Source organism: Vigna unguiculata, chromosome 2 (assembly GCF_037176805.1).
Source record: "Vigna unguiculata cultivar grain cowpea cultivar isolate G323 ecotype 2 chromosome 2, ASM3717680v1, whole genome shotgun sequence".
Taxonomy (NCBI): Eukaryota; Viridiplantae; Streptophyta; class Magnoliopsida; order Fabales; family Fabaceae; genus Vigna; species Vigna unguiculata.
Genome location: NC_140793.1, coordinates 21,877,210 through 21,949,298, shown reverse-complemented (window position 1 = coordinate 21,949,298; position 72,089 = coordinate 21,877,210). Strand labels below are relative to the sequence as shown.

General features: G+C 31.1%; 2 protein-coding genes and 1 non-coding gene across 3 annotated transcripts; 1 reads left to right on the top strand and 2 right to left on the bottom strand.

The window, feature by feature from the left end:
- Window positions 1–13,506: 13,506 nt before the first annotated feature.
- On the bottom strand, window positions 13,507–13,580 carry TRNAV-CAC (transfer RNA valine (anticodon CAC)). The gene has a single exon. It is a non-coding gene; the product is annotated as a tRNA-Val (tRNA).
- Window positions 13,581–17,130: 3,550 nt separating this feature from the next.
- Window positions 17,131–20,261, top strand: LOC114173578 (putative UDP-arabinopyranose mutase 1). The gene is made up of 4 exons (XM_028058063.2): window positions 17,131–17,547; window positions 18,973–19,223; window positions 19,370–19,538; window positions 19,736–20,261. Exons 1-4 carry the CDS (start codon window positions 17,224–17,226, stop codon window positions 20,078–20,080), a joined length of 1,089 nt encoding a protein of 362 aa, XP_027913864.1. The 5' UTR covers window positions 17,131–17,223; the 3' UTR covers window positions 20,081–20,261.
- Window positions 20,262–43,220: 22,959 nt separating this feature from the next.
- LOC114171460 (putative methyltransferase TCM_000336) lies at window positions 43,221–45,810 on the bottom strand. The gene is made up of 4 exons (XM_028056471.2): window positions 45,644–45,810; window positions 45,149–45,553; window positions 44,566–44,838; window positions 43,221–43,709 (listed from the first exon to the last, which is right to left on the bottom strand). The coding sequence occupies exons 1-4, from the start codon at window positions 45,716–45,718 to the stop codon at window positions 43,377–43,379; spliced, it is 1,086 nt and encodes a 361-aa protein (XP_027912272.1). The 5' UTR covers window positions 45,719–45,810; the 3' UTR covers window positions 43,221–43,376.
- Between the last annotated feature and the right edge of the window lie 26,279 nt (window positions 45,811–72,089).

Sequence of the window (72,089 nt, the reverse complement as noted above, 5' to 3'; positions counted from 1 at the left end):
TGTAAATAAAAGCAATATAAAAAAAATATTAGTTAACGAAAATCAGAGAACAATAATGGTAAATAATGTATAAGAAGCAAGTTCAAAAAAACCTAGTCTTCCATGAAAATAGTAAAGAATCCACCTTTCCACTTTGAGGCAAGTATGGATTGTTCACCAAGGATGCATTGCTTAGTGGTCATCTGTTAAATTGGTAAGATAGGTTTTTTTTTGGCAAAAAAAACTAACCGCACTCTAAAAATGTAGAAGAAATTGTTGAAGATGATGAACAAAACAAATTATAAGAATGTCTGGTTAAAAAATGAAAGAAAGATGATGAATAGAACCGATTATAAAAACGACTAGTTACAAAAATGAAAGAAAGATGATGAACAGAAACGATTATAAAACTGACTGGTTAGAAAAATGAAAGAAAGATAATGATCAGAACCGATTATAAAAACGTCTGGTTAGAAAAATGAAACAAAGATGATGATCAGAATCGATTATAAAAAAGTCTGCTTATAAAAACATGCATAGCAGATGGCGAGAAAGAAAGATGGCGAGAAGATATAGGAGATAAAGAGAAGTATAGTTCATAAAAGGGTGTTCTTCATACAAATTGAAGAGTTTAACAGTCATACCTTTCTGTAATGGATAAGAACTTCTTCAAATGGCAGTGGATGGCTGGTAATCGCAGTGTAATGGTGTTAAGGTGAAGCAGAGAAGATAAGTGGAAATTTGGAGACGCAAATGAGCTCTGAAATGTGAATTGGCATAATCGTGAAAAAAATATTAAGTATAGCAGTGGAAGAGTCTGCACAATGAGAGAGGTATGACGATGCAACAGACAGTGCAATCATCATTCTCGTGAGAAGTGAAAAACATAATGAGAAAAATATTTAAAAAACTTAAACGTCTCTTGGAAACCAAAATCGTAATTAATTTAATCGGCTGAATCAGTTCAAATAATGAATAAGTGTGGCAGATGATCGAGGAGTTGAATCATCATTATCTCGAGTAGTGCAAAAATTAATGCGGGGAATATTGATAGACAGGTTGATTTAAAATTAAATAAAAGCATTATTTATTGTGATTTCCAATGTGTTACAATGTTTCATACTTCTGTAGTATTAATTGAATATTAAAAATTAAAGATTTAAAGATTTTTATACAATGATGTTGGAAAGCGAATGTTTTAATACTTTATAATTAATATTTACGTTAAATAGTTCTCTTCATTTACGTTAAATTGTTTTTGGTTAAAGTTCAGATTTAAATGTATTAGATTTATTTGATAAAAATATAATAGTGTTTAATCTATTTCATAAAAAACTTAAAAATTAAAATAATTACGTTTAAAAAACTCGTCAACATAAAACGAAAAAAACAATTAACTTCATACACAGTAAATCTTTAAAAGCAAACACAAAGAGTAATATATATAATAAGTGCATACAAAATATAAGTCCACTTCAAATCTTCTTTTATATATATATATAAAAGAAGATTAACAAAAATAAAATACTAAATGTTATAATTTAAAACCAAATTAAGCGATAAAAAACTTTGATATGGATGCTTGTTCTGTCACCTTCAACTTTAAAAAACAGCTCACGATGATCATCTGCAGAAAGTTGATGAAGATTACAAAAATTTTTCCAGCCAGTTCCAATCTTAACAGAATTACGTCTTATGATCAATTTACATTCGACTTCTCCCATTGGTCCGTGTAGAACAATAGATCTAAGTCCACTATTTTTAAAATAACTGGCAAATTCTTTTTTCAAATACTGCAACAAAAAGGATAAAAGATCTTACTTATTAAGAAGCCATGTAAATAAATAATAAAGAAAAAAAAACTAACCAAGTGGCCGGCTTGACAGTAGTATGTGGATAGTTGAACTTCAAAATGCTTTAAGTTTGACATATGTAGAGGACGACGGATAGAAAGATGGTTGAAGAAGTTGGCTTTCAATGTTGAGTCGCAAGCACATTTAGAGACGTGTAGTTGGAAAGACGAATTTCCGAAATATTTGAAGACAACCAATTTGTCAAACTGATCTGCATAAAAAGATATTAAATCATTCCAGCCTTGGGTGATCATTGGAGTGTGAATATTCATGTTGTACGTAACATTATGAACATTCCTGTTGTAATCAACAATGGTCCACTGTGAACCAAGGTCCTTCAAATTACGTATTATGGAGAGTCGGTCGACGTGTCCAAAATCCTTCAAAGATAAGGAAGTTTAGAATAAAGAAATACAAACAAAGAATACAAAGGAATGTAAAGGAATAAAAACAATACATGGTCTTTCAAAAACATAGTCACGAATCCGCCAAGCATTTTGCCAGAAAGTATGGCTTGTGGTTTGCGCACGGATTCCATTGTTTGAGAACAAAGTGGGGATGAAGAATAATTTTAAGAGAAGATAATGGGTCACAGAAGAGAAATAAGATTTTTCAGTTTGTAGTCGCCAATATATAGAAAGAAAAAATGAAAAGTCATTATTGTTGCCAATATATAGAAAGAGAAAAGGATAAGTCATTCCTTTTGGTAGAGTCCGTACTTACTGGATAGCGTGCATCATAATTTTTGCAATTAATTGTGAATATAAAAGTGAATAAAAAGTACGAATTAAAATAATATGGTTGAAATAATAAAATAAATAAATAATTAAAATAAATAATTTCATATTTGTGAACTTATTTTTTTACATAAAAACAAATATCTTAAAATATTTTAGATGTCGTAAAAAAAGGAAACTGGCCGTGAGAAGAGAATACAAAGAGTTGTGAAAATGTTAAAGAAAGAATCGAAAAACATTAAAAATAAAAACAAATAACGACATGAAGAAAGCTGAGATGTAGTCATAATGTTATTATACAGTTCATTTATGTAGCAACAAATAATGACTTCTTTATGGTAATTTCAAGCTCGTAAACAACAAAAAACAACAACGAACGAAAGAGTCACTTAGAGCAAACTAAATATAGAAACAAAATTTACATGTTTTCTTCATAAACATGAAATGTATTCGTAAACTTTCAATAACACTTGATTTGTTAAGTGACCAAGCCTGAGTTCTTTGTTCTTTAAAACTTTCAAACATTTAAACACCTGAAACATAAGATCAAGCCAAGACTTGTTCGCTTGAGAAAGCAACAAAAAAAAAAGATCTCCACAAAAGAAACATAAGATGAACGGAAAATCTCAGATGCATGTGTTTCTACTCTTGAGTTCAAGCCTCTCAACAAAAGAAACATAAGATGAACGAAAGATCAAAGTAAATATAAAAAGAAGAATACCTGTTTGATTGAGAAAGCTCAAAAAAAATATAAAGCATCTCCAGACTCGGTTTTTTGTGGTTTAAAACAGATGGATGTGGTTATACTCTTCATATCAAGCATTTAAACACCTGAAACATAAGATCAAGCCAAGAATCACTTAGATCTCAGTAAAAAACATAAAGAACCATACTTGTTCGCTTGAGAAAGCACAAAAAAAAGATCTCCACAAAAGAAACATAAGACGAAAGGAAAATCTCAAATGCATGTGTTTGTACTCTTCAGTTGAAGCCTGTAAACAAAAGAAACATGATGAACAGAAGAAGATGAACAAAAGAAAGCTCAGAAAAAAATATAAAGCATCTCCAGACTCGGTTTTTTGCGATTTAAAAACAGCTCGATCAACAGAAGAAGATGAACAGAAGAAGATGTTAGAGAAGAAGCTAAGAAAGACAGAGAAACCATGATGAAGGCGGAGCAAGAGAGACAAAGAAAGAGAGAGAAAGTAGTATGAAGGTGGAGCAAGAGAGACAGAGAAAGAGAGAGAAAGAAGTGAGAAGGCGGAAGCAGAGAGACAGAGAAAGAGAGAGAAAGAATTGAGAAGGCGGAAGGTGAGAAGTCTGAGAAAGAGAGAGAAAGAAGTTTCAATTAAAACGAAAGTTTTTCACTTTGTTTTGGAATTTTTTTTCTACCTTCAAAATTCTAAGAGCTTGATACATCACCATTTTTTCCTTTTGTAGATAAAAATTTGAAATGAGAAATAGATCAGATATATTATTTAATTGAAAAACTTACCTTTTGTTATTTCACAATTGTATATAGTATTATATATATATATATATATATATATATATATATATATATATATATATATATATATATATATATATATATATATATTTTGGTATGTTGTTATAATTAAATTTAAAAAGAATTGATTAAAATATGTAAAAATAATGTTAATAAATTCAAAAAAAAAATAATTATGTATAATTTTAAGACTGAAGTAAAAAAAAATTAATGGTTCCATTAACCAAGAAAATAATTAAGTAATATTACACATTAGTTGACGTGGTAAAACCTATCTTCGTATAGTTAATGGATTAGACAAGTGTATTGTTTATGCAAAAGTTTAACATTTATCACATTTTTAACATATAATAATTTAAATAACACCTTTTGTGCTGTATGGTTCACCGCCGGATCATTGGTCAAGGGACCAAGGACAAGCGGCCTGCGGCCGCCCGCTATAGATGGACCTTCCCTTGAAACATTGATGTTGCAGTCTCTCTGTAGTGCTTTAAGGAGGCTCGCAACCAAATGTCCCTGCATTCATTTCCAATTGAACTTTGTCTCCACTTCTATGGAGACATCCTCATTTATAAGGACAGCCGGCAGGACGCACAGTCCTTCGATCAGACGGCCACACCAAAACTGGACTAGTAAGTCAAAGTTGAATTAAAGTAAAACAGATCAGTAATCAAGTTTAAAAATGTAATTGGGTCATGATTAAGTTGGTAAGGACTTTTAACTCGCATTTATTACAACATTTATTGCTACATTCCGATCGGACTTGAAACTGACCTAAGCATCAGAGCTTTCTAGACAGGTACTCCGATCGCCGATCAACCGAGTGGGAGGAGAAAAAGACATTGAACAGAAGAAAGAGTTGAACAAGCTAGCTGAGGAGAACATTATACAAAAAAAACTAAAAGGTAATTTGAGTCTTGGAGATAGGTGTGTGACCCCTATACCCGAAACACCTTTAATATATAAATATTTAATTTTTGGAAATACCTTCATAGTTACACAATCCAAAAAATATTTTAAAAAAATATATATTCTATAATGTATTTTCCGAAACACATTTTCAAATTCAAAAAATATTGGATAATTTGGTTTACATTTAAAAAATGTATTTTAAATTGTGCAAACCGAAAAGTATGTTCAAGAATACACATTTCAGAATGTAATTTTTTTTAAATGTATTTCCGATTATATAATCCGAAAAGTATTTTTGGATTAAACATTCCGAAATGCATTGAAAAAAACTTTCGTAGTAGGCATCTTTATGTATCTTATGCGATGAGCGCGAATGCAATGAAAAATTGTAGAATGATGGATGTGAAGAAAAAGGAAATGGAAGTTGTGATAAAGAGGTGAAGAAGAAGATGAAGACGGTGGTGGAGCGGCGTAGATCCGAGAAGGGAACTGAAAAAGAAGTTGAAGATGGAGGTACAAAAATGTGACTAGTGCAAGGGTAAAAGGGAGAATAAAAATTGTATGGGAGTGCAAGTAGAGAAAAGAGAAGTGCATGAAGTAGTGGCTTCATGAAAAGGTCCACACTCAATTTATTGAACCAACCCATTTTTAACTAAACCTAATATTTAACGTCTTCGTCTAAGATATTTATACCTATATATATATATATATATATATATATATATATATATATATATATATATATATATATATTAAAAAAAATATTCTTTTTGAAATCCACATTTATTTTTTAATTTTATCATTTAAATAATTTTTTTAAAATTAAAATAATTATTTTATCAATTTTATCTTAACAATTTCTTTAAATTTAAACATTTTTTTATTTGACTGTTTTCTTAAACTTATCTATTTTTTAATTAAAAATTATCTACAAAAAAACTATTTAAAATAAATTATAAAATCTATTTATATTTAATTTCACAATAATAATAATAATAATGATTTATATTTAATTTCACAGTTATAATAACGTAGCTACATTAAAAAAATTTGGGAAATAAGTGAATTAAAATCATAAAAGAAAACCGAAGCTACATTAATATTTTTTTTAAAAAAATCAATAATTTCAATTTAACTTATTAATAATAATGTTTCAGTTCAATTTAATTTTGATTTTAGTTTACCCTCGTTATTACATCCCATGTTTCTTTCGTTGCAATCTCGTTATGTATGCTTTCATTCCTCCTAAAAGTATGTTTGAATTTACTTACGTTTCCAATGAACATTTATGATCCACAAAACATGAATATATTCACATTAGAAGTGCGTTGAAAAGTTAATTTCAGTTCCAAAGAGATAAACAAAGCACTTAAGACAATCCGTTATACATGTAAAACAAACGTTCAAAATGTAACTGCCAGAGAGCAGAAAGCAAGGGACTTTTATTACAAATAAATAATATCTGAGAAAGTCCATGTACTTTTTCAAATTACACAATCGAAAAGGTAGGAGTGACAATTGTAAAACTTTCTCATAAAAAATTGACTTTCAAATAATTACATAATTAAAAAAAATTAAAGGCAAAGTAAAAAATTTCATATTTCTATATTAGAGAGAATGTTACCTTCAATATAAATTCTTAAAGATAATAAATTCATAGATAATTTAAATATGTTTTTTTTTTCTCTTAACTTTCAGAAAAAATCGGAAATAGTCCATTTGACCACTTTTTTTTTAAATTTATTTAATGTTTCAATATGTTTCATAACTGTAATTGAGTTATTTACATCATTTAACTCATTGTTTTTTCAATGTTAACTGAGAAACAAGTTTAAAACGTCAAATAAATTTAAAAAATCTTGGTTAAAAAATAATTAAATTCACTCTGTTTTTAAATATGAGACTAAATTAGTCTAAAAATTCAAAAATAGACTAATTCCAATTTTTACTAAAAGTTAAAGAAGAAAAATATTTAATAGATTTATTCTTATATATATATATTATTCCTCACATATCATATTCACACTTGAGGGAAAAAAGTCTTTCTATAGGTTAACAAATGAAATATATATGAAAAGGCGATTGTCTTCGACTATTTTGAATAATGCATGTGAGAGAAATTTGGAGCTTTCAAACTTAAACTATTCTCACTATTAAAAAGTAAAGAAATGAGTCTATTCATAGCATATGGAGACAACATAAAACGACACTATAGTTTGAAGTGGTCGTGAACGTGAAAACTACGTGCAAAAATGAGATAGAAAACCAAATGTTAGATGATGCCACGTTTTTGAAATTGCATGAGAAGCATATTCTATAGTGTTAATGGTTATTTAGTGCCACAAATCTTTCAATTAGTTTTTTTTTTATTCCATAATATACGCTGGCATGGCGTGCCAACACTTTTTTCAACCATGCATGATAGGGGTGCCAGCAAATCCCATCACAGGTTTATTTATACTCATAATAAAATATAATAATGTTAATAATTTAGGGTTTGTTGCTTCCCATTTTCAATTTAGGTTTATACTCATAATCAAAATAATAATAAAAAAATAAAAAATAATAATGATAATAATTTAGGGTTTGTTGCTTCCCATTTTGAATTTCATGTATGGAGCCCATTACCCAAGTGGGACACATCCACCTTTCAATCACTTTCCTTCATGTGTTTTCCTCTCCCTTATTAAATTTTCAACTCACATGTTCTCTCAATTTGTTTACAAAAAATAATAATAATACTTATTTATATTTAAGTTGGTCAAATTTTTTTTTTCTCATTTTAAGTCTAGAAAATAATAATAAGTGAATTCGTCTCTACGTATAATATTTTAATCTGATTTTATGCGTTCCAGTTTTAAATTTTTAAAACACGTTGCATTTATTATGCAAGCAATATAAAAAATCATATTAATTTTTATTAAGTATTTAGTTTCATAACTTATTTTCATCTTTTTTTATACTTATTTAATTTTTATCTAATTGTTATTTGATATATAATTATAGTTTTTGTCTTGATATATCTGATATTAGAGAAAACAAAATGTATATCCTTTTAATATTAAATACTTAATAAATTTATCACTGTAAGTTTTATTTTTTATTTTTTAAATTTAATTAATATTTGGAATAATAGAGAGACGGAAAATTTAATACTCTTTTATATTTGAAATTGTAGATTATGATGAATTTATACTTCAAGATAAAAATATAACAGTCTAACCCGGATTGTCCTACCTTGTTGACATCCATACATACTATAGAGTACAAAATCACAAATACATTTTGATTATAATATATAATATATACAATTAAAATGAGGAATCAAATTTAATAAATAAAAAATAAAAGAAATACTATAAAAATAAAGATATCGAAAAACAGTGTGGTGTGTTAATGATTCTTTCCCTCTCTTGGACTTTGGTTTCCATTTGAAAACAAATTATAAAGTGGGATACTTGTCACACACAGAAAGCTAATCAAATGAAGAATCGTATAGAACGATGACATTTTCCTTTTTGGTAAAAATCAAAATCATGGCACAATAAAAGATTTTGTAACAACATTTTCAACATTGTGTTTAAGGTCACACTTCATTAAGGATAGGAAACAAAAATAATAGGTTGAAACGTAATTGGCTTCTTACATCTTTGTGTCTATCCAAATGTTGTCCAAATCTTTGATTGTTAAAAATGTTTTTAGCTTAATTTAGTAAGTTATAGTGATCTTCATTCAAACAAAAACACAATTAAGTATGATCTAATGGAAATCACATTTATATAAAAATTTCGTAAAAAGACAACAATATCATACAAATAATTTTAAGTATATATGAAATACAAGTATATATATATCCTAAAACTTATGAATATATATATATATATATATATATAATCTTATTTAATTTGAATAAAATTATTTTTCAAAAAATGTCGGTGATTTTTAATGAAATTTGTGTCAACATATTTGATAATTTTATATTTAATTATATTTTTGTTCAAAATATATCCTACTATTTAATTATAAAAGCAATCTTGTGTTGCTTTTGTGGGAGAAGTAGAAATTTAATTAAATGTGTAGGAAAGGACAGGCATATCTTTATAATTGAATATTATTAAAACTATTTACACAATAATACCAATAATCACAACTTCAAAAAAATTCTCTAATAATGAATTCAGATAACCCATATGTAGGTTTCAAAAACATATTATTGACATAAATAATTACATTAAAAAACGTCATTGCATGAATTGTGGACATAAAATAAAATTCAAATAAATATCAATGAAAATAAAAAATATTTCAAAATTAATCATTATTTTAAGGAAATATATTTTAATTTAATCTTAAAATTCAAATAAAAATTAATTAAATATAAATAAAAAATAAAATAAAAAGTTTAACCCTTAATAGTTAAATATAAATGTAACTCTTAACACTCAATAGCCATATCATTTATTCCCCCAATAAAATGTATTAAGAAGTAATTCCATTTTAATATCGAGTTTTAAATATATAATTACACGTACTCAAAGACCAAAAGATAGAATTTTGTAGCCTATAATATTTATCTCTGAATCGAACAAGATTATTTTTGGAAACAATTATTTGTTATAGTAATCGAATAAGATTATTTTTGGAAAAAAATAATTATTATAATTAATGTACCAAAACAGACAGTTTAACAAAAATAATGAGCACTTCAAAATTTTATTGTTTAGGATTAGAGGTTCGCAAATGATCCGTTATGTCCTCAAATATTAATTTCATACATGTTACTGCCGTTTTAACAAGTCTCTTATAAAGTTTTCTTTTTCAATAAACATTACTCAAAAATAAAAGTCAGAAAACTCAAATACATGCAAAAACTAAAAAAAAAAAAACAATTTCATGTGATTTTAATGTAGAATATTTTAGTTTTATAAATCATATAATTTCATAAAGATAAAAATATGTAATTTCATAAAATGTGAACTAAACTTGTAAAAAAGTCTATTTATTTTATAAACAGAATTTATTCAACTCATTCAAAACATAGTTTTACTCTGATACTAAAGAGTTTGGTTTGACTTTTATACTCGGTCTTTAATGTTAACCAAATGTTGCCACTAAATCATAAAATATAACATAATAGTATTATATTTCTAAAACATAAATCATATCATTGTTGAAATGCAAGTTTATACGTCAAGTATAATCCATTATCAATGTTTTTCTTGGAAAATTGATAGGTCTATCAACTGAAAATGGTGTTGAAGAAACCTAAACACATAGAAGAGAAGAGAAACCTTGTGATACATTCACGGAAACAAGTAAAACATAATAACAAGTTGCGAGTGAAAATAGAAAAATATATTAAGACTAAAAAGGAAAATAACATGTCATCTTTAAAGAGATTTCAAAGGATAAGTGGAATAAGATTCACTACTTAAAAAATTCTACACACTACAAAAGATAATGAAATTACTTTTTAGTCGGTAAATTTGAATTACCGATTTTATATTTTAATTACTAACGAAAAAATTCGTTGATAATATAGATTTCATTTATCGACAGAAAAATTTGTCGATAATTTAATTTATTTTACTAACGGATTTATCCATTGGTAAAAGGAGCGGAAAATTTTCCACCGAAAACTCGCCGATGATTTCCCACCAAAAGCTCACCGACGAAGAAGAAGAAGAGGTTAAATTGATTACACTTTTTTCATTAAAAATCTAATAAACATATCTTAATTGTTCAAGTATATGTGATGATATTATTTTTGGATCAACTAACCAATCTCTTTGTCAAGAATTTGCTACCATAATGTAGAGGGAGTTTGAAATTCCCACGATAGGAAAGCCAACTTTTTTTCTCGAATTGAAAATTAAACAAGCAAATGATGGCATATTTATTTATCAATCAAAATACTGTAATGAAGTTTTAAGGAAATTTAAAGTGGATACTTCAAAGGAAATTACAACTCCTATGGCCAACTCATGCTATTTAGATAAGGATCCATCTAGTAAGCAAGTATATCAAACCATGTATAGAGTTATATCAATTCTTTGTTATACCTTGCTACAAGTAGACCGGATAATTTGTTAGTACTAGTTTTCTTTAATTAGAATTATAGTTAGTTAACAACATTCAACGGTAAAAAGAAATTCCATTAGTTGAATGATATTAAGCAACTTGTGCTCACCATATATCTTGAGCAACCACCATAAAGAAACCACACAGACTTCTTGGCTACAAGACACATGCAAAACATATGACAAAGAATTTTTTGGTGCCCAACTTATATTGGGTCCTTTAGGTTAGTACTCTTCAGTTTCCGTTGGGGATCCTGCTATACGTCCCACAAGGAGCACCATGATTTCTAATATACCATGTATTTTATCTGTAACACCCTAAAAACACTATGTCGTATAACCCTATTGTCACACCCAGAAGATCGTCTACTAAAGAATGAACAGTAGTATTGTCTAACTAGTTGTATTTTACGCTAGATATAGGGAATTAATCATATGTTAAAAACATTCATTCTTTATTCATTAAGTTCAAAAGATATTACAAAACCTTGTTCGAAAGTACTTTAAACATTGAGGAGAATGGACTTGTTGTTGGGTTATGTTTCATATAGGTTATAATCATTGAGAGATTGTGATTCTGTATATATATATATATATATATATATATATATATATATATATATATATATATATATAACATTGTTCTTATACATATAAGACATTTGACACCACTTTTATCCAAAACCTTAACCTTGTGTTTGATGGAGCATTTCAACAATGCTTAGAAATTAAAATGTTTTATATTTGAATTGCTTACAATTAAATCTCTTTCATTTTCTAAATAACTTGTTTGGATAAAGAAATTAAAATACCTTACATTTTCTAGATGGGCCAAGTTGGGTCGGTTCTTGTCGGGCCAGGTTGACGAACTTGACGGGCACGACCTGGCCCAACTTGGCCCAGCTTGGCCCCACTAGGTCGTCAAGCCACTCGACCCATCTTGGTCGTCGGGCCCGCTCGGACGATGTAGGTTATCAGGCTTGACCGACTTATTTGAGTTGTCAAGCTTGCCCGACCTGTATGTGTCATCAGGTCACCCGGTCCGCTCGACTCGTCTGGGTTGTTGGGCCTGCTCAACCCGTATGTGTTGTTAGGTCGGTCTGATCCATCTGGATCGTATGGCCAGTCCAGCCTGTCATGGTTGTCGGGTTTGCCGGGTTCGTTTGGGATTGAGTCCGAGTGTGAGGTTGAGTGAGAAGAATTTCAAATTCCACCTTTTTTAAGGTATTGAATTTCTTCTAATTTAGCTAATTGAAATACTTCAAAAAAATGCATGCATTTTAAATGCTTTTTAATTTCTCTATCCAAACAAAGCATTTCATTACAAAGAATTTCAAATTCTCAAAATAAATGAATCACCCTCTTGAATTGCCTCATCCAAACACACCATTAAGCATCTTCTACAAAGTGTCAAGAGACAAAAGAGATGCAGATGGTTTGCTTCTATCCATGGTCTACAAATAAAGAATCTCTTTCTAGAAAAACAAATAGAAAAAGAAAGCAAAAAAAAAAAAGACTTAAAAATTGAAATCAAGTGTCTAATGCTTTTATTTAAAGGTTGTTCTCTCTCACAAACTAGATAATCAACTCAACATTTGGAGCGAAATATCATTGCAAACTGTGAGACTAGCGTGATAACCAACTAAACCACCCATACCTTGATATTTTATTCTTTTCAATTGCATAATTTGAACACCTAGTCAAAGAGTGAAACCTATATACAACATAAAATAAAATAATATTATTGAAACAAGCACAAATAAATATAGATACTTTTGGTGATGTCCTATAATGAAATATATGGATTTGCCATTGATAATTCTCGTAACATGAGTTTCAATTAGATTTAGTTAAATATTTTATTATTTTATAAATTTTATCTTTCAAATTTATTGAATGGAAAATAAAGGAATATAAATTTGTAATTTGGTATATAAATTGGTCACTATAGTGACCAATAACTTTTGGTCACAAAAATTGGTTGTTAATGAGAGACTTTTTGGTAATGATAAAATAATATTTATATGTTATGGAAGATAGCAAATACAATAGATCTAAAACACAATGATTAAATGTAAGAGAATAATGGAATAGAAAAAATGTATTATTTCAAACCTATGAATAGTACACTTTAAGCAATCAAAGCAAACTTTTAAATGTTAAACAAAAAAAAAACAAAATAACAAAATAACAAAAAGTAGTAATTTAAATACACTTAAAATTGGGACAATTAACATTATATTTTTCTTACACGTTTCAATTTGGATTAATTTGATACACACCCTATATCGTAACATGTGGAACCATTTTATGGTTTGCTTCTGTCCATGGAAACAAATAAAAAAAATAAGAACAAAAACACACTTAAAAAATAAAATGTCTATTGCTTTTGTATGTTGGTTCTCTCTCATTGTAAAAATTAAAATTAATAAGATTGTCTGAGCCCAGGTTCGAACTAAGGACCTCTATTGTGTAAGACTAGCGTGATAACCAACTACACCACCCAGACCTTGATGTTTTATTCTTTTCAATTGCATAATTTGAACACTTAGTTAAAGACTGAAACTGATATACAACATAAAATAAAATAATATTATTGAGCAAGCACATATAGATATAGATACTTTTGGTGATGTTCTATAATGAAATATATGGATTTGTCATTAGTAATTCTCGTAACATGGGTTTCAATTAGATTTAACTACATATTTTATTATTTTATAAATTTTATCTTTCAAATTTATTGAATGGAAAATAAAGGGAATATAAATTTGTAAATTAGTATCTATTGGTCACTGTAATGACCAATAACTTTAAGTCACAAAAATTGATTGTTAATGAGACAGTTTTTGGTAGTGATGAAATAATATTTATATATACAAGATGTTCTGGAATATAACAAATAAATAGATCTAAAACACAATGATTAAGTGTAAGAGAATAATGGGACTGAAAAAATGTATTATTTGAAATCGATGAATAGTACACTTTATGCAATCAAAGAAAACTTTTAAATGTTAAACAAAATAAAACAAAATAAAATAAAAAAATTAACAAAAAATAGTAATTTAAACACACTTAAAATTGGGATAATTAACATTCTATTTTTCTTACACGTTTCAATCGACGAAGAGTTGTTTATACTGTTTTACACATTTTTGGTTTAATGTTGAGTCAAATACTATTATGAAACACGTTTGAAATGTTAAATAAACTTAACAAAATTTGATTAAAGGGACTAAATTCACGTATTTCGAAAGATAAATGACTAAATTGATACAAAGTTTTAAAATGGACTAATTTCAAAATCCATTGAAAGTTAAGAGACCAAAAACATATTTAACTCTTAACTTAAATATGTAAGTATTACTATTTAGGCTTAATTACTTTCTTCTTCCCAATTTTGGTTGAAAAGTTGAAAGTATGTCCTCATTTTTTGTTTTTGTTTTAATGAAGTCTCTATTTTTTAAAAGTTGACTCAATTATGCCACTTTTGTTAATACGGTAGCAACGACTTTAAAGACATATGACTTGTTAGTTTGTATTTTTTTTTGTTTATTTTATTTCTTTAATATTTTTTAAATTGTTTTGCAAAATTTATTGTTGTCCGCATGTTAGGTCTTGTGATGCGACATGTGACACTAACAGTGTCATGTTACATAATAGTGCCACATATCAATGTCAATGTTAAGTGACATTGTCTTGTATTAAATTTTGTTCCTATATATATGTATTTTTGATTCAATTTTTGTCCCATTTTTTGTTAAAATGGAGCAACATTGTCCCTCTCCATTTCTCACACATGGCATTGAATATAAGACAATGAATATTGACATTGATACGTGACACTAACATTAACATGTGACACTACTATTACCACATGACACACCACGAACTTGGCATGTGGACAAAAGAAATATAAAAAGAATTACAAACTGACATGTGTCATGTTTTTAACGTCATTCCATTTGTACGGTACCCGCATAAATGACCTAATTGAGTTTAGTTTTTAAAAATTGAAACATAATTAAACCAAAAACAAAAATGAATATCTATTTAAAACTCTTTAAACAAAAATAGAAACGAAAAAAAAATTAAACCTATTATTTAAGACATTTTCTTCATTAATTTCTTCTATTTAATGCATATTGTCATCTTTAACAAGCTTCCTTATATAAATATTTACATTTATATAAGCAACATTTAATGATTTATTCCAATAACAAATTTTGTTAAATAATATTGTTTTTAATAGCTTATAAATAACTCCAAGTTGAGTTTAATTTCAAATTTATAATAAATAATCTATATTTTAATACAAAATTATTTTTAGACTTGAGTTATTTTAAACTCATGAGTAATCTAAATTGTAATACAAAATGATTTTTTTACTACTAATAATTTTTTCCAAAATTATTAAAATAAAAATAACTAAAAAAGTCTTTAAAAAAATTTAAATATTCTCACTATAAATATAGTTAATTATTATCTTTTACACTTTGAATTATAAAAAGAAAAGTTAAGAGTAAAAAAAAGTGAAAATTTTAATTGTTTGATTAAAAAAAACAATAATAAAAAATTACAAAAAAATAATTACAAAATTTATAAATAACTTGATTGATATAAAAAAATAAAATCGATATTAATTTAATAATTTATTAAATGAACAAAAATATCCTTATATGAAAAAATGAAATGCAAATAAGTCTCATACCTTTACAAGACAAAAAAAATAACAATAAATATAAAACAATACAAGTGATTCAATTTACCTGTTTTAGGAATATTTTTTTCTAATCTTTTATTTACAAAGTCTTTGATTTGAGTGTCAATAATCTTCACAAATTCATTATTTTCATTATTATATTGCAAATTAAAAAATTTCTTTTTATATTCATTGATTCACAAATTTATTTTCACAAAAAATTTTAAAAAATACATCATAATTAATTATTATATATATATAATAATAATAATATATAATAATCTATAGCAATATATAAAAAAGGAGATTTCCCTTTAAATATAATAATTTATTAAATTTTTAAAAATTGACCGTTACATTTATAATCTTTTTATAAATTCGGCTATTTCTGCTTCTTCTCTTCTTCTTTATTTATTAATGATTATTCTTTCATCTGTTCTGATATATTTTACTTTAATTTTAATAAATATATTTAAATATAATTTAAATTTATATAACAACTTAATAATATTACAATATTATCATCTACTAATATAATATTATAGCGCATGTGTTTATGCTAGTATATATAAAAATGATTATTTCTTTTGTGTCCACATTTCATAATATCAATTCTATCCTTTATAATATAATTATATATTAAATTTTTAAAATTAATGATTATTTTTACCTATTTTCTATAAAACTGTTTTTTTTATTCATTAACAATTAATTTTATTTATTTATTTCAATTTATTTTTAATCAATATAAATTTCTTTTATATATTAATTTAATAATATTATACTATTATTATCTGTTAATATATTATCATTTATAGTTAAAAAATATATACACATACACATAGTGCATGCACCAGTATTTATTTATTTATATTTTGAAGGACAATAGCCTCCGTAATCTATTACAAAGAATCTAAGATAAACTGTGGATTTGTTTTTTCAATTTTTTAATGATAAAAAGTATAATAATTATAGTAATAAATAAATCAAGTAATCAAAATAAAATGAAACAAATATGTTTTTCTTCGTTTATCTTAAATCCAATATTCTTTAGTTTGGCCTTATTTCTTTTTTATTTTTTCATTCATTTCTTTCTATTCTCTCTTTCTTTTTGCAATTGCAATGATGGAGCATTCTGATTTGGTTCACAAATTTCAAAAGATATATATTTTTGTTCATTAGAAAGAAAAAAAAAAAAACTTAAAGTGAAATGTAAAAGTAAAAATAAAAATGGAAACCCCTCCACTAATGGCTCCAAATCCTACTCAATTATATTAATTTCTTTTCCGTTTTTTTTTACAAACACCACCGCTTAACATTTTCCCTTATATATTCATCGCACACACCTCACACCTCACACAATTAGACACAGATTCACATTTTGTGCGTTGAAAACTCGACACTCTCTCCATCTTTGTCCCTTCCCTTTTCTTCCCTTTCCTCTCCAATGGCTGACCCTTCTCCCAAACCCGTTCCTCTGCTGAAGGACGAGCTCGACATCGTGATCCCCACGATCCGCAACCTCGACTTCCTCGAGATGTGGCGGCCATTCTTCGAGCAGTACCACCTCATCATCGTTCAGGATGGTGATCCCAGTAAGACCATCAAAGTCCCCGAAGGCTTTGACTACGAGCTCTACAATCGCAACGACATCAACAGGATCTTGGGCCCCAAGGCCAGTTGCATCTCCTTCAAGGACTCTGCTTGTCGCTGCTTCGGCTACATGGTCTCCAAGAAGAAGTACATCTACACCATCGACGACGATTGCTTCGTAATTATAACCTACCCATCTCCGGATCTTTTGATTCTTATACTTCTTTGCCTGTGAAAAACGTGAATTTGAGTTAAAGTTGTGTGCTTGCTTTTGGGTTTTCTGATGGGTTGGGAATTCTGCTTCTTGATTTAGTTTTATAATGGATTTCTTTAGGTTGGTTTTTTATTTTTGGACTTCAAAGAATGTAGGTTTGACTTAAAGTTGAAAGACTGTTTGTGGGTTTTCTGATGGGTTGGGAATTATGCTTCCTGAGTTTTTGTGCCTTTTGACTTGGAAAATTGTGGGTTTGGGTTAAATTTGGGTGTTTGCATGCGCGTTTTCTGATGGTATGGGGATTCTGTTTTCTGAGATTTAACGTCTTTTCCTTTTGCTGTGGATGTTGTTTCATGTTCTTACGGTTGATTGATTTCAGTTATTTGGTTTTTTAGTGCGTTCTTTATGAAGGTTTGGTGGGGTTTTGAAATGGGGCTAGATCTAAATATGGATTTGATCTGTTGATTAAATGGTTATTGTTTTTCCATTTGTTTTAAGCATTCGTGATTTGTTGTTAGCTTGTGTGTGTGTGTGCATGTGACATTTACGATCTGTTGTTTTCAATGTTGTTAGAGGTTCCTTATTTGGTTGTTCTCTCGTTTGAGACTGGAGTATATGATTTTTGAGATCTTTGAGAATTGGTATGACTTTTTGAGAATAGTTTACTTGGATTTGAGTGAATGGGATTTGATTTTTCATTTGAATTAATAAGCTCTTTTTATCTGTTTTAATTGTTATAATATTTCGAGTGTTGGATTGTAATGATGTTTGGCATACGTTTGTGAGGAAAGATTTAATTGACGGTTTATTTGAGGCTGAAAACCACTTGAATTTGATCTGATTTTGATTTTCCTTTGAATTAATGATCTTTTTATTCATTTATTTACCCATTTTATCTATTTAATTTTAATTTTAGTTAATGCAATAAAGTGAAATTAATTATTTGATCGTTTTAACTCCAATTAAATAGTCGGGTTTTTTTTGACATTTTTGAAACTTAAAAGTTGATTTTAACCGAATACAACTAGTTCTACAAACTTATTAGTTTGTACTATGAGGCAAAGAATAATGTGAACAAATTTGAAAAGATTTCCCTCCTAATACTTTTGAATCATTTCAACCTTAATCATCCATTGTTTTTTCTTTTACCTTTTTTGTTGGCAATGGGAGACAGAATGATTGCCATTCAAATTTAAGGTGGATCTATTTGTCTTATTGTCTCTGTTTCCTTTTTGTATGAATCTGAATTTCAAACAAGGATTGAAACATGGACTCTGGTTTGGTTATTGCTGTCAGTAAATCCTTTGACTGTCTTTGTTCGAGAAATGCACTATGTTCAATACAACTTGTAGCCACTTTTTTCTGAGTATCTCCTATTTTGATGTGTAGGTTGCTAAGGACCCGTCTGGAAAAGATATCAATGCACTTGAACAGCACATTAAGAATCTGCTATGTCCAGCCACTCCATTTTTCTTCAACACCCTTTATGATCCTTATAGAGAAGGTGCTGATTTCGTCCGTGGATACCCTTTCAGTCTTCGTGAGGGTGCTCCCACTGCTGTTTCTCACGGTCTCTGGCTCAACATACCTGATTATGATGCTCCAACACAGCTTGTCAAACCCCGAGAGAGGAACACCAGGTACCTACTATACTATGTCATTTTACACTTCAGTTTTGATACATAGAACAATTTTCAATCATAGGACAATGTTCAAAATTCATGTTGTTCAAGTTCATATTCAGATATGTTCATGGCCTAGCTAAATTAGTGAGTGTATATTTCAGGTATGTTGATGCTGTTCTTACCATTCCTAAAGGAACATTGTTCCCCATGTGTGGTATGAATCTGGCCTTCGATCGTGAGCTTATTGGACCTGCAATGTACTTTGGACTCATGGGAGATGGTCAACCTATCGGACGATACGATGATATGTGGGCTGGTTGGTGTGTTAAGGTATACCAGTCATGTGATTACCAATCTGATATCACCAATACTTGTAAAAATGTCACACTTCACAAACAACTACATGAATGCAACAATGTTATATGAAACAGAACAGTGTCATACATGTCAGAAAACGATTTTTAACTATATTAACCACATGGTGGTAGTTAAAATTTTGTTTTAAACTGTTGTTGTTGGATTTGCAGGTTATCTGTGACCATTTGGGGTTGGGAGTGAAGACTGGACTTCCATACATATGGCACAGCAAAGCAAGCAACCCATTTGTGAATCTGAAAAAGGAGTACAAAGGCATCTTCTGGCAAGAAGAGATCATTCCCTTTTTCCAAAGTGCCACCCTTCCAAAAGAATGCACCTCTGTTCAAAAATGCTACATTGAACTCTCGAAGCAAGTGAAAGAGAAGCTTGGTGCTGTTGATCCTTACTTCAACAAGCTTGCAGATGCCATGGTCACTTGGATTGAAGCTTGGGATGAACTTAACAACACTTCTGAACAAACCTCTTCAAAGCAGGCCAATGGGGCTGCCAAGTGAACCAATCTAATATAGCCTTTCAAAGTTGCGGACTTTAGTTTTCATTGGAGTAGTTTCTTCCTTGTTATCATGCTCATCATCATTTTTTTTTTATAATGCAAGATTATAGACAATTTTATTGATATTGATGTCACCATTATTACTATTTATATATTATATATTCTTATCATGGTTTTTCTAATCATGTAGCTGTCTGTCGATGCTTTTGTTATGTTTTTATTATGCAAATGGTACATGGTAGCTGGTTGATTTTAGAATTTTTTTCACAGATTTTAAGTTCTGCAGTTCTTGTGATTTTGTATGTTTAGTAGTTTATTTTCTAATTGGAATTTATTAAGTTTCATGAGTTTTCAAATACATCATGCAAGTGCCAGCTTTTTGTACTGCCGACAGATCTGATCTGTGAATTCTGATGCGATCTGTGAATTTTATCAATTAAAAATAAGTAGCTTTAAAAGGTTTAGATTATTTTATTTCTAACCTTATTTCTTTAGCTTATTATGAACATGGGGTTTGATATTATGGTTCATCTTTTAAAAAAATCAAACACTAACCCCAATTTGGTCATAAGCATCTTTTTAAGAAGCCAAAGCACTTATATTTTTATCTAATTTCCTCTGTATTGATTATCATCCATTTAAGTTTTGTTGCATAAAAAACCTCCTTTCTCTTTAGTGCAGAGTTTAAGTTTTTCTCAAATAAAAGAGTCTTTATTTTCAAAGTAACGTGTTGAAACTTGAAAACTGGCCTTATATGAGATGGTCAAAAATTTAGTTTTTGGTTGAGGCCACGAATATTTAGATTTCATATGAAGTTTCATTTTCCTAATTACCAAGTATTCTCCATATTACTAGATGTTTCCAAATTTTAAAGTAATTATAAATAAAGTTAATTTCGATTTGAAAATTAAAAAAATTAAATTATTAAAACCAGCATGCAAAGTTAATTCAAATTATGATTATTTAACAGTATAATAATATAATTATGAAATTCAATATATCTAAAATAGGAAAATGAAAAGAGAATCATTTTACGAAACGTTACCGTTAAAACAGTATTATTAAACTTTATAATAATACTCCGGTGAATAGTTGGGTTGAATTAAATTTTTACCTTGTTCTATTTGAATAGGGTTTACACGTGAAATTCTACTAATTATAAAATTCCATTTGTATATTAAATATTAAAAGGAAAAAAAATAATATTCATTATCAAAAATCGAAAACCGAACAAGTGTTTTTGCATGTGTGGGGTCCACACGTTTCCAGCTGAGCTTTACAACTTTGCATGAGTGATGATTCACATTGAAAATTAATTTGAATTTGAGGGAATTTTTCACACGTTAATATGTCGGTGTCGGTGTAGTGTTGTCTTCATTTTTTATGTTTTCTATCTACCTTTGAATTCTGCATCATGTGAATGTTTTGAATTCAAATTTGAAGAAAGGGAAAGCAACAGAAGGAGTTGAAGTGAGGGAAAGACATGACACTCATAATGTAGACAATTGAGTTGTAGGTGTTTGGATTTACAACAACAAACAATTCTCCTTTTCGTAATAAAAGTGATGTTAGGTTTTTAAGAGGGATATCTCCTCTTTTCTTGCATCGTCGTTATTCCACTTGTTAGATTTTTAAAGAAAGGTATCATTGAAAAGATACAACATCAATTATAAGTGTTATGATACAGAAAAAAATAAAACCTTTGCATAATTTTTTATTGATCAACGTACTGTACAAGGCAGAAAGAAGCTTATTATAAAGTTGTGGTTATAAAGAAAACTAAAAAAGAAACAACTAACAAACAGTTGTAACAGAAAAAAATATTTTTCTAACTGTAATACTAATGAACATCAGCTAAACCCATATATAAGGGATTGACACCATTCTTAATCCAAAATCTTAAAACAATGAGTTTATGGATTTTTATCTTTATATAATGTTTTACTTTCTCATTTTTAGCCAATATAAAACTTAGACTCATACTTGAATCTCTAACTATTACGTATATCTTTTCTTTGCTGAAACCATAATTTAAGTTACACAAAAATAGAATTACATAATACTCTTTTATATGAATATTCAACATGACGAGATTGAACCATGTTGAGGACCTATATGTATGTTGAAAGAAAGATTCAAAAGTGAGCAACATCCGAAAAGGAATCCCATAATTTTGGTTGATTTGTTTCTTAATGTTTTTTTTTTTTGAAATTAAGAAAAAAGTCACTTAATACCATTGTAAATGATAATATTTTTTCTCTTTAAGTATTTAACTTTAGTATATATTTATTTATTTTTAAATAAAAGTTCTTATATGTTAGTCATTGTGAATTTTGTCATTTCATTTACGCTCACAACTCAAAGTTAAATATTCATATATCACACATGCACATCTTTACATAAGAGAAAAAAAAATGTTAAAACATGAGAAAATCAAACCAAACTCATGTTAAAAAGTTATACAAAATAAAAATACGAGAATTGATACCTATTATAAAAGAAATCTGGATTAACAGAAGAAGGAAAAACATCAAACCATATTAAGTCAAATTTATTATCAACCCAAAGCTAGTAAGATTATCTAGATGTCCATTGTGTTCATGAAAGATGTGAGATACCTGAGAATCTATAGTTTCATAACTTTTCATATATTAAGATATAGAATTTAGGGTTTAAAGTAGGGTAGAATCACATTCCAAGTAAAAACATCTATAACCATGAATCATAACATCCTTTATTGTCAATATATGAGTCAAATAAGCTCCAAAAAAAAAAAAAATTGTTTATGCCTAGATAAGAAGAAAAACCTCTTATGTATTCTTCTTAACTACTTCTGAAAATACAATCACAAGCAATATGCCCAAAACTTTAGTCCGTGTATTTCAAGATTTAAACACAACAAAAATTGGTTAGGTTAAAATGATTTATCTCAATTAATCGATTGATTTGGGGTTAACAAATTTTATTTATTGGTTCTTTACTTTTATAGTACTTAGTAGTAATAGGAAAACAACAATACAACAACCAAAACAAGCAAAATATGTGGTGAAAATAATTTCTCTAACCTGTAAGAATTAACAAAGAGAAATAACAAAAGAAAATGACATCAACAATCATAAAAAGTGGAACAAATATTTTTAACGCAAAAAATTCTCTTAATGTGATACGTAAAAATTCATGGACACAAGTCACTCAATCAAACTATACTAAGATCAAATAAGGATACAAAAGAGTGAAATCAAACGCAAAATCAAATGCTTACAAGCTTTCAATTTTGTAGAGTAGAGAAGAAAACCTAAAGTTATAACAATTGTGATAACTTGATTTGTACAACTATAGCGTTTCAGTCCATGATCCGAACATAAAAACTAAGAATAATGCACTGCAAACCTGCTTTCAAATTTTCAATACAATCCAATGGTGAACTAAGAAAAAATTTGGTTGAAACTTGGCTGAATTCCACTGTGACGGTCCCGACTAAATTGTGATCGAAACAGTCCTGAACGAATTACGTCTGAGATAGCCCTGACCAAAATTTGATCGAATTAGGCCGAATCAAGAACGACCAAATTTGGCCAAATTTGGTCAACTTGGCTTTAACCATAATTAGACCGAATTTAACAGGGTCATCCTTGGATGAAATTTGGCAAAGTCAACCTCGTCTGAAATTTGGTCGAATTTTGTCGAGTCAGACCCTATCAAATTTGGACAAAGTTGGCGTAGTTAGCCATGGTAGAAATTCGATCGAATTTGACTGAGTCGACCCCGATCGAAATTATGTCGAATTTCCAAAATTCGACCGAATTTGGCGAATTTTGTTGGGTTGGCTTCGATCGAAATTCAGTAGAGGCCGACTTCGGTTGAATTCGGCCAAGTCGGCCTCAACCAAAATTCTGTCGAATTCGGCTAAGTCAATCCTGATCAAAATTCAACCGACTTTGGTTGAATCAGGCCGAAGGTTGAGACATGTCGGCATGGACTGAAGGTCGAGACAAGTTAACTTAGGTCGAAGGATGAGACAGTTTGACCTGGACCAAGGGTCAAGATAGGTTGGCCGCAACCAAGGGTCGAGACTGGTTGAACCGAGCCGAGGATTGAGACAGGTTGGGTTGGGCTGACGACACAAGTTTTACAAAATTCAATTTAAATTACTTTTACAAAAAAAATGATTTTGGATTGAAAACTTGATTCAAATATTTGAATCTAGATTTAAAACTTGATCCAAATATTTTGATTCGATTTTTTTTTAAAAAAATCTAAAATTATTTTAAAGAAAAAATATATTTAGATCTAGATTGGATCTTTAAAAATCTAGTTCATGTCCACCCCTAATCAAAATTAACGACTATTCCTGAAAGTTTGTTTATGAGCCTTCGAAACTCATTTAATTGACCTAAAATATAAGCTCTCTCTGTATACCTCAAATTCATTTAGCAATTCAATAAGTAAAATTTGTTATTAGCAATTCAATAAGTAAAATTTGTTATTGTGTGACATGGAAACATACAAAGACTCAATCTTCTCCTAGAAAGTTATAGCATGTGTCTCAATCAATGTGATTACAAACATTATCTTCTATATATTGCCTGATGAGAGCCTAACCAACAAAAGGGTGGCGTCCATCGAGAGCGACATGTCTTGAAAGCTTCACATATGTTATTTTGTGTTTTCTTTAATTAAAGGTTGTATTTAGGGGTTAAGCCATGTTTAGTTTGACCTAATTTTAGGGCAACTTACTCTTAGACTATAAATAGAGAGTTGCCTTCATTGTAAAGACAAATTTGATGAACTGAGAGTTTCTCTACACTTTTGAGTGTGTCAAATCTTATGGTCTTATCTTGGGTGCTCCACCCAAGTGGCAACAATGGTCTTATCTTGAGTTTTCCGCTCAAATGGTGACCTTCCTTTACTTATCTTGGCGTTATCCCCAAGTGGCGTGACCTCTTTTGTTCGATTCACATTTCTATGTCACCCATACTCCATCCCATTTTGTCGATTTTCGTCAAGGTTCATAGCCATTTCGTGCGACACCCAAATTCATCCCAAATTTGAGACAATCCTACGTCATATGATATTCAGAGCTTTTGTTTGGATGAATTTATGCTTATCTGAAATTGTGCATTTCATTCTGGTTTCATTTCGGATCTTTGTTTCCCGTTAGTTTTTCAAGATTGGTTTCTCGTTCGTTCTTCGTTTGGTGGGTTTTTAACTCGGGTTTTGAAGTGGTTTTTCCAAAGCGGCATAGTCCATGGTTTTACTTGAAGTTGATTGGTGCAAATCCTTCATCATTCGTGCAAACAACTTTGTTTCGAGTGGTTCGGTCTCTCTAGAAGCTTGAAGTGGCACAACTAAAAATTTGGTTGGCACACACTAGTAGAGGATTTGCTTGTTTTGGCTGATTGAATAAGGTGGGGTAGTGGATGTAAGACCCACGAAATTTAAATAATTAAATAAATAATTATTTAATAAATGCGGGTAGGAGAAGCCTTTATGGCATTAAATACTAACTTTCATGACGTGGAAAAGTACTAGCTCAAGTGGTTGAGAGTACTTTGTTTGTGCGAGAGGACTTCGGTTTGAGTCTTAAGTATGTCAATTGTGTGTTATTTAATTTTTAGTAATTTTTTTGAGATGCTTGGGTGTGATAGGTAAGGATATAATGTTTGATGTGTGAATATTATCATGTAATATGACTTGGTTGAATTGGTTGTACATTTGAAGTGAAATTGGGTGGTGATGGGTTCAAACCTTGGTTTGAACAAAGTATTTTCTTTTTGCTAAAATTTACTCTAGCATGCACATGAAAAGGCACGTAAACCCTAGGGTGTAGGGCAACAAGAGTGGCTGGGAAAACAGAAGGTAATAAGCCATTAAGGGGGATTAGTGAGAGATTTATGGCCAAATTCGTTTTAAGGCAAAATAACCATTTTAAGAACCCAATAAAAAGCTAATTTGGAGAAGGAGAGAGGGTTTGGTGAGATTATCAGTATGGGTACAATAGAGAGCACGAATTGGTGGGTTTTGGGTGAGTTTTGAGTGAAACTGAGGGCTGTCTTGAGAGAAAGGAGAAGAAAGACATTGGAGGTCAAGGGAAAGCTTGCGAGAGCCAAGGCAAAGCTAAAGAAAACCCAGGTTAGGGGAGTTCCGACTATGCATTTTAATTTTGTTATTATGTAAAGATGAGTTTTGATTCATGCTTGAACTGCAAAAACCTGAAAATCCTTGTTCAGTTCACGTTTTCTGGGTTTTTCCAGAAATCGCCTGGCGGCGCATGAACGACCGCCAGGCGGCACATGCGTTTTCACTAGATTCTAAGTTTCCTCCATAAACTGCCTGGCGGCAGAGGATGAATTGCCAGGCGGCAGGAACGCAATTATCCTGTTCTTGGCTATTTTGAACAATTTTGGGTTATCTGTGATGCATCCGTGATTCGTTTTTTGTTTGATTGTGAATTTGGGTGTTTATGATATATGATGTATATTATGGGATGTTGGAAGATATGATTTTGATATGAAATTGGGTGTTAGGGTCTGTGTTGGGGGTTGGAAACCATTACGCACAACGTAAGCACACTGTTTGATAAAATGGGTGTTATTTTATGCAAAATATATATATGTTTTTTGTATGAGAGTAAAGAGCAGTGTGTGATGGACACGGTTGTGTGTTATTTGAGTTAGTGGTGATTTTTATGTGATGGGTGACGTATGAAATAGATTGAAGGCAAGTTGGGTTTGTTTTGTGTCTGGTTGATAAATGATCGTTATGCGAAAATGGGTGATTATAAAATAATGGTGTATGCATGGAGAGAATTGTAGTAGCATGAGTTTTATATACGTAAAGAGCATGATACTAGGTTGAGGGTATGTGGTAGGTTTAGAGTAGGAACTGATGAATGAAAATGTACAAAATGATAAATGAATTGGTAAAATTTTATTTGGGTATATAGGAGTCGGGCATGAGTCATTAGTACATGTTATCTTTAGTGATAGCTTATGACTTAATGTATAAGTAAAAGAGAATGGGATAGACATTATGATCCCTGTTTTTGGTGTGATTCAGGTGTGTATATGTTGTGTTTTATATATGATGATAGTCCTGAAATATTAATGTTGTTGCCTGAATGATGTGTGGTATGTTTGGGGGTCTTTTAAGACCTGAGAAAAGTGCCAAAAAAAACCAGTAGCAGTGTGCTACTGGTATGGCGCCTGGCGGTGCGAGACATGCCGCTAGGCGGTAGTGTCAAAAACCAGTGACAATGGTCACAGTGGGAGCAGGGTGCCTGGCGACGGGCGGTGGATGCGCCAGGCGGTGACGACGAGGCAGGGCGCTTGGCGGTGTGGTGGTGTCTGCCAGGCGGTGGCGGTACTGTGAGGGTACTGTGGTGCGTGGCGCCTGGCGGTGTGTGATGCCCGCCAGGCGGTCTGGAGCTAAGTTCCGCCTAGCGGCGTGTGATGCTTTGACTGGGGGCCTAGCTACTAGTGTATCTTGTATTGGGGTAATACGTGACCACTCTAGGTTGTAGCCTGGTGGTTTAGGAAGTTCAGTGGAGTGTGCGAGTTGTGGCTCGTACGGCGAGGTTTGGGTGATTGCCCTCTTCAGAGTGATTCCGATAGAGTTTTGGTACTCTGGAACAGCTACAAACTTCATGTTTGTTTCGGAGAGCTCCACTTGGTGTCACGGTGAGATGTTGTGGCAATGTTATTCCCACGTGTGGACTATCAGGTGGTGACCTGTAGTCGGAGGGGCGAGTGGATACTCGTGCAGCGAAGATCGATCATTATTCTCACTTAAAGGGTATAGAATGGATAGACATCTAAAGGCAGGTGTTGGAAGTGAAGTGTGAAAAGAAAGGGGAAAAGTGTACCAATCTGAGTTTATATTTAGTAATATGATATTTAATATTATATGTTGATTTTATTTAAATGAGCTCACCCTATCTGTGTGTGTGGCGATGATCATGTAACTTGTTACATAAGAGCAGATGTTGATGCAGGTGAGCAGGCAGATGCTTGAGACGGAGTGGGGGATATCTCTGGGATTTTAATACTTATTACTATGTTGCACTATGAAATAAATTGTAAAAACTTTTAGACACTTTTGTTGGTATTATGAACGATGCGACCCATTTTCTTTATAATTGTAATGGTGCGTTGGATATTTGTATTTAAATTTTCACACGTTTTGGAAATCGACGATAAATAAATGAGGTTGTCAGTTTATTTATATTTTTAATTATTTTAATAAGTAATTTCCGGCTAGGACATTACATTTGGTATCAGAGCCGTGATTTCAATGATTTCATGGGGTCTTTGGGGAGTGAGCCTATCGTGATGACATGTGTATATGTTATTTTATCTTACTATGAAATTGAAATATGAATTGTTTGATTTATCAATAATATGTGTCGCATTCAGGCTATGGCAAATAGGAGGAGAAGAAATGAGACTGGCGCTGACGAGATCGCACAGGCGATCCATAGGATGGTGGACGCTATGCAGCCAATGGCGGCACCACCCAGGGCCATAGTACCACCAGCGAAACCAGTGACTTTGGAGGATGCGCTGAAGCATAAGCCGTCGAAGTTCAACGGCAAAGCCACTCCTGATGAGGCTGATGCTTGGCTCAGGGAGTGTGAGAAAATATTCAGAGTGCTGGCATGTACTGAAGCACAATAGCTGAACTTTGCCACGTTCTTGCTAGTGGGCGATGCAGAGTACTGGTGGACGGGGATGCAGAGTACTGGTGGACGGGGATGCAACAATAGATGCAGACCCGTCAGGAGGAGGTGACCTGGATGAGTTTCAGAACCAGATTTTTGGAAAAATATTTTCCAGACTCAGCCAAGCATGCACTAGAGGCGGAGTTCCTTACCTTACAGCAGGGGAATCAACCTATGCAGACCTATATCGATCGCTTTGAGTACTTAGCGAGGTTTTACTCGCAGGCGATCACAAAGGAGTGGCGCTGTCATAAGTTTGAGGGAGGCTTGAGGCACGAGCTGCGCAGAGTCCTGGTGCCATTGCGGATCTGGGAGTTTCCAGTTCTGGTGGAGGAGGCCAGGACCGTAGAGGAGCTGGAGATTGGACCCAGCCGAGTCTCAAGAGCACAGAAAAATGCTCCTGAGTCCAGACAGCAGAAGACACTATACAACAGGCCGCAATCTTCCTCCTCAGGGCTGCGATGTTATAATTGTGGTGGCCCACACCTTCGTAGGAACTGCACGAAGGCGGCAGACAGTTCGGGTGCTAGTACGGAGCACGTGAAATGTTACAAATGTGAGAAGATGGGCCACTATGCCAGTCAGTGTCCCACTAAGAAGACCGCTAGAGGGGCCACACTACAACAAAAACCCTAGAAGGCGTTAGCCGATCGACCCCGACCCCGATCAATTTAAATTACTTTTACAAAAAAAATGATTTTGGATTTAAAACTTGATTCAAATATTTGAATCTAGATTTAAAACTTGATCCAAATATTTTGAATCCCTTTTGGAGTAAATTATGCAGTTGAAACTTGTGGCAACAATGTTTCGGTGTATAATTTAAGTTTGTGAGGTGACAACCACCAATTGCACTATCCCAACAGCCAATTTGCTGTAACCAATTGGCAGCTATCATTATTGTCCAACAACTTTGTTTGGTCCACTCAGTGCAAGACCATAAATCACGCATATTTTCAAGCGGTGGAGGGTGCAAGACCATAAATCACATAGATTTTCAAGCGGTGGAGGCAAGAATTTTGGTGCATAATCAGATGCCAATTTGATTCTAGCAGTGTCTTCAATTGTGCTTCCAAGGAAAGAAAATTCCATGTGAAGAGTTATTTGGAGCCATGGCAACCAGCTAGAATTCCATTCGGTGGTAGTTGGAACTTTTGATGCAGTAGTGTAGTATTTTGAATTGAGTTGGTGGCTCCTATTTGGTGCAACATGGTGTTTTGAAGGGTTGGAACACTCAAATTTCCAAGTGGTGCAACAAGCCATTTCCTTTTGACAACAAGTGTATTGGCCTATGCGGTGGCAGCCATGCCTTTAATTGTCTCGGTGTAGTTAATGCAGATGTGATAAGCAGTTGGTTATGCATTTGATGTAGATTTGGAGGTGGATATTTTAGTGCATTTTGAGTCTAATTGCTATGTGTAATGAATCTTGCCTTGGTCATTCAATGTAGCACCAACACAATTCTTTCTTTGGTGCAATGAAATTGCAACAATTGCCCCATACCTAAACAACCTTTTTGTGGAAATTGAGGTGCAATATTTGGTTGGAGCAATAGTTCTTTTGTCGGCTAAATCTTTGGAGGCTTTGGATTCGATATCTTGTCTTGGTAATTTGGTGACAAAAGGGAATTTCAGACCTGTGTTTGAAGCGGTGTGATGGTGTGCATGGTTGGATTCATTCCAAATTTGGTGTGGTGAATGTGGACCTTGAAAGTGTGTTGTTGGCCTCCCCAACAGTTGGAATAACAACGTGAAATGGGAATTATTTGTGGCTGGGACCATAACACAATTACATTTTTTTTTTGTGGTGCAACGACTTATCTAGTGTAGTGTTTTATTGTAATGTTTTATTGAAGCAAATATTAATGCAACTATTAGCCTTATTAAGTGTTGATTGCAGTGGTGTAGTGGGGTTGGGTTTTGCTAGTGTGAGCAAGTTGGTGGTTCCACCAAAACGCGAGATTGAAGCGGTGCAAGTTGGTAGTCCTTCTAGTTTATTTAGTGTAGGATTTTTTTTACCCAAAGTTGTGAACATTTGTGCAACCAATTATTTTTCAGCAAAGGCATATTTAGGGAGTGAATTTCTTCTGTTCTGGCAGCAAGTCTCATACATTTTGGCGGTAGCAACAACAATTTGTTTCGGAAATTTCAGGCGATGCGGTATAAGAAGTTTGGTCCTTTCTCTTTTGTTGATTTGGTGCTTGCATTCATCCAAACCTGGTTTATCCAATGTGGCTACTAGAATTTGTGGTCGAATTCTCTCCAAGAAGGGGAGATGATGAGAGCCTAACCAACGGAAGGGTGGAACCCATCGAGAGCGACACGTCTTGAAAGCTCCATATATGCTATTTTGTGTTTTCTTTAATTAAGGGTTGTATTTAGGAGTTAAACCTTGTTTAATTTGACATAATTTTAGGACAACTTACTCTTAGACTATAAATAAAGAGTTGACTTCATTGTAAAGACAAATTTGATGAATTGAGAGTTTCTCTACACTTTTGATTGTGTCAAATCTCACAGTCTTATTTTGGGTGCTCCACCCAAGTGGTGACAATGGTCTTATCTTGAGTTTTCCAGTCAAGTGGTGACCCTCTTTCACTTATCTTGGTGTTATGCCCAAGTGGTATGACTTCCTTCGTTCGCTCCGCCCTCCGATCGATTCACGTTTCTACGTCACCCCTACTCCATCCCATTTTGTTAGTTTTCGTCCAAAGGTTCATACCCATTTCATGTGAGACCCAAATTCACCCCAAATCCAAGACAATCCCACATCATTGCCGAATAAAGCCACACACCTATTGGTGCTCAAAGCCCCATTCTTTTATAAACATATTGTTGCAACCAAGATCACGACGGGACGACAAAAATAATTTAAAAAATATAGAAGAGTCAGCACCATAGTTTATTATGGAAAACTATAGAAAAACCTTAAAAGAATGGTCTTTGAAACCAAATTTGAATTCGGGAGTTGGTTACATGTGGGGAAGGCATTAGCATCCCACAACATCTGTCTTAAGACGGTTCCCTCTTTAATTAAGTGTGCAAGGTAGAATTTTGGTGTTTAGAATATTTGTTATTCCCCAAAAAAATCAAACAAAATAAAAAACACATACAAAAATAATAAAGATTAAAAACAAAATTATTTTTTTTTGGCCCGATGAGGATTATACCTCGCTCCTACGTATTTCCATTTGGAAAATCAGGGATAACATAGTTCTTTATAAAAAGACTGGTTGATATTATTATCATTATTATTTTCTAAATTTTAGATATATATATATATATATATATATATATATATATATATATATATATATATATTTATTAATATCAAGAGAACCCGAGATTCTGCTTGATAAAAGATTTAGTTATCAAGCAAATCCAAGATTTGACATGATATTTAAAATGATTTTATAATTTTTATTTTTTATTATTATTAATTTTTTTAAAAAAGAATTAAAAGTGAGTGTTTTGATTATCAAACAAGTTCGAGACTTTCCATGATATTCAATACTTATATAAAAGAAATAATATAATTTATTATTTTTTTTATTATTATCTTTTTTAGGTAGAATTAAAGCCTACGAAAGAAACCTTTTCAATTATTAAGATAAATGGCATTCCAAATAAAAGGAAAGAGAAGGGTTGAGCATATAAATGACAAACCCAAAATCATTTAACGTGCGAATCTCAAATACATTTAATGATAAAACAGGTCAATCGGTCATACATTTAATATTATAAGAGAATTATGAATAACATTAGGAGCAAAGAGAGTTTACCTTTCAGGACACGAACATAGCAAAACTAACCGAAAGGATAGTAAGGTGACCCCCTTTTGCGTGTCTGCTCTAGTAATAAAAAAGAAGAGGGGTTTTTCAAAATTTTTTATGTCTTGCATTTGAGAATATATAGGCACTTTGAGTAACACTGAAATCCTAGTCTTTAATTATAATAAAATATATGAGGAAGGGATTGGTCGTGATGAAACATATTATAGAAATTAAATGGTCGCATAATATCCACGGTATTGATTAAAATTATTAACCAAATATTGCCTGTAATTACTAGAATCATATTTTTCGTCACATAAAGATCGTGATCAAATCATAACATATTATTCATATAATTGATTCTAATTATTACCAGAAATATTTTCTTCTAACTATTAAAATCGTACCATTCTCTAAAAAACATTATTATCTGGAACATTTGCTTCTAATTATTAAAATAATACCTTCCCATACTTACAACGCAAAGAGACACACCACATAAGTGTAAATGCAAGATATTTATTCAAATTATTATAAAAAAAATTGCTCCCAATATTATACCCTTCTCTAAAAACAAAACTATGAAATGTCCTTTTCCGACATGTCATGTGAAGAGTGTAAATAGCAAAGAGTGGGGGTGAAAATATGTACAAAACATTTGGGCTCATGAAAAGCGTGTATAATTAAAAATAAATTATATTCTCCCTTCTCTTGGTTTTTTCTTTTTTTTTTGTTTTTTCTCATGTTAGAATTAAAGTTAAAAAACCCTACCATCAATCAAAACGTATTCTTTTAATTTTTTATTTTATTTATTATTATTATTATTATTTTATATATTATTTTATTATTATTATTATTATTTATTTTTTAACAAAAAAAAAATGCATTTACTCAGACAAAATTGGGTGTTGACACATATAATCCAACTTATGAGTAGCAAAGACTAAATAATGCAATTACTTCAAAAATAAGTATTTTATCTTGTCTTTCAACAAATTATAATTTGTACCATTTAAAGTAATTATTATTGTATTTGTCTCTACCATTTAGCAAGTAAATATAGCCCAAATAAACTGGTTTTTTGATACCATTGTGATATGGTAAACAACAACAGAACAACCAAACTAATCAAATATGTGGTAAAAATAATTATCCTAACTTGCATTAATCAATGAAGAGTAATAACAATCGAAAATAAAAAAGAAAATGACAAAATGTTTCTTTGACATAAGAAAACATAAAAAATTGTGAATGCAAGCCGATCAATCAAACTTTAATAAGATTAAATAAGGACATAAGAATGTAAAAAAAATGCACAAATAATTTCTTACAAGTAGTTAATGTACATAAAAATAATAAAACTTTCAAATTTGGAAAACAAAAAGAAACCAAAAAATAGAGCATTCGTACGTTGTTTGGTGAAGTTGTTTGGTGAATGACGAAACTAGTTTCTCTTCTATCTTTTACTCAATCAAAGGATGTTAAACTAATATATAGTCTCGTCCCATAGATCTCTCTTCGTCTGAATTAAGAAAGATAAAAATAAACTGTGAATACTATGAATCATATCAGAACCATTCCATTCCCAGCTCATATCAAAGCAACTCCATAAATATTGTGAATAATATCAGAACCATATAAGTGTCCTATTCATATATTCATTTCTCTGCGGGTATTATTATTTCCTTTCATATACAAAGTGTAAAATTAATAGTATAAATCCAAATTCTCCCCAAAAGAAAATAATGAAAAAAGACACAGAAACCAACAATAGAAAGCTATTCCATTTCGAATTTCACAGCAGCCAAGTAACAGAAAGCTTGCATGTCATTGCTGAAATCAAACTCAGACTAATCCCAATAATGTTTTTGTTCACATGTGAAGGACATAATGTTTCATAAGATTGGACAAACCTCAATCAAAGATTGTAATGTTTGCTAGATTGGATTAACCAACTAAGATTTTGCACGAGAAACAGTGCATCACCATGCTACCATCCTCAATGACCCAAAAACAAAAATGAAAAATTCAATGTTTTAAACCTTCAATTTGGATACCCATTTACCTTATTTTTTTCTAAAATTCTAGCCACACCAAGAAAAGCCGTAAAAATTTCGCCATTGTCAGGGATCGATTCCAGGTCATCCACGTGACAGGCGAAAATACTCACCACTATACTACGGCTCAATTTTTCTTTTTTTGTATTTTCAAATATAAATCTAAACAATTCATATAATTTGTTACACAAGTCATAATTAATTAGTCACTACAAGCTATCATAATTAATGCATGATTAATCTAATACATTGAATTTAGCTACACTAAACTTGGTATAGTGATTTTGTACAAAGATGATTAATGAAGTCCTAAACCCACTTGTTTAAAAAATTGTTAACAAAATATGAAAATTATTCAAAACTAACCATTTCGTTTGACACGGAGAAAAAATATCTTTGAAATTTTTTGTTCTATTCTAAAAAGTGAATACCAAATATCATTATGTATTCATATTTTATTTAAATCACATTATAGATTGAATTTGTTTCTTTCTCTTGTCAGATTTATTTTAGAGAGATGATGCATGTATTTTACAAGAAAGAAGTTGAAATAAATAAAAAAAATATTAAAATATATTAAATATTTGGAGAAAACACACACACGCACACGCACACGCGCACACACACAAATACACACACGCACACACACACACACGAACTCAGATAAATTTTCTCAAATATTATGAATTACAACAGAAGTGGTCATGTGGAAGGGAATTTAGGCGGGTAGAATAGTCCAAAAGATTGTTATGAAAGCAAGAAACTCTATCAGTTCAATCTCCATTAGCATGGCATAAAGCAAGAGGGGATGAGAATTACAAATTGGTGACATGAAAACCATGATATTTGACAAGTCCTCCAGTTCATATATTCATTTCTCTATTGTTGCTATTTTCTTCCATATGCAAAGTGTTAAAGTGAATAGTACAAAACCAAATTCGCCCCAGAAGAAAAGCAACAATAATAGCCACCCATGCCCTTATGAATTTCACAATTGACACCACTCACTCAGTACTAGTGAAGTTGGCATAGCTTGCATTGTTAAAATCAAACTCAGTATTTGCATGCCTAGCACATAATGTACTTTTCAGTATGCAAACAAACAAGAAAGAGTGCACTAACAACACACACATTGATAAGGTAAACAAGCGTATAATGAAACCAAAATTAAAGAGCAAAATGAAAGAGTGCAAAGATAAAACCACATTGAAAAGAGAAACAATATACAAGGAAGGAAAAACAAAACCAAAATCACCATTGTTAGGGATTGAACATAAGTCATTCATATGACAAGCAAAAATACAGACTACTATACTCACCACTATACTACAATGACCTTGTTGATAAAAATTTATGTGTTAATTTATAAATCCAAAAAGCATATTAACAACGATATCGTATGTAAACAGTAAATAAATTCTAAAATTTGTTCATTTCTTTTAAAATTAAACGTATAACAATATTTGATATTTTATTTAAATTTATAATATGGACTTAATTTGTTTTTCTTTAGTTAAGTTTCTTTTATTTTTTCTCCCTGCAAATAATTATAGAGAGAATCATATATTTCTAGTTACATTTATTTTCTTAGTTGACATTGAAACAAATATAACAAATTAAAAAACAAATGAAGATTCTATTGGCTCCCCTTGTTGGAGTCTTTGAATTTAGTTTTTTTTAATTGTATGTTGGGTTAATGAATGAGTAACAATAATTACTTCGAAAAGTTAAATTTGTTATATTCACAAAATGATTTGACACATTGATGGCCCATTAATAGGTTATGGTTATAAAGACATTAACTTATACTAGATGTGATGGAAAAGATTAGATTTATGTAAAAGGTAATTCAAATATATGAAAAAAAAGCTTTTTTCTACTAAATGACTCTCTAATTTAAAATTTTACATTCATTAAGCGTCTGTTTGTTTGCATACATTGTATTGTAGACGAGGATTTGTGAAGACAGATTTTAAAATTTTTTATGTTCTTATTGCATGATTTGAAAAGAAAAGGGAGAGTTGATTTGCAAATATGTTCTCAAAATTCATCTCTTCATTTTGTAAAGATTTGAGAAGATAATAAATCATTTTACATTTATACCCTCTTTAAATTTTATATAAATATATATTTATTAGATTAATTATTAATTACAATACATTATTATTATTTTATTAATTATTATATAGATATATATATTATTTATTATATATAAAATAAATAATAATAATAAATATATATATATATATATAATTAATAATATATAATAATTATTAATAATTAAAATATTATTTAAAATATAATAATTAATATATTAATATATAATAACTAATAATATATATAATTATATATATAATTTTTTTATTTTAAAATTTTATATAATTTAAATATTTTTTTTAATTTGTATTAATTAATTATAATTATTTTTATAACATCAAATTATAAAATCATTTTTTTTATCAAGGGTATTTTGGTAACTTCTTAATTCTATCTATTTTTACAATTAATTTTATCTATCACATCAATCAAATCTCTCACTAACTTTTATAAAACTTATCTCCAAATCTACTCACTTTACTCTCTAAATCCACTTAAAGAAACACAAAAATTCATCTATCCAAATCTACACAAATTCATCTTCACACTCTCCCCCATATCCATCCCTCCAAGTGAACACACCCTAAAGGATTGGTGTAGAGATCTTTAATATAAATTATATTTCTAATTGGGACAAAAGGCTTAAATGGATAGTTAGATAGGCGATTAAGAAACATATGCTATATGCTATAACTTGTCCATGATACTTTAATAGCATCGTGAAATCTATAAACACAAAGTTTATTTTCTATGTCTGAATTTTAAAAATCACTTTAAGGTCTATGTAAATCAACTCAGTGTTGCAACCACGGTCTATTATATATGTAATTCTCTATGCCAAGTAAAGCTTTAGTCTCCTCCTAGTTAGCAATGATGTTTGGGTTTACTTAACATAACCAGTAGCAGTCTCTCTTGCTATTGGAAGACAAACTATTGGAGGTTGTTTTTTTCTACTAAACCATTGAATGTCCTTTCCTCACCACTCCTTGAAAAAATGGCACAAAAGAGAGAAAGAATCTCCCATTACCAAGTTATAACAATCACCCATAAATATAAAATATCATAATTCAATGCTACAATTATATACTAGAAATTTTAAATAATTATTGATAAGATCTTTGAAAGATTATAATCCATATGTTTATCACAAGACAAAAGACAATCAAAATAATTATGATGCAGATTACATGTGATTTTTAACATATACCGACAAAAAACAGAAGGAATGAACTTGCCCCGATCTCTATAGCCTCGTCATTCACATAAGTGTCATTTTGTCTCTTAAGAGTTATCTTCCACATTTCAACTCATCCAATATTTATATCGGTCTCATTTTTTTATATGTTCAAAGAAAATATTGTATGTAAAAAAATCATAGTATATTATAATTGAGAGCAAAATATCAATAAAAAAATATCAAATTATCCCTTCTTGACAAAAGCATAGCACTAGTAGTATGAGGAATAGTTTTTTTTTTCTTATATCTCTATTTCTATTACACATACCCCACAAAATGAAAAAGAAATTAGTTTTTACAAATTCACAAGTCAAACTTATTGTAGATATACTAATTAACAATTTTGTATCATTGTAGAAGGTTTGAGGGGATAATCAACAAAAACAGCCTATTGATCCATGTTAAAACCTTATGAAACATTCTTGATAAGGTCATTTCTGTTAACAAGTGGATCATAAAACTCATTCCCAGGTTTGCATTTGTACTCCCTCCACAATTTTCCAATTGTAAACATAACTTCTCTTTTTGCTAATTCTTCATTTACCTTGGTACAAAATCGAGTCTTTAAATGATACAAAAGTTAATACACATATTTTCTATAAATGAAGAAATATTGGAGAAGTCAACATGTAGGTTAAGTTTCCTATAATACACTCTCCTACATATTATTCTTGTAAGTATTTGACATAATTGACCAGCTTTCAAAACTTATAGAGAACAAGATATGATTTACTACTTGCTAGCCACAAACTCCTACAAGTCAAGAGGATGCTTCTCCAATTGGTTGATATTTATCATCATAGTTCACCACCACACGTAATCCATTAGGCAAGAAATTTCTAAAGCATATATGGATAAAGATTTAAGAAACCTAAAACACACATTAATGATTCAAGATGAAAAAAATGAGTTTGGACCATAAGAAGAAGACATATATGAAAAATTTAAACGGTAGAAATGAATCACAACATGTAAAACAAGTGATGAACAACACATGTAAAACAAGGAAAAGTACAAAACACTTATGTCTTGAAGACCTTGCTCTTGATACTAAATGATGGCAACCAAATGAGCTTCAATCTCCTTGAATGGATGGAAAGCACATGGAATGAAGTTGGAATTTTGGAAGCTTGTGGTTGAGAGGCTAATGAATGAGTTTTTGTTCGATGGTGATAAGAATTCCTTGAGAGAGGCGAGACCAACTCTTAAGGAAGAAAGCCTAGAGTAGTCTAGAAAAAGAAGATTAGTCTAGAGTAACTCCGATAAAAAGTGAAAAGAAATTTGTGCATCAATTCAAACCTCATTCAAAGTAAATTTGATTAGAGGAGGGAGCCTTTACTTATAGGCTACTAATTCGGTGCAAAGGCTTGAAAAAAGAGAGGGAGAAATTCAAATTTGAACTCTCCAAATTGGCTCCAAAACAAGTCATGCTTCAAGTATGCTATGCCATGTGGCACATGATGCTTCTCATATTGCAACATGTGCAAATGTGAGCTAGAGCTCGCCAATCATGTGAGTGACTAGACTAGGGTTTCTCTTGCCCCATCTTAGCCTAATTGAAAATCCTATGTAGGTTGTTCTAACTTAGACACACATAAATTCGAACTTCCAAGCCCAAAACTACACTACGACCTATAGGCCCAAGGCCCAAAATATGGCTTAATGTAAAGCCCAAATATTTATATACTACTAGGCCCAAAATAAACTTATTCTAAATATTTGCATTAATTTTGGCCTATAGAAATAAAAGCTTGGGCCTGCTCAGCTCAGTTTAGACCTAATCTTGATGTATGTCATCAATGTTGATAACAAACTCCACTATTCTTACATTTGAAATTTTGACAAGGTAAGGCCCTACCCATTTGAAAAATCATTTTTTCATAATTCACTAACACGTACATAAAAAAATCTATCATCATAAATTTAAAAATTTTCTCAACATTTCACATCGATCTCCAAAGTTGTTCCTGCAGAGAACAAATAAAGTATGTCAGACACAAGTATTACCTTTCCCTGGTCCGCTATATCTTCAATAGGCTTCTTCCTGGTTGACATGTATCGTTTATAAACATCTCGGAATGGTCGGCTTGGACCAGGGAGGGGTTACCTGCAGAAGGGACTCCGAAGCTCAAGTCAGCGAAATCTCTTCAAAAAGTCAAATCTGGTGATTAGGGAAGTAATGAATGCGTACCTTTAATTCGTGGGGTCCATGCGTATTTATAGATTATTAATTATGTCTGGCCACGTCATGGGCTGGGCCTTTGCTTGGGCCTGGGCTCTAGCCTAGGCCCTTAGTTTGATTATTGGTGACTGATGAGCTTTACTAGAGCGTTCTGTCTTTCGCTAAGTCCCTGGTTATCTTCATGAAGTTGTCGGCCTAAGCCGGTTACCCTTTAACGACTTAGGTCGCTATTGTTGTTTTCGACTTGTTTTATCAATGTCGCTTCTTAGTGGTTAAGTCCGAGTACCTTAGCATGTATATGGTACTTTCTATTAGGCCGACTAGGTGCAGTACACCAGTCTCCCAGCCTTTGTCGATATAGTTATGTCGGTAAAGGATGACAAGTGTCCGCTGTTCTTCGCTTAGGCCGACTAGGTGCGGTACAAAAGTAAACAAAATGAAAGTGTTATAACTACATTCAAGTATGCATCCGAAGACCAACGCAGAATGGTTTGAACCAAAATTTTATCATGTATAGACTCACAATGTCCACACGTAAACAAATTATGAAAAATAATTTTTTAAAAGTGTCTAATTTGACAATTCAAGATTTAAGACAAATTATTAAAGTTTAATAATTTACACTAAATCTCAAATGAAAACTAAGATTCGTTCAATGTCTACGTCTAAAATTATAATTTAAATAACTAAAAATATATAATATAAACTAATATATTAATTTCACTATATTTTCTATGAATTTTTAAAATATATATATATATATATATATATATATATATATATATATATATATATATATATGACTTTAAAATATAACAATTTTAACAAATTCTAAATCCTAAACCATAAAACTCATATTCAAGGGAACATTCAATCATAATTATGAGTGAATTTTTTACAAACAATCATGCATAATCTGAAAGTAAAAGTGTAGGAAACTAACCTCAATGCAGCAAAATAACCGGAGAGAAAATTGTTTCCCAAGAAAACGCACACGAGAAATAAAAAGAAAAAACCTTCTTTTGGTCAACAATGAAAGCTCCGTCGCGAAAAAAATAAAGAAAACCTTTTTTTCGTCACTGGAACGTTTTCCCGCAAGGAGAGGTTAAAGAGAAAGACCATTGTTTGAATTTTAAAACAGATTTACAGTATCACTTTTATAAGTGAGATATAAATATTATTTATTCGAAAATATTGTTCATTTATTTATAAAAATACCACTGCATATTATTTATTATTTATGTATGTTATTTCATGTCAAATGTAGATTTAATGACATGGATGAAAATTTTTGTGTTAGTGCTTCTTATATATATATAAAAAAAATGCAAGGAAATTTTTAAGACCTAACTTCTCAATGTTCATGTTAGTAATAAGTTATTGTTTTCATAATAAAAATTAAACATATGTCAAAAATTTATTCTTTAATATGAAAGTTTTCTTAAGTTGTAACAGTTGCTGAAAGAATCTAGAAAATCCCTTCTACTTATATGGTAACATGCCATTAATGATGGTTGAAATTTGAGTTGACAAGTTTGTTAGAATGTCCAGTTTTCATAATAATACAAATGTTAGCTTTTATAAATAAAAAAAAAAAATGAAAGAAAAAAAAGCCTTAATGTGTGATTTAACCAACGTCGTATCCAAGTTAATATCTTAAAATATGATATGATAAATATTTCTCCCAAAACAATATTACCAGAATAAGTTAAATATCAAGAATATGAATAAGTGTTTAAAATACATATGTTCATACATTGCATTATATTTACATGTGCATATAATATACAATATCCAATATTGTTTAAACATATATTATTAATACAATACAGTACAATTAAATAAAGAAATGTAAAAGTCATTAGGTTTATACATTATATGTAAAGTGTTAAACATAAAAAACATATAATTATAATAAAACTCAATTTATCAACTAATGAAAGTAAGAGTGTCACTGAATATGAACCCTACATGAAATAATATAACACAGACAACTATTTTCTTAATGTATAAAATTCAGTAAAATTACCTTGTAAAATACAATAGTAAAATAGATTATACTGTGTACATAAAAGACAAACTTGCAAATTTTACTACAAAGACGAACAATTTATTGATAGAAAGAGATAATAAATAGGCTTGTTTTTTTAAACTATATTACGAAGCATGTTGTGTATTTATTATTGCATTTACCTGTTCATCATACACCATATGAACAAATGAAAGTAAATAATTGGAAAACCAAATGTTCTTTTTTATTAATTGCGTGATAAACATTTTTTTTTCATTTTTTAAACTATAGTATTTTTAACTAATTAAGAAAATTGCTAAAATTGTTACTCAAATGCATAAGAATTATGACAACCTTCCACATCATTTATTGAAAAATCCATCACTATATTAATGTCACTCCACTTTATCTTATAAAATATGTTAAATTTTATGTATTAAATACTGTTGGATGATTTGCTGTTATTAGAAATTGAAAAGCTTGTATGAAAGTATAGAGTAAATAAATATGATGTAATTAGAGACTAAAAGTAGATTTGCAAAACACTTATTGTTGGGTAGATTTTATCAAAGAACTTGTATATATAAAAGAACAGCAATGTGACCTGTAGTTTTAAAATTAAATTATATAAATAGCCAATATTTTGTGAGAGATTAATCTTATATATATGTTATGATAATGAATTTTATAATTAAATTATTAAGTACGTAAAGTCTAATAATAAGAAAATAATAAAATTTTATTATCCTGATATATTTTTTTAACTATACATAATATATAAAAATATTAATGTTGAGCTATGTGCTTGAAATATTAAATAGTTTAAGATAAATCAAAACATTTCTTGATATCATTTATATATTAAGAAAATTGAATCCAACGTCAGAAATAATTATTCTTTTAAAAGAATTATATTAATTAATTTGTTTTTTATAAAAGAATGTCTGTTCCTCATTTTTTGGAGGTCCCATATACACATTGCTTTTTCAAACTCATCATTAATATTAATACTGTATGATGAAAAACCCTGAAAAATATCACCCAGTTGGAAAAGTATACACATAAATGAAGGAAACTGAAACACCAAGACTTTACATTGGACTGATGATGATAACAGTGATGTAAATGGCTGCAATTTAAACACGTCTCATTACTGCAAACCAAAATAAATAATTAATAAGCTTAATAGAATATTAATTTTGTTTGTTTTGTTGAATCAATATTATATTTTTCTGAGAACCAGAACAAAAGAGATTGGTCTAATATCCTCCTTAGCCATTTCTTGATCTACCAATCTTGCATAATTTTCAAACAAACTGTCCAAGATTCTCTCTCCAAAGTGGTGTGAGATCATTGATTCTTGAATGGCCCTAACTGCTACAGCAACCTGTGTTCCATAGCTTTCACTGCCATCTTCACCTTTCTCCATTTCAAACATCTCCAGCCTCTCCAACTTCAATGACCCTTCTTTCTTTACCTCTTCTTCTATCTCTTCCTTTGATGGTGCATAGAAATGTACATCATATGAATCAAACACTTCTTGCTCTATTTCTCCCTGAAAATCAATATCCAAAAATCAAGAAAAAGGTGACAGAACAACTCATTCACTCATTCATAGTTATCCATATATACCTTTTACTGAGTACCTGGTCAGAACTTGAAGCAGAAAAGAGAAAGAGTAAAGTGCATTCATAGTTATCCATACAGTTCTATTTTAACAAAAGCAAAGTCCTTGATTATATATATATATATATATATATATATATATATATATATATATATATATATATATATATATATATATATATATATATATATATATATATATATATATATATATATATATATATACCTCAAAAAACATATCCTAGGTATGTGTGGAATGTTAATGATATTACATAATTTGATTCTTAAAATCAACTCCAAAAGTATATCATATGGGTCAAAAAGTATTTCTGTTTTGCTAAATTATCTTATCGAATAGTTCATATACAATTTTATATATTCAGTTTTATAGACAGATTATTAACTCTAGTTTTATATATTCCATGAACTTTTAAAACTTGTTTTTTATGACAAAAGAGCTTATGATAAAACTGACAACTTGATAATGCAGGTTCGCCAATAAAATTACAACCAAAATCGTTTCATTGACTCTGATGTCAAGCCAGCTAATTCTGATTAGCTGAAGTTAGCCACTAACAACAAAATATAGCAATCGAGATAAATCATTGAAAGATCATGTCAGTTGTCAAATATTTGGTTCAGTAATTAAGAGGGAAGTTGCAAGTTTTCAACTTTATTTTGTCCTTGTATGTTGAATTCCAATTTGGCAGCTATAACAGCAACAATAATAATGATAATGAGATAATGATGATGCTGGTGTGTGTGTGTGTCCTCTATGAACGTACCTGTGAGACTAGAGTAGCAAATGAACGGGAAAGAATCTCCCAAAAGAAAGAGTTGCCTCTGTCAACATGTTCTGGGCCCCTTCTTCCCAGAAATATGAGAACCATTCTCCCACCTAGTACCAGTTCTTCGGATCTTGACCGAAGGAACAAGGAAAAATCTTCTTGGAATTGAAGAGAGTATGCTTCAGACACCACTGAAGGGCTTGCCTCACAAATGTAAACACAACCTTTGTTCAATGGTGTTTTGTGCTCATCATAGAGTGCTGGAGGAACCTGCATGACACAAACCACCAATAACTACTCCAAAGTATATGTTCCCAGGTACAAGAATGAAACATGGACATCCAAACAGTATAACTGTCTCTTTCTTGTATCAATCACATCATATCACTTATTACCTTATCATAGTAACACTTGTGTGAAGAAAACAACAGTATAGTTGTAAATATGGGTAAATAAAACAGTATAAGTTAAACAACATGATATGATCCTATTAAGAGGATTAAAATTAAGAAACGATAGTACTATTTCTTAAATAGAATCGTATTAAAACATGTGAAAGGAAGGAGAAGGTGGATGGTACCCTTGAAAGCCAGTGAAGACTGTAGGAGGAATGGACAAAGTGCAAGTAACTGTTTGGGAATAATCTTCCATAGAATGAGCCAGGGTAGCCACCCATGAAAATGGAAGGGAGGCCATTTTTCCTGTCTTGCCTGAGCAACTTGTGAAACTCTGGCAGGGCCTTGAAAATTGAATTGAAGTCATTTGTTGGGAGATCATTGAAGTAGACCCTGAACTCAGTGGAGTGGTGCATGATCTTGTGGCTTATGGCTTGGATGGTGTGAAAGATATCTTTGATGATTGAAAGGGTGTTGGGTCCAGAGGAACAGCCCAAATCAGCAATGCCTATGCTCTTGGGAGTTGTTGCAAGGTAAAGCTCCTCAACTGTTTGTATGATTATGTGCTTCACCTTATCAGAGGCTTTCTTCTGCAGAAACAAGATTAAAGCAGGTGAGTTATAAATTATAATCACAAAGAATTCAATTGTGGATTGAGATGAGAGAAGGAAAGAAAGAACCTGCAGTGAAGAATTCTTGGCATAACTAGTTTTGCCAACTCCTCCAGTCATGTGGAAGGCTTTCTCTACATCCATTTTTTTTTTCTTTCAGTTGGATGAAGCCTTTCTAGCTTGTTAGTGAAGTTGTGGCCATCTTTTAAAGGGAGATTTCAATTCAATGATGTGGCCAATTGCTTTTCTTTTTTTCCTTTTTCCTTTTCTATTTTTTCTTTAGCCCTGCTCTTCCAACATGTATGGCACATTACTAATTAATCATGGGATTTCTGAATTAATCACCTTTAGAGTGGCACAGGTGCTGATGATGGTGCTTGAGCAACAAGAGTAACCAAGCAATGTGGTTAAGTTAAGTTAAATGTTTGATTAAATTTTAGTCCAAAATGTTGTGTGTATGGAAGAGTACTCAGAGAGCAGGAGTTGATGTATTTGGTGATTGATCCCTCTCCCCTTCCCTAACATAAAGGGGTTAACGTATGGGGTGGTGGTTTTGCCTTTTTCTTTGTTGACACTAATCATTCAATCTGTCAAAAAGTTTGATGTTAGGCATGATTCAAGTGTAAGTCCTATAGTGGATATTCACTATTTTGTCCCCGCAAAAGTTTTATCATTTGGTTACAAGGGCCTGTGATTGAGTAGGAGTTGGACCAACTTGTGATGGTGCCAGTCACTGCTACTTTGTCTGGATCAACAACTTTGAGTCCATCAAATCAGTATAGCTTTAGATGGGTAATTAGATATTATATTTTACAGCACATATTTCCTTAAATTCAAAACCATTTTTTCAATTACTCCATCTTTTAGTTCAACCAGTGACCTCAGTTTGAGTGTTGGATACCAAATTATGTCAGATGTTTCTGCTATGTACCTTACCCTCTACAACCATCTAGTCTGATTGTGATGGTATACTATTCAAATTTTTGGAATCAAGAATCAAAACCTGAGTATAACTCTCATCTTGAGTAAATTGAAAAAAGTTAACTAGCATGCAAGAAAAAAAATCTGAAAATTAATTCATTTTCTGAATTTGATTCATATTTCATTGTTGTGGTAAATCATGTATAGACATCCATTCTTAAAAAGTAGACTAAGTCTTAATTAACTTTAAAGAATCAGATTGTAAGGGAAAATTTGCATTCACTCTATATCTATTTTATCTCTGATTGATGTGAGATATCTAACACTCTCTTGTCATGTCGAGATATATTCAGTTTAAGTATAAGACTAGATGTTAGTTGGTAATCTGATAGGAGTGCAATAGGTCCAACAAACAAGTAGGTGATATAATAGACTCAATAATACTAAATCTCATCAGAATAAGTTTCGGATGACCTGATATCACAAAGAAAAAAGAATTTAAATTTTAGTGAATCTTACCAGAACAAATTGTAAAGTAAAGTTTATATCCACTTATATATTATAAATCTGTCTCGACGTGAGATTTTCAACATCTATCCCAAACAAAGTGATGAGAAAAGAAAAATAGTTTGAATTAGTGGAAAGAAGGCATGAGTAGATGACAAGTGTGGGAAAATGTGGTGCTTAGTGGCATGAACATTCATTCATTGCTTCATGCCTGCATGCAGTGGGAAAAGACATGATTTGTCCCACTGCAGTGGGTGAAGCATGAAAGGAAGGTAGAGTTTTGAAGGCAGTGGTTACCAATTGGGCACTCTGGGAATGGGTAGATTAGAGTGAGCACAACAAATTGACGAAACCAACGGTTGTTGTCATGTACAAAGTGTCAAAAACTATGAGTATGGTGAAGCAGAACAAGGAAAATTTTTACCATAAAAAGGTGTCCGAGCGTGATTGGGTTGAAAACTTTGAGAAATGAGGAGGGCCCATCATTATTATTAACACTAGCTTTGGTTTGGCCGACTTTGAACTCCATCAATAATTAGTTAAGAGAATTATGTTTTCTCCCAAAAAGAAAAACCCTCTCTATTTTTTCTTCATACCCTTCTATCAAAATTAGTAAATGCCTCATTTTATTCATGTCAAACAATCACTAACAATTGAATTTTGTTAATGAAACTCCCATAAAATTGGACTAAATAAGTCAATGTTTAAACAACAAACCTTGTCAAGTTTTTTTTCCTAATCATAAGGCTTTTTGTTTTTTTCTGGAGTTTCATTTTCAAAATTCAAACTCAAAATCATTAGTTAAACTAAAATAAGTTTATATATATATAATCTCTTTTTTATTAGGATTGTTCAAAAAGTGTGAACTAGACATCCAAATTTTTATTCAATTGAATCAAATTGTGTAAAAAATCTAAAATGTTCCTAGATACAATTTGTTTAAACTAGATTAAAATATAACTTTTTTTTCTAATTTATTAATTTCAATCTATTTTTTAATTATGAAACACTAAGATTTATTTTTAAAATAAAAAATAATTTAAATTTAGTTTTGAAAATATATTTATTATAACTTATTATCACTATTATTACTTTTTTAATATTGTGTTATCATTATTCTTTTAACCATTAACATTAGTAATACTTCAAATAACGCATCATCTATTTTTAGAATGGTCATATTCTTAAGATTATCATATCATCACATATGTCAAAATGGATTTCAATGGATGAGTCAATCTCGCTCACTATAGGTTAGAGTTAGGTTAGGTAGAACAAATTTAGGTTTTCTTTTAAATGTGGATCAAGCTGAATCCAATTAACTTATGGATTAAACGAGTTCGAGTTAGTTGGAGGTGAGTTAACATTAACTTGTAACCCACCAATAACAATCCTTTATTAACTTTTACCTATCAAGAATAAAATCCTAAGAAAGTCAATCCACTAACTCACCAACTTATGAAAAATTGAGTTGAGTTACAAAATTTTTAACTTACAAAAAAAAATGAACCGAGTTGAAATGACTCATTTTTAGCTCTATCTGTAGAGAGTCCATGTAAGTCAGATTAACTCACTTTAACACCCCTACCACGATACAACTATACATTTTATATAATTTTAGGAAATAAAATCACTTTTAAAAATTATTAGTTGGTTATAGTTTTTTTAAAATTTTCAAAACTTCTAACTAAGTGTTTTTATGCATTTGACTTTTGACTTTTCATTAGATAGATGTAAATGGTAATAGTATATTCTTTAATATACTTTCATTATTAAGTTAAAGTCATAAAATTATTAGTGAGATTTATTAAATAAAAAACGAAACCTATATTATTTTACAAGATCAAATCAATTTTTCACATCTCTTTCGACTTGTTTCAGAAAAGCTAAGGTTTTATTATTGTGTTTGTGCTTGTTGATAAGAGATAGTGTGAAAACTTATAAAAGTATTCTAACCTAAAGTTGATCTACGAATTCGTAGGAAAGTGACGTGTGGAAACAACATTCACTTGTTAGTTTAGGAAAAGTTTTGCAAAACAATTTTGAGAAAATATTAATATATAGAAATAATTAAAAATGATAAGTTAGTCAATTTTATTATTTGTTTAAGTGATTTTATTAATATTAATTTTATAGTTTTAGTAAATTAGAACTAATAGTGTATATTAAAAGAAAAAAAATTAATGTTAGTTCTTCAAACTTTATTTATATGACTGAAGCCAATGAATTGCAACCATGAAACCAATGAATCGTGGATGAATTAGAACCATAAGTAATCCTAATGAAGGTAATCTTCTTTCAATAAGTGAATATTTTAGAACCCTTGATATGAGTGACGTAAAACAAAGAATTAAGAATCTTTTAATTTGAGAAGGGAAACATCGCATCATAGAAATATAAATGGTTCGATGAGTCTGATAAACAATCGATCTAAAAAGAATATTAATCAATCAATTTAAACTTTTTATATCTCGATGCATTATTGTGCGAAAAATTGATTAATAATAAAGTAAATTTAGAAATGTAGGAAGAAATAATTCATTTAAGAATATTATGTTTGTGCAAGTGAAAATGAACTCAAATCTCTTAAAATTAGTTTTATTTATTTAAACTTTATAGATAAAAAATGTAATATAAAAATAATAGAAGAATAAAAAAATTAAATTCAACATCTTTAAGTGTTTTGTTTACTATTCTTCATAAAAAATATAGTTTCGTTTCAGTAGTTTGTATAATACTTTAATGTGAATTATCAAAATATAAATTATTTTGCGATGATGGAAGAACAAGAACAAACAATTAGTTTTTTTTTAAAAGGATAACCCAACTTTAAAAGCTATCCTAATAAATTCATCTACAGTTTAATTCTGAGACTAAACTTATTTACATTTTTCACGTTCAAAATTTACTTTCCAGAGAGTTCAATTCCCCATCTTGTTTTATAATTTTTTTTTATCGATAAATGTTTGTTCTTAATATTTTATATGAGTAAGAGGAATTGGATCCACAAATCTCTCATTTTCTCTTCCGATTTTACCACCAAGTCAAGAATTTAATTTGTAAGAGAATCAAATTTTGACTAATTTTCCAAAATGTTTGAAAGAAAAAACAAATAACTAATTTATTTAATTAAAAAAATACTTAGATAAATACATTTCCTCTTTAATTAATGTTGAGTATTAGTCTGTCTTTAGTCTCTCTCGTGTATCAAAATTTGGTTTCATATTAATTGAATTCTAGCTTAATATTCTTTATTAGTTTTTGAAAAAAAATAAAGAAGAGGAGAATTTCATGATTACATTCACCCTTGAGAATTCAACTATTCAAAAACCGAATTCTCACAATGTAAATTATAAATGTATGTGTTGAAGGTACCAAGACATCGAAGGAGGGTATTGAGGTAAAGATATCAAAAGGAATAATATAAGTAAGATGATATTCTTGAGAACAAGATTAAGGGAAGGATGTGACATGAGATATCAAAGAAAAGAAATCGAAATAAAAGCCAACATAGAAAGAATGATATAAGTAAGATGATATTCTTGAGAACAAGATTAAGGGATGATGTGACATGAGATATCAAAGAAAGGAAATCGAAATAAAAGCTAACATAGGATGAATGATATAAGTAAGATGATATTCTTGAGAATAAGATTAAGGGAAGGATGTGACATAGGATATCAAAGAAAGGAAATCGAAATAAAAGCCAACATAGGAGTGAAAGTGAAAAAAAAAATGATTGAGAATTCAAATAGAACATTGAACATATTCATTAGACAAAATCAAAAGGATGGACAACCCGAGATCGAGAAGAAAGTTGATATATGATAACATGTGTAAAACATGAGCTTGACTTGACAGACATAACTGACATAACCTAAATAGTTTTAAAACAATTATTACCATTCATGCAATCTTATTTTATTTTATTTTAATTAACTATCAGAAAGAACGAAAAATATATATAAGTTATTCAAATATAAAAAGATGATAAATCGTGCTTACAATTTAAATATTACGAGGATGTTCCAAACATAAAAAATGACAAAAAATAATTTTCAAATAAATGAACTTTGAATAAAATTTTTAATTTTATTTTCTTTTCCATTTAAAAGAGAAGGAAGAAGAGATTTTAAAAAAATAATAACAATTTAAAATTCGATTATGATTGAATCTTGGTATGGAAAGAAGTACTTTTTTCATGTAAACATTTTCAACCTGAAAAGAAAGAGAGTATTATTTATGTAAATATTTTCGACACTATGCTATTTAGCAAAATAAAATAAAATGTACTATTTGAGTGAAAAAATGGATTTATTAGGATAATTTTTTAAAGAAAAAAAAAAGTGTAGTCTGAAAAAGAGAAAAGAAATGAAGAAAGATGAGTTGATAATAATAATTTACGTTAGTGTGTACTTTTGATGAAGGTAGGTGCGGTTTATCCTGAAGGAGGTTTGGTCATTTAGGGAAAGTTGGTAAAAAGTAATGGGTGAAAGGATAAGCGACTGAGGCGTGGCTTATTAACAGAAATGAGAAAAGATAGAGTGAGGAAGAACGTTAGATACGTAACGTGCTGGAATTGCAGACCCTTTCGCAGTTCTTTCACTTCTTTTTACTGTCAAACTCCATTACACGTGCGAATATTCCCTCCTTTGACCACGGAACCCCATATAAATACAACCTTCTCTTTGCTACTACATCTTCAATTTCACTTCTAACCCAAAACCCAAAATTACTTTTTTTTTTTTTATCAAATTAATTTAGAAAACCCAATGAAGCCTTAATCCAATGAGTGAAAATTTTGTCACTAAAGATGTTGCATCTCCATCCTTGAACCGATACATGGTATCTAAAGACACTCTAGAGACAAACATGGTACTTTTACATAGATAAAAATATTCTTATTTTTTAAGATTTTTGTTGTAATTGACAATGTAACAAGAAGAGTAGTTAATTCAGATAAACTCATAGAGTTTGGTTCTAAAGTTTGACTAAAAAAAGTTTATAGGACCAAAAAATTCAGATGTTAGTCGAGTTGGATATTATGTATAGTCAAGTTGACTTATGCCTGAAATCAAGTTAATTCGATCTAAGGTCGAAGGTTAAGTCAAGTCGATCTATGTAAAGGTTGAGCCGAGTCAGCAAGGACTAAAGGGGTTGAATGATGAGTCGAGTCAGTTGGGTCAAGGAATCAAGTTGAGTTGGGCGATTCAAAAAATCGAGTTTAATCGGTCGACTTGAACAATCAAGTCAAGTCAGTCCAAGCAAAAGGTCAAGCCAAGATGACTAAGGCTTAAGGTCAAGAAAAAGTCAACAAAGCCAAAGTAACAACAAAAGTCTCATAAGTCAAGGTCAACCCATGAAACAATCTATATGAGTTGGTCTTAGGTCAAAATAAATACGATTGGGTTAGAACTAAGTCAATTATGTCGTTTAAGTTGGATTCAAGTCAGATTACGTGTAAGTTAAGTTAATGTTGATAAAGTTTGAGTGGAGTTGACTCTGATCGAAGGTAAAGCTTAGTTAGCTAGGTCGAGGTCAATCTGAGTCGACCCAAACTGAAAATAAAACTAAATTGGCTTAGGCAGATGCATATCTTAATAGGGTTCTAGGAGGCCATGCCAACCCCAAACTTTAAATAATTTTTTTAGATAGATTTTTATTTCCTTTATAAAATATAATAATATTCAATGTTAAAAATAATAAAATATAAAATTAAATATAATAGAGAAAAATAAAATTTGCTGAGATATTTTTCTTGTTCTCTCTCATTATCTTATTGTATTCATTTTTACTTTTGCATATTTTTTTTTTGTTTTTGAAAATAAAAAATAGAAAGTTAAACACAAATTTGTTTTCTCTACTGTGATTTCTAATCAATTCTCTTCCATTTTTAAAAATAAAAAAGGTGACTCTCTCATGTTTCTTAATAGTGAAATATTAGTTTGATATTTAGTATTTTTTTCATCTCATAAGTTTTTTATATATTTTTTATTAATATAGAAGGAAAAATTATGTACTATATGTTTTTTCATAAGTATCTTTTAAATGTGACTTGATTATCATAGATCCCTTGATTCTGAGATAGTCGTGACCTTAGGTTACCAACTCCTACCAAGACACTTTAACACTTTGATGTTTAGCTCTTCTTTATCAAACTCCTTTCCCAAGCCTATAAGATGGTTGACAATATGTGTGAATCTCTTTTGCACTTCAGCTATTGATTCTCCTCGTTGCATCTTGAACAACTCATGTTCTTGGATCAAGGCATGCTTCCTTTCTCTCTTCACACCATTTGTTCTCTCATGAGTAACTTCAAGTACATCCCACATGTCTTTTGCACTTTTGCATTGAAAGACTTTAAAGAACTCATCCATGTTCAATGAAGAGGTGAGAATATTCTTGGTTGTACAATCATATTGAACACGCCTTCTTTCCTCCTTTGTCTATAGGTTTCATGGCTTGTCAACCTGCTTGTTATCAACATGTTTAGGAGTGTAAGGTCCATTCATAATTGCATCCCAAATGCCTTGGTCAATTGATTGAATCAAAATTTTCATTCTAATTTTCAAAAATTGATAGTTAATACCACTAAACATAGGTGGCATGTGTCTAGAAGCACCTTCTACAAAAGGAAGCTTGTTTTTAGCCATTTCAAAACAGTTTAAGGATCAAAATTGAATAACTTTCAAGAACCTTGCTCTAAATACCAATTGTAAGTATTGAATAGGCTTTATAAAACTTTGTTTACTTTTTAAAAACTTAAAACCCTTTTTTATTAAATCAAACTGACCAGGAAATCAGAAAGAAAATATTACAAGACTGTAAACTTTTAACTGATTAAAAACTGCTCATGCAATATGATTCAACAAATTAAAATATGAAATCAATCCGTTGATATTTTGGGAAATTATGCAAAAATTTGAAATGCACGAAACTCATTCAAACAACATGCTTTCTCAACTAAGATACGGTTCCAATCAATATATCCAAGTTAGTTATATTACTAGATAACGTAAAAACAATTGCACACTTAACAAAGATTGATTTAATTGATTTTCTTGAGATTTAAATGATGAACAAGATAAGGAAAAGAGGATCACACAATGATTTTATATTGGTTCACTCAATAACTAAGCTATATCTAGTTTATCAAGACAAACTAAGTCTAATAATGCACTATATCAAAAGTTTTACACAATTCCTCCAAGATTACACTTTCGAATAAAATAAAAACATCAAGATTCTTGAATCCCACAAGAATCTTATTCCCAACACTGTAAGAATCCCACTCACAGACCTGGAATCACACCAGGAATAACACATAAGAACAAGAATAACCAAACCTAATGGAGGCTCGCCCAAGCCAACCAAACACGCGTTCTTCTAGCTTTAACCAAGCAAAAGTGATTCCAAGATCAACTAGGATCTTTAATCAACAACTACACATTGTGTAATCTAGAAAGAGAGTTTTCTAAATTTTTATTATAGTTTTTCGCGCTTAGAAATCTCAAGTTGTGTCTCATCTCTCTGAAAACCAACTTATATAACTTGGTCATATGTGAATTCAACAAGTTAATTTGTTTGTACAATTTGTTGATTTCACTTGACTTAAGTGAAATTAGTCGACTAAATAACAATTCGATTGATTAAATACATTCATACCAAAACTATATGCAGTAAGTCTTTTAACTTTTTAAAAAAGCTTTTTAGATTAAAAATGACACACTCAAGACAAAAAGACCTCTAATCTATGTCATATAGTCGACGAATAAAATACAAAGTACAAACTCCATGATCTTCAAGTCAATTCCAGATTTAGCAGATCTCTAACTTGATCATCAATGCATCTTCATCAACCATGTATGATCTCATGCACTTGCTTCATCAAATCCATGCGCCAAGGTCACTTGTGCTAACAAACTCCATAATTTCATTTATCCATTTACTCTCTCCAATTTCTCTTCCGCGGTTTACATATATGCTTTGGTATAGTTGCTCACATGTTGATGGTAGGGGCTAAGGATGGCGATGACGATCTATTGCCGTTTTGTGGAAGGGCTATGTGGTGATGGTTGGTATTTGCATTTTCATGAAAGATGAAGGCACATTGCAAATCTAGTATGCACGAAGCAACTTGTGTGAAATAATGCATGATGGCATGCAAAGCTTACGGCAATCTCTGATAATTGCGACGATTGAGCTCATAGTGGATAGAACTTGTTCTATTGTCTTCTCCGATGATGTGCAGGGAGGTGATAAGTTTCTAGTTTTAGTAAAATTGCATATCATTTAGACACTTATCTTGCTTGATTTTATCATAAATCTTAGTAAAACAACCCATTTTACCTTTAATTACAGAATAAGGAGTAGAGAAGTTATAAAAAGTGAAAATTGATATGTTTGTGATATTTTTGCATGTAAAATGAAGGAAATTGCGATTGATGGAGTTGAGCGGTAGAAATGGTGTTGAACATCACAAAGGCGGTTAAGGAAACCCTCATGAGGAGGAAACATCTGGAATAGTCTGAGCCCAGAAAGTCCTAAGAAAGGCGGTTTGGAAAGATCTAGAATGATACCTCTACAACTCAAGCACCAAAGCTGGAGCTGAAGCCGTACACCATTTTCTATAAAAAAAAAACACATGCCTTTGTCATTTGTATGCTAGTTTTGAGTACTCATATAGTAGTTCAGTTCTAGGTTCTTAGATACTTATTGTAATATCCTTATAAGAGGATTGTGGGAGGAAAGAAGTGGCTCCTTGCATTTATTGTAAACATCACTATGAGTAGTTGAGTTCTTCCTAGTTTGGATTGGACTTGATTTAATATATTATATTCTTATTTTACGTGATGGTGATTTGATTTGTTTTCACTGATTTGATGACTTGATCACTCATCATACTTCATCAGCACTAGATGTAGAGACATATGGTCTAGTGTTTAGATCTAATCAAATTTCCTAATGCTTGGCATATACTAGACATGGATATGCGACTTTAGTTGGTTTAAAGAGTCTTGTTCTTAATGCAAGGGTTCCTCCACCTGGATAGGGACATCTTGTGTCTGACACCCTTAGGTTTTAATGCTCAAATGTGAGGTTAAAATTACAAGTAAGCATACTTCCAGGAACATTAAGATAAAGAACATAACTTATAAAGAATCAATGGTAGTGCAATTAAGTGAAAAAAACCAAGTTTAATCCCATCACCTTAATCAACATCACTTATCTTATTATTATTGAAACTTATATTTAGTAATCTTACAAATTACTATTTTATCAAACCATATCCATGTGGATACGACTTTGTTGTGCTACAATTGACCCAGTGCACTTGCCGGACAAATTTACAAACCCTCAAATGGGTCACAACAAGAAGTCTAACGGTGGCTTGATGGTGTGCGATTTTAAGTTGGAGGAGGAGGGTGAAGGCGCTACGTGGTTCTTCTTGATGCTGCAATGGCCATGTTTTGGAGACAATGGTTCGAAGGAAGATGGTAGGTTTTTGGGAAGAGAGGAGGAGCCTCAAGGTGGGTGTGAAGGCCTTCGAAAAAAGGAGTTGTGTTGGTTCGAATAATGGAGATGATGGAGAAATTGGTAAGGAAGAAATTGCCCTCCTATTTTAGAAAATGGAGTGGTATGTATTTGATAATCTTTGTGTTTAGTGATTATGTGTAGGTGAATGATGTTGGTGGTTAGAGAGAATGTTTCAATTTTTTAATTAATTCTTAAAAGTGTGGGTTAGGCTAACACAAAATTTTTTATTTTATCTAGGAATAGACTGAAACCTAGCATATACACACACTTTGCATAATATCTGGCATACTAGTAGAAGTGGTTGGTATACTTGTTTTATTATTGTTGTTTATGAATAGTGGGGCCACTCAAGCTATATGCTTAAGGGTGGGTGAACTAGACATAGCCCACAGTTAAGAGGAACCAGTATAAAATATATGTGTTGCTTAATTCATTTCAAACTAGACGATATAGTCTGGTTCTATGGAAAAGAAAAAAGAATTTAAGGTTTTATTCAACGCCCTCCCTTTCTAGAGCCAACTTTTCCAACAACTACTTCCTTTAATATGCATCACTTCACCTTTGACATTACATATGAAATTCTTCATATCTAAGACTCCAATGGACATAAGGCTTTTCTTCAGTTCTGGAACATTCTTGAAATGGGTCATTTTGCGAACTTTGTAATCAAGTCTCTTTTTGTGTACAAAGCCTATACCAATTGTCTTGCAAAAAATGTCACTATTATTCAAATCATTTCAACCATTCAACTCTTCAAATATGGAAAATGCCTAATCAATGACACATATGAAAGAAGCACCTAAAATCTAATGCCCACATATTAAACAATTGTTATCATGAGATGATGATCAATACATGATCATCATCAAACTACTTCAACTTTTAAATTGTAGTATCTAATTGATCCAATTTCCTCAATCTTGGAAAATCACTCCTATAATGTTTTGGCTACTTACAATATCTGCAAAATGTTCTTCGGATCAACCTTCATCTTTTTTAACTTCTTATCTTTGTTGAAGACCACCAACTTTGAAAATCATGCATCTTCAATATTTTTAGATGCTTTAAGGAGAACTTCCTTGTATAGAGGCTAGATTTAACCTCTTCAAATGTAATATATTTATTACCTACACTTAAAGAACTTACCAAATTCTTGTAGGATGCCGAGAGAGAGGATATGAGTATCATTATTACGTCTATATCATTTACCTTATGTCTAATCCCATAGCGCCATCATGATAGGATTTAGCTCATTAAGATGAGCTTTTAGTGACATATCCTTATTCAACCTCCTCTTCAATAGAAGCTTATTGGAAATAGAATTTTTTCATGAACAAATTCTCCAATTTAAGCCATAATGCATCAAGATCTTTTCTTCTACAACCTCATAGAGCATTTCATCCAACATAGATAAAAAAAAATAAAAATCATCCAATGTGTCTTCTCCTCAAACTACTCCAAATCATACCTCTCTATGTTTTTCATGTTGCAAGAAAAAGGGTATCCACACCCTTTGCTCCTTTAGGAAAACCTTTATCTTAATTCTCCAAGGTAGAAATTGTTCTTGAATTTCTCAATCTTGAAAGGATACTCATCTTTATTTGTAGAAGTTATAATTAATAAAAAAAAATAGAAATTGGTTCCAGTACAATTTGTAATGTACCTAACAATAAATTGAGTCCTAAAACAATAAAAAAAAACTAAACATAATTTGGAAGAATGTATCATGTATTCTCAAAAGACATGTTCAAATATCACTATTTTACTTAAGTTTATCTCAAGAAACATAAACATCATTTATACTAAAATACAAAACATTACAAGTTAGTCATAATCACTTGAAGACATTCTAACCAACTAACACAAAAAAGAAGAAGAAAAACATGATTATTGGTTCATCAAATGACCTGTATCTATATCTTTAAACACCCTAATACAAAAATAGTGTTGTTATAAATCGTTCTAAATTATTAGATTCAATTTAAGTAAAATGACTTCTTCGAAAAAAAAAAATTCTTGTACACAAAATTTTACAAATTAATTAATTATTTTATTTTATTTTTACTATATCTATTAAGATCTAAGTTAAAAAAATAAGGTGCATATATATATTTTTATACTAATTTGTGAGTGATTTGAAACTTTAGGGTATGAATTAAGAATGGACAAAAAATCTAATTTTTTTATCCGATCCACTTTTGCTCTGATCCAATCAATTTAAAATCTATTTTATTAAACTTCAATCTATTTAAAATCCATTATTTCAATCTAATCTACATTTTATATATTTCATGGATTGGATATTCATTTTCTAAATCAAGATTTTCAAATATGGATAATCCAAAAACTCCAATTCAAATTTTTAATTTAAATTTTTAGTTGGGATAGGCTAAAGGTTGAGATGGACTAGGCTAAATTCATATTCGGGCAGACCTAACAACTGTGAAGGCCTAGGCAGGCTCGACGACCAAAACGGGCTAGGCAAGCCCGACGACTTGGACGAGTAATCGGGCCCGACAATCTAAATGGGTTAGGCTGACCCAAAGATATGAACGGGTTAGGCAAGTCCGATGAACTGGACGAGTTGGTCAGGCCAGATGACCTGAAAAAATCAAGCAGACCCGATAACCCGAACAGACCAGGCGGGCCCGAAGACCCAAATGGACTAGGCCGACTTGACAACTCGGATGAGTTGTGCCTAACGACCTGTATGGACTGGGTAGGCTCGACGACCTTGATGGATCGAGCGAGTCCGACAACTTGGACATGTAGAGTTGGCTTAATGACTTGGACAGACTAAGTCAGCCATAAGACTCGTACGGACCAGGCAAGCTCGACGACTTTGATGGGCCAGGTGAGCCAGATGACTTAACTGTGTGAGATCAGGCCGACACGACGAGCCAGACAGATCGAGCCAGCCCGACGACTTAGACGGGGGGCTTGGCTTGGCCTGACAACCTAGACGAGTCCTAGAGCTGTCGACTCCGATGACGAAAAGTTTAATAATATATTTTAAAAAATAATATATCTTCATGTTTAAGAAGAAAGTCCAATAGTAGGCCTTGACCCATAAGGCTTTTGTGTGGATTTTGGCCTTGTGGACTTCTTTAATGGGGTACTTTTTTCCCTTGTGGACTTTTTTGGCCATAGTCCTGTGGGTTGGGCCAAATTAACGGCTCTACCCAAATTGTATTGTGTGGGCCTTAAAAACACAAATTTTAGAAAATTAAATATAAATTTCTATTGTAAAAAATGGATTCTGGATTTTGAACTAGATCAAAATATTTATAATAAATTTAAATCTTAATCAAAATATTTGAATCTGAATTTTAAAAAAATCCAAACAATTTTACTAAAAAAAAGAATTTGGATCAAATATTTCATCTAATTATTTAGATCTAAAATAAATGTGGATTGGATAATTAAAAATCCATTCCATTATCACCACTAATAACCTCGATAAGAATGTCTCCATAAATTACGAAGAAATAGAAGTGAGAAAGAGCAAAATGATTACAGAGGAGGCAAAAGCAGATATGTAAAATGATGGCTACTTAGACTGCGATCCCTCACCGTTTTCTTTCGTACTTTTCTTTTTCCTTTTTCTTTTTTCCACACATTACGTTTATCGTGTTCCTCATCATGTCCTGCTCTCATGTCTAAGGTCACATACTCTGCTTCACTTCACATATTATTATTCATATTACAATTCGAGCCGGATCAATTTTATCCATTGAGTTATATACTTCTAAAAAGGTATATAATTTATTTAAATTATTGCCTATTAAATAAAATTTATTGATTTATTAATACTTTGTGTAACATATATAATATTATATTTATTAAAGTTAAAATTATTTGTCTTGAAATAGATATTATGAAATAAACCTTCTTCTATTTTATAGTTTAACTATCCATAATATTTTTTTGTGGTAAGATATTATGAAGGTTAACTTTTAGTAAAAAAAATAAAATATCTTGGTTGTTATTCATAACTAAGAATTTTAACCTTCTATTTCTAGTAAAAATTATTGAAAGATATTGTTGCATGTTTTGTTATTGTCTCCTGATGTAAGTCAAGTCACATTAAAGAGTTTAATCATAAAGTCAATTATTAAATAAGAGATATTATTCTTGAATACATTAGTTCTTTCGCAACATAGATAAAAGATAAAGTGGATAAAATTACAATCGAATTATACACTTAAAAAGAAAAAAAAAATTATACTCTAACTATTACAATTTTTTTAAATAATTATTATAAACACTTTAAGAATATTAAACACATAATATATATACTTAAACTAGGAAGAGCTTAGAGTCATAATATTGTTTCACATTTAATCCAACGTAATTAAATAATGAATGTTTTAATCCACTTATTAATCAAATTGCATCAATAACTCTACATATTACTTTAGATTTAGAATAACTAAATGCATGAGACGTATACATTAATCATTTTAGGTTAAACATGAGGAGGCTTAACCTTCATTGAAATTGATAATTAAACTTTAAAACCAATGCTTCTTTGATTTTTGACTTTTAAACAACCCAATAACTTGTCATGATAATGTAAAGATTTTGCCTCAATCATACTGAGAGCAGCGAATGTACCACACCCCCGATATTTAGAAAGTTTGTTCTCATACAATTTTCCAGCAAGAACACCTGACCTTGTTGATGGGAATCACGTGAACTATAGTACTCCTACCACTATTCACTTCAGCTTTCTCATTTTCTATTTAGCAAATGCCATAGTAAAGAACTAATTTAAGCTCAACAAATTTAGAAGCTCAATTTTCTTATTTATGTAACTTATTCAAAAACATTTATTTTTTAACATAGTGTCCAATATTTTACATCACTCATATTTTACATATTTATAGCTATTTTTTTTCTATGATTTCAATTACTTGCTTTCTTTTTATTTATTCAATTATTCAGCTTTCATTAATTTATCTTCTCTTTACCTTTCTTTCAACTTACAAGTGACAATTGATTATATAATAATTTTTAACGCCACACACACACACACAAGAGCTTATTATAATTCATAAATCACTTCAACACCCCTTCCACCACACACAGTCTTTGTCTGACTAAATCACTTCACTTACCAATTTTCTTATTGTTCTTGTATATGTGTCAAACAAAGTAATTGTCATTATCATTATGTCAAAGTGACTTTGGTGACTACATAGAATTAAAAATGTTATATATATATATATATATATATATATATATATATATATATATATATATATATATATATATATATATATATATATATATATATCACCTGCATATATGATGCACTAAGTATGGGAAATTAGTGTCCGTAGTATCCCACTACTTGGAGGGTTCCACATTTATTTGACAAGTGCTCTCTTGACTTTTGTTCACTTATAATTTATTCATGTGTTTGTGAAAAGAAAGTGAAATTGAAGTATGGGGATCTTGGATCCGTTCCTTTCCTTGGCACATATTTTAGGTTTTGACTTGGAAGAAGAAGAGAAAAGTGAATAGTGTAATGTTTAAAATAATAGGTGATGGATTCAATGATAGTTTTTGTAGTAGAAGGTTGGAAGGTATAATAATGTTGAATGTGGAGAGAGTGTTGACAAATGGTTCAAGTGGGGACTTGAAACTGGATGAATAACATGAATGGGGAGCATGCGCACTTAATTGTCTGCCCCAATGTGTTCCCTACACAAAGTCAACATGCCATACACTTGAGAGATTCATAAACCTTTCTCTCATGGTCTTCTTTAAAGAACCAAGGTGGTTGGTCTTTATGTTAGCATTTAATACTTGTGACTCAGAGGTGAGAGGACTAGGAATTGGGTTAGGAGTAGGCCTTCTGCGAGTGATACACTGGTGGACTACCTCTTTCAAGAAATAATGCGAGTGATATTTTTCATTTAATAGAAAACTTTGCCTTTTTGCTTGGAAATGATATAAGTGTGTTTTGAGATTAAGTGATTATGGGATGGTGTAGCTCAGACATTTAGAGAAATATTTTATAATTGCAGCATTTAAAATTTCAACTATATGTGAAATTGTTTTGAGGATTTTATAAATTAAAATTATAAACTTTCAAAATGATTATAATATCGTAAATGATTTGAAATCAAGAAATAATTTTTGTAAACAATTTTTGAAATAAGAAAACAAAGTATGTAAGATACGTTTGGTATGAAATGTGGTAATATTTTCAAAAATAAAATCACACGCACACGCACATGCACGCACACAAACATACACACACAAACACACACACACAGACACACACACAAATTTTGATTTCAATCAATAGTTAATTAGAATCAAAAGTATATATTTTTGTGTGCAATGTGTGAATTTACAAAATGCCAATTAAAAATGCATGTGACATTTACATGTGTCAAATGTTTTAAAATGTCTAATAGTTAAAATGCATCTAATGGTTTAAAGGTGTCTAATACTTAGATGTTCATAAGTCTAAAGCTTAACACATTGCATTAATCATTCATTTATAAAAGTCATGCCTAGTAAAGTCCTCATAATTAAATCTCTCTTCAATAAGAGATTTTGTAAATATATTTGCAAGTTGATCATTGTTAGGATAAACTTTAAATCAATAACACCCTTCTAAACATAATCTCTAATAAAGTGATGATTAATCTTAATGTGTTTTGCCCTAAAATGTAAAATAGGATTTTTAGTTAATTTTATTGTAGCATTATTGTCATAAAAAATAGGAATGTTACTCTCATATTTGTTGTAGTCTTCCAATTGATTATTGACTCATAAGATTTGAGAACAATAGTTGGTATTTGATATGTACTTTACTTCAATAATGGATAGAGCAATTATTCCTTGCTTTTTACTACACTAAGAGACTAAATCTCCTCCAATGAAGTGAAATCCTTCACTAGTGCTTTGTCTTTCAATTTTATCACTTGCAAAATTTGCACCACAATATCTCTGCAACGAATAACTTTCTCGCTTCTTATAGCAAAGTCGAAGATTAGTAATACCTTTTAAGTATCTAAAAATTCTCTTAGTAACACTTAGGTATACTTCTCTTGGATCATATTGAAATCATGCACATAGACAAACACTAAACATAATATCAAGTCTTGATGCAGTAAGATATAATAATGATCCAATCATTTGCCTATATGTAGTGGCATCTACAGATTTATACTTTTTTCCTAATCCTTGGGATGTGTTTGAATGCATTGGGGTCTTCATTTCTTTACCATCTTCTAAATTGAATTTCTTAAGAAGTTCTTTGCATACTTAATTTGATGGATGTGAATATGATCCTTAGCTTGTTTTATTTTCAAACTAAGAAAAAATTCCAGTTCTCCCATCATGCTCATTTCAAACTCACTTTTCATAAGACTAGAAAATTCTTCACATAATGATCATTTGTAGCGCTAAAGATTATATCATCTACATATATGTACTAAAATGAAGTCATTTGAGTAGTTTTTCCTAAAGAGGGTAGTGTTTACTTGTCATCTAGTGAATCCATTTAGAATTAGGAAAATACTCAATCTTTTATACCAACCTTTAAAAGCTTGTTGTAGACCATATAAGGCTTTATTCAGTAAGTACAAAGAAAACAACAACTACAACACTCTTAGAGGATATTGGTCTCGATCTTTCAATGAATATCAAAGAGGATTTCTACCTTATCCACTCTTTAACTATCTAAGAAGATGTCTAGCCTTATCCAATCTATCACAAACAACTTGTAAAACACTCTACTACAACACATAGTAGAATACAAAACTAAAAAATAACTTGGAAATAATCAAGAAATAAAAATTGAAAGAAGTTACCATAAGAGAAGCATTTTGAAACCCACTTCACAACACAACACGACACTTTTTAATCTATCAAATCTCTTTAGCACTTTGAAAATGTGTAATGATCTCAGAAAATAATTGTATAACACATTCTTTTATTGTTTGTAAAATTTCTTTCTTTAGCAATAACATTGATAATCCTTTTATATAGATTTTAAAACGCAATTCGTAAAACAAAATCTAACATTTTTAGTCTATTATATTTGATCGTAATCGATTATTCTAACTAATTTTTTAAAATAATTTGCAATGTCTCTAAAAAATAATCGGTATATGTCTTTTCAATTGATTAAGCACACTCCTCTTTAAATGTTAAAACCTGATTTAACCAATTACTAATCGGTTATTTAGTTAGAACAAAAAGAGCTTAAAAATGCTTTTGCAAATAATTTGTTATATATTAACATATTTGATTATATTGTTTATAGATCTTCTTAAGACAATTTAACAGACTATGTAATTAATTAAAAATGTTGAAATTCATTTTTGACTTACTTTATTAAGTTTCAGAAAAAAAAAGCCCATTTTTAAACTAATTTTATTTGTAGTATGCTATATATTCCAAAGTTTCAACAAGTACATTGAGTGAAATACAAGAACACAAAAAATAAAGAAAGCTAGAAACAAAGCTTTAATATTCATCAATATATTCAAACATAATAAAAACATCATCTATTCACAAATATGGAAGTTTCTTTTTTTAACAAAGATGAGGTAGGTAAAAAGTAGATCACACAAGGTATTAAAGTTATGAAAGGCTCTTTAATTTATATTTCATGTAGAAAAACTAATATTAAGTATAATATTTGTCAAAATTGTGAAGATAATCTTTTGTATCCTAATTAGTATTGTTATTCAAACTTCAACAAACCCTTTAATTTGTTTTTGATTAGGTGCTTAATAACAAAGTATAAAACATAATTTTATAAGCATCAAGTTTCGAAAAACACAAGCACCTCATCTGAACGAACAAACAAAAGTGTTTTAATTGAAGAGACACATGATTTTTCTTATATGCTTCATCTAATAATGCAAAAATAAGTTAAAACACAAGAATGATGGGTTGAATTGTATTTTAAGATTTTATTGAAACTTATTGCAAAGCTTTGTTTGAAAAGTGCCAATAGATGAAGTTGTATCAAATAATAATCTATCAAGCAATTTTCTAAAGCAATATGTTTGAAGAAGGGTCATTAAACACAACTTCAAACTTATCGATGAATTGTCTGAAAGCACTTTCTAACAACTTTTTATAAAACTCTCTTGCTTAAATTAGTCATAGTTAAATAATGTGCAACACAAAAATGTTAAGGAAAGGAAAAATTTAGTCTTGATATTTGATAATGTTAATTTTTACCATTATCCAAGCTATATTTCATTAGCAAAATCATCTCTTCCAAAGCGTTTAACCTACTTAATCCTCAATTTTACCTTACTTTTGTAAATAAATACATTGTGGGTTACATTGATCTAAATATACCACTAATCCCCATTTTTGTGTCCTTTTTATAGATGGGAAGCTTTGTTCCAAAAATCCAGACTAATGAGTGACCCGGAATAGCAAAGAGAGAAGAAAAATGTCAACAAGAAGCGCCTGGCGACGTGAAGCTAGCGCCAAGAGGAACAGACCGCCAGCCACGCGCCAGCCAAGCGCCAGACAGGCGCTACTGTTAGTCACCGCCTGGCGGCACTTGGTCACCGCCGGGCGGTAGCGGGAAGACTTGCCCCCTGTTTGGTGGCTTGCGCCTGGCAGTGAGACCCTTCTGCCAGGCGCCTGTTTTCGCTGATGTGTCAAGTGACCCTTTTTCTTCTGTTTTTGCGGAGGAAAACTCATCTTTGGCATTTTGGAGGCACGAAGAACACATTTGGAGAGCTTGGAGGAGTGCTAGGGCTTGTGGGAACAACTCCATCTTCCTCTTTGTATCTCTTTCTCTTCCATCTCTTCCATTTTTTAAGCTTGAGCTCTCCATGGCAATGAAGAGCTAAACCCATTTTTGTTGGGGTTAGATGTAGCCACGAAACTCTTGTGTAAATGCAAATGTTTTGATTATATATATGACTCTTTCATTAATCGCTAGTCTTCTTATTTCTTCACTTAAAGCTTGCATTGATTTAGCCATCTCTTGCATGATTTTTGGTTCATGGGGTGTGAAAATATCTTTTGAAACCTAGATTTGGAATAAGAGAACTCAATGGAGCTTGTACCTAGGAATGGGGCTTGACCCATTGGTTGTCTTAAGCCTTTGTGCATAAAGAAAATTTGCTTATTAAGAGTTCAAGGAATTGACTTTTAATAAGGAAATTTAGGCTCAATCTATTAAGGAATTAGGGTTTGAGTAATATTGTGGGTTGGCATTAGCATATTAATGAAGAGGGTGTTAAATTGTAGTTGCATGAGAGCATAGTTGGTGAATTCTAACCCCGGCAATATCAAGTCATATCATTTCTAATCTTTTCCATTCACTAAGTGCCTTTAACTTCCAAAGTTCAATTTTAATTATTTATGCAAAGTTTAATTTCATACATTAAAACTCAAAATATGGATTTATTCATTAGTTTAAATTAGTCACTAATTACGCAATTAATTAGTATACACGAGTCTCTTGGGAAACGATATCCCAGTCTTACTGGTTACTACTTGCGCGACTTGGTACACTTGCCAAAGTCTTAACAATATTTTTATATAGGTTTATCTAAAAACACTATAGTACATCCACTCCATAATAAACTTGATTGAGTTCCTCTAAGTATTTAGACTACTGCCACTCTTTGTTAAAACAACTCTAAGTATTGTTTAGGGCATAACCAATCCTGGATAAAATGAAAAAAGTTTATGAAGAAAGTGATCTAAAATATCACTAGGTTGATCACTAGAAAGAGAGTAACGTCTTACAAAAGACACATGATAAAACACACTTTTCTAGATATCTATGAACACGAAATAATGTTCTTCCTAAAAAATATAGAGGCTAAGGATGCTTAAGATAACAAGAGCTTATGCGCATTTTTATTGCAATAATTTATGTAATGTTCCTTCTTCATAGAGGTATTGTCTATATAGGGCTTGCAAAGAAAATAGTTATTGCAAAACTCTTTTAGCCATTATGAGAGTCTTATTCTTAGATCTGAGCATGCTTTGAAACTCCAAGAAGTATTATGTGTTGTTTACTTAACATTGAATATGTATGGCTTCTATGGGAAAACTTCTTGAAAATGGCAAAATGATAGTCCAACAAATTTAGTTAGTTGTGTTAGGCCCTGTGTTTTACTTGAGGTGGAAAGAAGATACCTATTCCATGTCTAATAAGTCATGTCATGTATTAAAGGATATGCATAAAGAATCCACACACAGTTAATGTTACATTGAAAGCATTTAATGCATCTATATATGCTTGAGCATGGTCATATGCAAGACAAAGAAGAGGATGGCCATATAATCTCACATTAACTCCAAAAGAATCATCATCTTGTATCCATCTTAGGACACTACCACCTTTTAGTAGGTTAAACTCGTGATAATTTAGTTCATAACTTTTGCGTAAACAATTATTTAGCTAATGGTGGCTAGGTCCAAAGAGTACTCATTCTTAGCCATAATTGGGTGTGTCCATAGGACACTTCTTATTTAGACAAGAGAGTTCAAGTGCAAAGACTATATTTTTAATGGGTTGTGACCAAAGAATACTCGTGCTTATTCAGCTAGTAATGGTTGTGTTTAAAGAATACTTGTCATTTAGTTTGAAGTGGTTGGATCCAAATACTACTTACCCTGAACATTGTAGTGTTAGTCTTAGAATTGAATTACAAAATCAACATATAATAAACATAACAAGGCTCTGATTTTGTAGAAATTAAATGTGATGCTTCAACTTCGAAGGTGTCAACCTTTGATGGTTCCTCCCTATGTGGGTTTTCTCTTAGCTTGAGCTCCTAGTTTGGTGATCAGTAGTGGAGCTTTGCTTCCTAGGAGTGTTTTCTCTTGAAGCTTAGTTGTTAAGTCTGGTGCTTGAGGTTTCTAGTAGTGAAGGTTTGTTCTTTGAGGCTTAGCGCCAATATCGCTGCTAAACTATAGGGCTTATATTTGACTCTTCGATAAACCACCTTTTGGTGCTTAGAGTCAGCTTTGGGGGAGGAGTTGAATGGAATGGTGGAAGTAAGGGAGTTTTTGAACTGAGTGACAATTTTATATGTGTAAAGTTAAAAATTTTAAAACCCTTCCTTTTCAAAACTTGCATGTTGCGAATGAGCACTAAAAATGATGCTTGAGCACAAGACAATTAATTTCAATTAAAACTCCACTTAAACACTTTGTTTACTTTCTCTCAACAGTTTCTCAAACTGCATGAACTATAATTAAATGCATCGTAACAATATATGTTAAAAGAAAACTATATACAATATTAACACATTTGGGGTAACTCCCAATAGTGCTTATTTAATGTCATTATTTTGATGCATGTATCTTTCAGAGATCATTCAAATATATGATGGTGGCAAAATTTTCAAAGTCACTACCCAAGTATATGGAAAACCCCTAGCAAAGGGACCAACCACAAGATCCATGGCTAGAAGGATCCAGGAAGATTGAGCTTCATCTAAGCTAAGTAGGCTTAAAGTGATGTTAACATGGGATAAAGAAGTTATGAAGACTTAGTCTAGGGATCTTTTAAATATTTAGAATAAATTTTGGGCCTTGTATTATAGGCTTAGTAGTATAGGATTTTTTTGGACCATGTATTTAGGCCTTGGTGGGCTTTTTTGATCTAGAAGGTAATTTGGACCAAATTTAGTTTGGGCCTTAAAATTGGGCCTTGAAGGAGTGATGCATGGAAGGATCTAGATGACAGAAAGCTTACCTAGCAAGTCTCCCTTATAAGCGCACCTAAGCACTTGTTTATGTGGCAAAGTCACACTTCTTGCATGCACTCCTTTTGGCTCCAAATTTAACTTTTAGCACCAAAATTCCCTACACTTTTTAGAGACACCTAGCTTTCCTTTTCTCCTATAAATAGAAGAGCTTACCTCATGAAATGATCTTGAATTTTGAGTAATGAAATGTTACCCATTTGTGTGCACATGCCTCTAGTTTGAGTTACCTTAGAGTACACTTCTGTATACTTTACTCTAGCTTCTTTCCTTAGGAGTTGGCCTCACCTCTCTATAGCAATCCTCCCTAAGCTAGACCAAAATTCATCTTCTTTACATATTTTCATTGCTTCCGCAACCAATCTCTTCCATGGAGATCATCTTCTTGACGCACTCATTGAAGGAGAATGGGAGCAAGCAATCACAAGTAGTTCTTCAGCTTTGACCATTCACCATCCAACTCCTCTTGTTGGCTAGACCCTCTATATGTATTGCTCCATATGACTTCACATCTTTTACAATGAAAGGTCCTAACCATTTAGACCTCAACTTTCTTGAAAATAATTTTAATCTTGAATTGAGCAAGACTTGTTGGTCAAGCTTAAAATCCTTCTTCGGAATCTGTAAGACCAAAAAAAAATTAATTAAATAAATATTTATTTAAGATAACTACGGGTAAAAGGATCTCCAAGTTAATTAATGCAAATAGTTATGACATGGAATAATACTAGCTCAAGTGGTTGAGAGTGCTTGAATGTGTTGAGAGGACTATGCCATTAGTGTGACATTTTAATTGTTTGATTATTTTGTGTGTATTCATGAACATGTGGCATGGTGTCATAATTATAGATGTGTTTGAAATATAAAGAAACATGAATTGACTTGATGGTTGTGCATTTACTTGGTAATTGTGTTGATGTGAGTTCGAACCTCGATTGATGCTAAATATCTTCCTTTTTCGTCCAATTTATTTTACCACAGGTTGAAAGGTTCAAAAACCCTAGTCGTCATAGAGAGAAGCTGGAAGGGCTGGGAAACCACCTGATAATAGCACCTGAATGCCATTAACTCCATTTTAATGTATTTTTTATTTTTTTTATTTAATTTAATTAATTTGGGGCTAGAAAAGTGAGGGTGGAGAAAGCCTAAGGAGAAAGGAAGATAGTAGACTGGTGAGGTAACTAAAGGGAATTTTGAGAGCACTGGTTTGAACCTAGAGAGAGCTAGTGAGCGTTCTGGTGGGGAGGCAAGGGTTTGAACCATTTTGGATCAAAAAGGAACTCTAGAAGAGCTTTGGTGCGTAAATCCAGGTTAAGGAAGTTGTGGTGGGTTTCTAGAATTTTTCCAGAAACTATCTAGCGACTATGATTCGCCTGGTGGTTGTGTTCTACCCGCTAGGCAATGCAAACTGGATTGGCCAGTTTTTTACATCGTGTTGCTCTTGTGAGGTTTTGAGGGCTTTTATTAAAATTATATGTATGTTAGTGTGAATTGTAATGTGATTAAATTTTTGGAAGTGTACTGCATGCTGATAAATTGATGAATCGTTGCATATTTGGGTGTGAGGGTTTATGTTGGGATTGGGGATGAATGAATACTGATTTTAGGTTATGAATGGTGTGATATTATGTGAAATTCAATGCAAACTGATTATACACGAATTCTCGAAGCATGATTGAGCACAAATTGGGTGAAATTGCATAACTTGAATAAATATTTAGGGGTTTAGGGTTCGCACTGGTGCAAGAAAAATCTAGCATTTTTCTAGAATTGGATGCACCGCCTAACGGTACTCAAGTTAATGCTAGGTGATAAGCGTTGACCAGTAGTCCTTTGATGGCTGACTGGGTAGGAACACTAATTGGGGATTTTGTTGGGACTTTATTTTGGCTTATAAATGTGATAGAATTATAGTGTTATGAATTCAATGCATGAAGAAATATTGGACTAGCATGGGGATGAGATTAAGGGAGGATTATAGGCACTATGTGATGTCATTCTATGTTTTTGCATGAGCTGAATGCATAGTTGATTTCTGATTGGAGTCCCAAAAAGCATGACTGATACTTGGTTGAAATTAAGTTTTGGTGTGAATTCAAGTTGTGAGTATTAGTGTACATATACCTTATGTGATGCATAAACATTGTGATGACACATTTTGAGGCATATCGAATTATATGAGCATGTACTGTTTATTCTGGATGTGTGCTTGGGATGGTTGATGTGTAGAATTGATTATGCTTTGCCTAAACTAGTGTAGCACCTAGCAATACAGTTTAAACCGCCATGCGATAGCTACAAAACAAGAAAGTCCCTAGAGCGCACAACATCTAGCAGTGAGGATTGGACCACCAGGCGATAGCTTTCAAAGAAGTGGGCTCTAGAATGCATGGTGCCTAGCGGCGAGTAGTGCCCGCCAAGTAGTTTGTAGCGATATGTTGCTTGGCGACGCTTAGGCTATGTCAGGAGATAGTGCAAGGGCAGGGACTTATGTGGATGTTTTGCATGGTTTACAAGACTTTAGGGTGATGGCTTTGGGTATAAGACATGTTGAGATCTATTTACGAGTAATGGTTCGTAATGATTTGCGAACATGTGCAGATCACGGGTGGGAGGCCAGTGATGGTGGAAATCATGTGTGAGCATGCGAGTTGGAGGCTCGTTTTGGTTAGCTCCACTTGATTGTCACTCACGGGTGGTATGCAAGTGATGTTGGTAATCTTGTGAGAATACGAGCGATGGTTCATATTGGTAGCTCAACTTAATTGTTATGAGCGGTGGTTCGTAACGGGATATCTCCACGCATGTGATCTACGACCGAT

Excerpts from the sequence above, each read along its gene's own strand:
- LOC114171460 (XM_028056471.2), bottom strand. The coding sequence starts at position 45,718 with ATGGATGTAGAGAAAGCCTTCCACATGACTGGAGGAGTTGGCAAAACT. Across the intron at positions 45,554-45,643 it reads CCAAGAATTCTTCACTGCAG|AAGAAAGCCTCTGATAAGGT; the intron begins GTTCTTTCTTTC and ends TTGTTTCTGCAG. Across the intron at positions 43,710-44,565 it reads TTGCTACTCTAGTCTCACAG|GGAGAAATAGAGCAAGAAGT; the intron begins GTACGTTCATAG and ends ATTGATTTTCAG.
- LOC114173578 (XM_028058063.2), top strand. The coding sequence starts at position 17,224 with ATGGCTGACCCTTCTCCCAAACCCGTTCCTCTGCTGAAGGACGAGCTC. Across the intron at positions 19,224-19,369 it reads CCCCGAGAGAGGAACACCAG|GTATGTTGATGCTGTTCTTA; the intron begins GTACCTACTATA and ends TGTATATTTCAG. Across the intron at positions 19,539-19,735 it reads GGGCTGGTTGGTGTGTTAAG|GTTATCTGTGACCATTTGGG; the intron begins GTATACCAGTCA and ends TTGGATTTGCAG.